Source organism: Tenrec ecaudatus, chromosome 1, assembly GCF_050624435.1.
Source record: "Tenrec ecaudatus isolate mTenEca1 chromosome 1, mTenEca1.hap1, whole genome shotgun sequence".
NCBI lineage: Eukaryota > Metazoa > Chordata > Mammalia > Afrosoricida > Tenrecidae > Tenrec > Tenrec ecaudatus.
Window position 1 is genome coordinate 94,674,605 of NC_134530.1, and position 67,152 is coordinate 94,741,756.

The 67,152-nt window shown below is 45.5% G+C and overlaps 1 protein-coding gene and 1 non-coding gene across 2 annotated transcripts; one reads left to right on the forward strand and one right to left on the reverse strand.

Moving 5' to 3' along the window:
* Window positions 1-857: 857 nt before the first annotated feature.
* SLC35D1 (solute carrier family 35 member D1) lies at window positions 858-51,019 on the reverse strand. The gene is made up of 12 exons (XM_075557269.1): window positions 50,666-51,019; window positions 50,098-50,131; window positions 49,919-50,005; window positions 49,228-49,295; window positions 46,739-46,810; window positions 45,479-45,547; window positions 42,767-42,869; window positions 39,272-39,364; window positions 22,224-22,291; window positions 20,632-20,710; window positions 14,004-14,086; window positions 858-5,325 (listed from the first exon to the last, which is right to left on the reverse strand). Exons 1-12 carry the CDS (start codon window positions 50,866-50,868, stop codon window positions 5,217-5,219), a joined length of 1,068 nt encoding a protein of 355 aa, XP_075413384.1. The 5' UTR covers window positions 50,869-51,019; the 3' UTR covers window positions 858-5,216.
* Window positions 51,020-57,957: 6,938 nt separating this feature from the next.
* LOC142438261 (U6 spliceosomal RNA) lies at window positions 57,958-58,060 on the forward strand. The gene has a single exon (XR_012782675.1). It is a non-coding gene; the product is annotated as a U6 spliceosomal RNA (small nuclear RNA).
* The last annotated feature ends 9,092 nt before the right edge of the window (window positions 58,061-67,152 follow it).

Here is a 67,152-nt window from a genome sequence, read left to right on the forward strand (position 1 = left end):
AGTGACATGATCGGCACTGCCACGTCGATCACAAGCGAACTAGGAGACACCACAGACCAATGTCAAGGGTAAGAGCAAAGCTCTTGGGAGCCTGACTCGAATGGATGTGCTGCGGATTCCACGGCCACTCACCCAAACTCGCTGCCACAGGCAGGGCCCTCTGGGCTAGCCCCGAGCAGCTGGGCTGGCACGCAGGATGGAGAAACGGGAATTGGGGCAGGTGTGATGAGAGCTTCAAACCCCAACCCAACCTAAGGCCGCACAATTGCTTGGCGAAGCCTCACCGCAACCCTGGAGAACACAGCTCCCTAGGGTGCCCGGCCGTCATCGCGGTCGAGCACGTAGGCTCGTCTTTGGCCAGTGAGCAGCCCATCGGTGACTGCTCTCGAGGGGGCGATCTGGAGCTACCTGGTGACTGCTGGGGGCCCACAAGCGCACGGCTGTGCCCAGCTTTGCTTAGCGCTGACCCTGCCTCCCACTGCTTCCCCAGTACGCACAGCCCAGCAGGCAGGAAGCCAGCACAGGGCTGGGGGAGACAAGAGGTCACCAAGGACGTTCCAAAGTTGATCACAACAGTCGACTCTGGCAGAGGTGTGGGCTTAGCGAGCACATTTCACGTTGGAGTTCTTTCCGAGGAAAAATGACCCACAGACTTCGAAAGTCAATTGACTGTGCACAGGAAATCGCCTGAACGTCACCATTGGGCGCTCTGGGCGCACAGCATCCGAGTGGCCAACAATCCCGGGGGCCTGCTGACTGAGGGCGCCCCGACCGGCGCGGGGTTGGGGCTCTTGATCGGTCCTGCAGGCACTTGGCGGAGAAAGCAAACCCATGGTTTCAGGGGAGAAACGTCTTTATTTGACGCCTTTACAAAAATAGGCAGGTGCATCATTTTCATGTCACCTGATTTACATATTTCAATATCAGTACCCTTTAAAAACACTAAAATGGTAATTTGGTAAGTAAACCTATACTGAAAAAATATTGTGAGAGTAACATCTGTAGTCAAAAATCAGTTGATCATCAGCATGAGAAAGAAAATATAACAAAATTGCTAAAAAATATTTTTGGGAAAGAGTAATTCTAACCTGATTTTTTTCTTTAAAATATTTCAGAACAACAAAGTTTAAAACAAACCCAAGAAGCACTGAGAAAATAACTCCTCACATCACGATGAAGTGGTTTCCTAACAGTAAGAACTCATTAGCTTGGTTTAGCAAGAGATTCGGTCACATCTCCCAATGACTGACACCTGAGCTCAGCCTCAGCCCAGTCGCGTGTCCTCAGCTGCAAAGTGTCTGTCAGGTGAAAAATGGGCAAGTCTGAAGTGGAGTATTCTGACCTGCAAGTATCATCTTCTAAGGTATAACACCATTTTTCTTTTATAAATGCTATCAGTATGCTCTGAATGTGATTTTGTTCCATTTTTAAAAATAGGTGGGATTAGCTGCCCACACAATGACATTAAATCCCACAGGTACTTAAAAAAGGAAGTCTGTCTGGGTCATGTGTTTTGGTAAACACACACACACACACACACACACACACACGCCTTTAAGCATTAAGGAGCAGAAATTAAGACTTGATTTGCCTATAATCTCTGCAGGAAGTAATGCCCAGGACTTTCACTGCCAAGAGTCTAATACGTACAAGACATTGTGCTGAATAGTTCTAGATCTACTGTCTCCTTTCTCAAGTATGATTCATTTCCCTAAGAGAATGAAAATCAATGGCAGCCTTGTCCGTATCAAGGAGGAACCCATTGAAGCAAGGATATGTGGAGGAAGAGGGCCCCGGGCCGCTCTCAGAATCACAGGAGTCAGGTCACTTACCTCCGAGCTAGAGGACTAGTGTGGGCTGTGAGCATCCGCTCCTATTTAACCAGTGCTTTTGCTCCGGCCTCGGAAACCCACGGGGAAAGTTCTCCCTGGGCTAGAGGGTCGCTGTGAGCCAGAGCTGCCTGGGAGGCAGTGAGCTGGTGTTGGCTGCAGCTCCGTGGGTGGGTGCCTCTACAAGCAATGATGCTGACACCTGGGTCCAAACCACGGACGTCCTTCACCTGCTTCCCTTTCCGTAACTAGGTTCAGGCCAGCACCCTGGGTCCAGCAGGAGGCAGTCACTGAAGGCAAGCGTCATTCCCCATCCATCTCAGTTGTCCTGGGGCCGAGAGAGCTGGCCCTCGCCAGCTGCTCACTGAAGGCCTGGCTAACTTCAGGGAGGGCAGGCCCAAAGCCTTAGGGATGAGTGGCTTCCAAAGTTCACAGAAAAAGTCCATCTTGTCATTCCATTTCTCCACCAACTTTCTGAAGACCCCTCATACCACTCCCAAGTCATCAAATACAGCTCCACCGGACTTGGTGTGAGCATCTTGCCCGGTTGTACTGACTAAAGCTTTCCATGGATTCTTGGCAAAGTACAACTGCAGTAAACTTGCAATATACATGTGTGTGTGTGCGTGTATACACTGCAATATATAATATATATATATTAACCTACATGGAAGTTGGATCCTACAAGGGCCCGACTTCTAAATGGGGCAGCAGCCACAGGAGGCGACTGGAAATCCCTTGTCACACAGGCCAGGCCAGCTGGCTATTGGAACGGCTCCTGTGCGGACTTGCAGCAGGTAGGCCAAATATCTTCCCGGAAGAGAAGCCACTGGTGATGGAATTTAGTGCTGAGGATTCTCGCCCCAGCCCATCTGTCTCAAGGGGTAAGTTAAAGATGTAACTCTGCTGCCTCTTGCTTGTGTGAGGGAGGTCTTGGGATTTTCGCCATGTTTAGAGGCAAAATGTAGACATTCTGGGAGCAATGGGGCACCAGATATAATCTCTAGTCCACTACTTTCAGGCCTACACACAACTGACAACACATAGTCCTTTCAAACTCCAATTTCCCCAGGCTGCTGCCTCTTGCGCCTTAAGACAGGACACAGGCAGGAACTCTGAACTGCTCTGCTGCTTTTGACTTGCCGGAAGGTTCGGTACAGGGCCAACTACCTGTGTGCGTGACTCTCACATGAACCTGATGTGGTGACGGACCTCCAAGGAACCGGCCTCCCAAGAAGCAGTTCAGTCTCAGGTGGAGCGCTAGTCCACATTACCGCTGAATACATCCAAAGGCCAATCTTGTTGAAATTTCACCATCCACATTTCCAATGTCAAAGAGAGTCACTGAAACGTTTCTCATTATACTTTCCCGTGATGCCCAGACAAGACCAGCGATTCGTTGGCCAGACCCTGGCAGGTACATTCACCGACTGCAGCTCCTATCACCTGAGAGCAGCCTAGACGTCTGATGGAAACTCTAGCATTGTTGCCTCTCCCTCTCTGTGCTAGATCTGCAAAGCCTCCTCTTCTCAACTCCAAATCTCACACAATCAAAAGGCAGCATGATTCAATAGAAAGAGCATGGATTTTCTTTTTTAATTTACTAGCTAGTCCTGAAATTCTCTAAATCTTGTTTTCTCAAATAAAAGAGGAATATGTGACACAAGAGAAGCTCCTATTCTTCCACTGGGATTTTCTCAGGTCAGATGATGCTGGAAAGATGTGAGCTTAGGATGTCTTCCATGGAGCTTATTCGGATGGGAGTTGTTTATGGGTGAATGGTGGGAACACACCACCTCTGACTAGGCTTTAATAAACAGAAATCAAAACTGGGGAGAGATGAGTATGAAAATTACCTCAGAACAATTCCTTTATCAAATAGAAAACAAAAACTCAAACCGTTAAGGTCCTTTGAAGACATGAAACTGCCAGTGATCAGGCTGCTAGAATTCTCAGGATGGGACAGAACTGTCCCTGTGGATTTCCAAGACTGCAATCCTTTACGAGAGAGGAAAGCCCCATCTTTTTCCCACGGAGCAGTTGGTGGCTTTGAACTGCTCACCTTCCAGCCAGCAGGGCTCCCCATGAGAGGCAACAGCGGACAGAAGAGAAGTTGACATTGTCATTAAGTAAGGCTTTGCCTTCAAGCAATAATACGAGTTGCCCTTACTGCTCTACATAGCAAAAACAACAACAACAACTAAAAACCCCAACCCATTGGCATCAAGTTGATTCTGACTCGGTGACCCTCTCGGGCATGGCAGAGTGTGCCTCGGGGCTTCCAGGGCTCTCCACTGCTAGAGAAGCAGCTTGGCATAACTGTCGCCCAGATGGCTGGTGGGTTCTGGCTGCTGCCCGATGTTGCCCCCACTGCAGCCCTGGGGCGCCTCCAGCCTGCTCTAGAGCCGCAGCCCACAGCAGGGAGGCGGAGGAACACAGGTGGTTCCTCTGTGTGCTCAAATGGACTGCACGTTTCCCCAACACCGCTCGGCACAGCCTTCCCCTCACAGGGCTGCAGTGGGGGCGCAGGCAAGGACATCCAGCCGCAGCAAAGATCTCTACTACTGAGAGCCCAGATGATGTCTTCCTGACTGACACGGCTCAATTCTCCCACTCACCCTCAGTCACGAGAGTCAGTGGGCTAGGTTTCGACCAGCTCCCAAAGCATCTTGGCATCCCGATCGACACAGTGCAGGTAGATGAGTGAAATGAATGGGATCGGTCCCTTAACAAGAGGCCTACTTCCGCTGCCCCTTCACTCCTCTCACCTCATCAATGGAGAGGCAACGATGGGTTTTCAAGGAAGCCCTCTGCTCATCTCCACTCCTCGGGGACAGCACATGGAAACCAACACATGCCAACCCCCCACGCAAACCAGTGCCAATGTGTCATCTTATTTAAATGAGTCCCGATGAAGGAAAGAAAGAAATTCAAAGGAGAGAAACGTCAGATACCCAGCTGCGTCTCCAGCAGAAAGCAGGCTGCACTGCCCGTAGAGACCGGCAGCGACGATGCGAGGGATGAGGCCCCGTTGGCGCACTCGATGGGTGCAGCTCTCAGGGGTGCCTGGACATCAGACTGGGGAGTGAAATATACTGCGAAACACTGATGCTTCACTGTCGGCACAGAAGAAAAACAAATAAATTACAAAGCCCGGTATATTTTCCAGTCTGATATAAATTAATTCACATGGCATATTTAAAATAGTCAATTATAAGTTTCTCTCATCATAAAATTTTAAAAGGCAGCAAAATCAATCATCAGATTGTACAAGTGCAAAAGAATGATATGTTCTCCGTAATCAAGATGTCTCGCTCTCCTGGTCCAAAGTGGCAGTGTTCCGAGTTGATCAAACACGGGCGTCCCGCTGCTCAGGCAGGCCTCAGGTCATACTGCTCCTTTCCCTTTGACGTCCGACTTGTTACTGGCCTCAGACTGTTTGCTCAGCTGCTCTTCAGAAAAAGTGATGTAGGAATACACCAGGCTCCCAGCAATGCTGCAAAACACAGACCCACCATTAGGGGGCAGTAGCAAGGGAGGGGCAGTGGGCAAACCCAGCCGGGGAGTGGGGGGCTGGCGACAGTGCAGGGAATCCCTTTAGAAACCATCAGCACATTCACTGAGAACAGTATTTTCACCGACCAAACTAGCAAAGGCGCCCCATATCCCCTTGCCACTCGGGTACCCAAGGCTGCTGCTGTTCAGGGGAAAGAGTGTTCCCACAGCTACTGTGGGCTGGAGTACACCATTCTGGAAGGCAAATCAAAAGACTGATGGGAATTCTGCTTATCTTTTGACCTAGCCATCTACTTCATGGATGAGTCAGGTACAGGTCACAGACTTAGCTACTAAGTGTAAATTTATCACAAAAGGAATAATGGCAAATAAATAAGTAAATACAGAGTTAATGCCCCACATTGGAGCATTCTATAAATCCACACAATGGGATATGACGCAGCCTGACCACCTGACTGATACACTAGCTGCTGCTTTGCAGTGACGTGTTTTTCTCCGGGCTTTGGTGTTCGAGCCCCAGACCAGCTGCAGCAGGGTAAGCAACTCCGAGCTTCTGCTCTGATCCCGGTGCACAATAGCACTCAGCTCTGTGAGAGCGTTACTCAAAAAGCATTGCTACAGAATCCTAGATGTCTTTGTTAAACACAACATTCAAAATATGAAGACGGCAAAGCCTTCTGTCCGCTTTTTCCCTGCTCTGTCACCAGCAAACAGCAAATACATCATGCATTTTCCGTCTCCTCTATTAGCAGGAAAGCTGCCTGGGAGCAAGGATTGTGATTGGTTCCGAGACAGCAGTGCTATCCCCGGTGCCTAAAATAAGGTCCAGCACATGGTAGGCACCTACTAACCACTTACTCTTCCCTGCTAGCTTCTCCATGACAACAGAAGTTAGTCACTGGCTAAGCCATGCACTAAGCCAGAGGTTCTCAACCTGTGGGTCTCAACCCCTTCGGGGGATTGAACAACCCTTTCTCACAGGGATCACCTATTTCCGAGGAACAGAGGCACGGCTCCTCTGTCCGTTTCCAGGCGGGTCCACCCACATGCAGCTTTGTCCACATACGTGTACCCAGCACGAAGACTGTTACCCATGCTACACCATGCTTCAAGTAAAAATTTCATTTATTTGTCATTAGAAATAAATATTTCACAATATATAATTACATATTGTTTTGTGATTAATCACTCTGCTTTAATTATGTTCCATTTGTAACAATGAAAATACATCCTGCATATCAGATATTTACATAACGATTCATAATAGTAGCAAAACTATGAAGTAGCAACAAAAATAATTTTATGGTTGGGGTCGCCCCGCCCTGAGGACCTGTATTAGGGACTGCGGGATCAGGAAGGTTGAGCACCGCTGCCCTAAGCAGTCCACTTCCACAGAATCTGTTCAATAGTCTGACTCTCACCCCCTCTGCTAGGGAGACAGGGGAATAAAGACCAATCGGTGGAAAGCAGGAGGTTATGCAAGGACACTTGAAGGACCATTTTAAGTCCTCATCACATGTATCTTCCCATGGCTAATAACACAAACCAAAACTCATTATTGCAGGGGGGTGGGGGATGGAAGCAGTGAGTCATTGAACGTGGCTCTTCTAGCCAGAGTCTCCAAGTCCCACCAAAAGACGTTTCCTTTGCAGGGGTCTGCTAAGGAGGTGGGGGAAGACACCTAAGACTCCCTAGAATGCCTCCTGCTGTGTATAACATGACCCTCTGAGAAGTGGGGTGCCTCTGGGCACTTAACTGGGGAAGTTGTACTTGCTGATCAATGGATGTACAGCTGAGTACTTTTGGACTGAAGCTTAGTGGAGTGGGTGCCTGTGGGCACTTGATTCAGGAAGCTGGGCTTACTGACCCACAGAGCTTGAGCGGAAGACCGTTAGGTTGAGTCTTACAGCACAGTGGTATGCCCCTTTGGGCATTTATTAGTAAAGCTGAAACTGTGGAACGTGTTGTGAAAGTCAACTGCCATAAGCATTTCTTAATGGCATTACAATTTTTTAACTTCCTTAATAAACTCCTTAATCATGAGCTTCATCTGTGAGTTCTGCTCAGCCATTGCAATGGATACAAGTCAGTCTGTGCAACTGCCACTGAGTGGCTTCTGAGTCCTAGCAACATTGAAGGCAGAGTAGCACTGCCTGCGGTGGTTTACTGTGCCAGCCTGGCCGATAAACACAGGTGGGATTAATTGAAGGGCAGAGAAATAATGGCTCGGTGAGCCTCGCCTTTCTTGTCTCTTGCTCTTTGCTCATGGGACCAGTGTGCGGCTGCCTTCTTATTCTGTGCCTCGATTTGCAAGCTACGCTACTTGTGGGACACCTAACCTGTGGACTGTGTCGCTGTAATTTGAGGTTCCTTCAAGACCTGCTTCGCCAGAGAATTGGAATGTACATCTCTGGAGCTGGGGACTGTCAGACCCTGTCATCTGGCTGTTTGTTGGTGACCTGCCTTGCTGTTTGCTGCCTGTGCCTGGATAGCCTGGATTTCTCTACAGAGGACTACCCGGTGGCCCTCAAGACTTGAAGGACTGCCAGTGTCTCACAACTGCCTCACGGGAGTGAGTTGCACTGAGCCATTTGTACTGCTTTATAATTTAACTGTTTATTTCTTGTGTTATATACAGATCTAGCTAATATATATATATATAATTATTAGCAATCTGGTTTTGTCTCTATAGAACCCTAGCATGCTGTCCTTAAGGATTTCCTATACTGTACACCTGACAAGAGTAGATAGAAAGGCTCTTCGTTCTCCCGGGAGGCTGCTGGTAGTTTTGAACAACGCATAACCCACTGCACCCCAGGCCTCCTACACAGGATACACAGACATACCACCCAAATCCACTGCCACCAAGGTGATTCCAACTCACGTGGACCTTCTAGGACAGAGCAATGGCCCTGTGGGTTTCAGAGGCTGTAAGTCTTTATGTGGGTTTGAACTGCTCACCTTGTGGTTAGCAGCCTATCTTATAACCCACTATGCTACCTAGATACAGGCATACCTCGTTTTATTGCATTTTGCTTTTATTTCTTTGGTTTTTTTGTTTGTTTTTAAAACAAATTGCAGTTTGTGGCAAACCTGTGTCAAATCTACTGGCTTCGTCCTTCCAACAGCATGTGCTCACGTTGTGTCCCACTTTGGCGATTCTAACACTCTTTGAGACTTCTGAACACGTGCTATTGTATCACTGTAGCCTCTCCTACAGTGGGAATGTCATTTTCATATGCACTGAGAGACCAAACATGTTCGCATGGGTCCCCACGTTGTCCGACGTGCTGAGTCGGACAATGTGCTCTGGAACCACATCTACCATCTCTCTGCGGTACGCTTTCCCAGCAGAGGGCGCCATCACAGAGCAGAATTTTAGCTAGAATCTTAGCTCAGCTTCTCTATTCGACAACTGTGTTCCTGGCTGTTTGATCTTGATCATGATTTTTCACCTCTGAGCCTCAATTGTGTTATCCTATGAACTGGGGGATGACAACATGGAATGGCATCAAACACGAGGTACCCAAAAAACACTGGCACTCTGCCTGCTGCCATCCCAGATAATACTCTCTCATCTTTATACAATGGTAAGTACCTGTGCTCATACATTAAATAAAAATAGGTTAGTCACAGAAGTCTGCCAGAAGGTGAACCCTTCTATCTGCATAGGAAGATTCCCAGGAGTAAATATGAGCAAAAAGCAAAAGACTCTCAAATCCTGTTATATGGCTTTGGAACTTAAAATCCTGAAGAAAAAAAAAAAGTTGCAATAAAAGCAAACACCCCCCAAAAAAAAAAAAAAAGCAAACACCCTACGAATCCTGGCAAGGCCTTGGTTCACATTTGGGTTTTCAAAGAATGAGCTAGGTAAAAATGATGGGGGTGGGGAAAAGAAAACTACACCCGCCCCGCGAGGCCCTGTGATAGCTTGGCCAGTGTGCTCAGTAGTTTGCAGTGAAGCCCGAGTAATCCCCTATGATGGGACCTAACACAGTGTAATCAAATCCATCGTGGCATCTGTTGTGAACATCAGTTCTAAGAAGAGAAGGGGGAATGGAACCCTCTTAATTCAAGTCAAGGTCCTGAAGAAATGTCCTCGCGTGTCTGGCCTACTTACATGAGTGGACTCCATGGAGAACCTGATTGCTTCTTGCTGGGTCTGGATCCTGGATCTAGCTCACTGAGCTCTAGGTCTCTGGACTCGAGCCAATGGCCTGCCACTCAGCCTGCTAACCCTGCATTCGCCAGAGCTTCCATCGGACCTGCTGACCCTCGGTTCATCAGTCTCTGCAGGTACCAGCCATTGGCTTCCTGCTTGCTTTTCCTGCTTCCTGGTTCATCAGCCTCTCCGCCAGGCTTAACAGCTGACCCTTGGACTTGAATAGGGTTGGACTTAACCCCTTCTCCAATGTTGAGCCATTTTCTTAATATTAATCCCCCTCTTTAGATATATAGTGTCTTTAGTTTTGCTTCTCTATACAATCTGGCTTCATCAGCTAGTTCCTATGTAATATTACTGTTGTTAGTTTGGGGTAAGGCTAAGCTCTTACACATTTAGAAACGGCTCTTTTTCTTAACATCTCTGATATTATTTCCTCAACTTGGGGCTGAGTCCAAGCTACTCATGCATCTCCATCCTTTTCTCTTCTCCTGAGTTCCTTAAATTTTCTAAATCTTTAAAAAAAAAGTCTGAATTGTGTAGAGTCTAGTCAGAATTAAAAGGAGAAATGCATTTTAGGGATTCTCCACAGCTGAAGGAAATTTCTTTCAAACGTCGCAGGACTGCAGCACAGCATCAGTTGCAAAATAACTGCAGGCGTACTGATCACAGAATACACTTTTCACAGGACTCTGAGGTAAATCACATAACCACTCTAGTCCAAACACTGCATTTTGTAGATAAGAAAACTGAGTTCATGAGTTATAACTAGCTAGGCTCAATCTCTGGGTGGGGTGGTAAAAGTACTACGTGTTTGGCTACTAGCCAAAAGGAGAGTGGCTTGAATCCACACAGGTGCCATGTTAGAATGACCTGGTAGCCTACTTCTGAAAACCACCCACCAGACCCTAAGGGGCACACATGGAGCTAGCATCAGAATCTACTCAATGGCCACTGCAGCAACTACAGATTATATTTTTAAGATAAGGCGACCAGACATCCCGTTCTTGGCGGGACAGTCCTGATTTTTAACAATTTGTCCTGTAGCGTTTTTAAAAAGTTCCAGCTTTTGGAAAGAATGCACGACAAGCTAGGGTATGCGGTTTTCGGCTGCCATGTGGCTATTTCTCCAGGATATGAGTTTATCAATGGTGTCCCGCTGGAGTCCTGCTTTACCAATGTTACAATCTGGTGACCTTATTTTAAAATCATATTCTAGTCTAGTTATTCCAATAAAATGCCAGTTGCATACTCTATAAATAGTCTGGTAAGTATTTTATCAAAAACAAGTAGAAATAAGTATTTCCTTTTCTCTTCACTCACTCGCTCACTGACAGAATGATGGATCAAAGGGAAAGTTTATGTCCTTATTTCAAGAGAAGATGAACCAGATGAGGGTCCGCTAGCACAGCAAATGTACACAGGATCTTGACTGAGACAAAATGATGAGATTATTCAGGAGGAGATGCAAATTGGAACTAAGATGTGTCCATACTTCTAAGGAAAAGTAAGGGAATTCTTAATGAGAAAACTGTGGATTCATGTGGCTGGGCCGTGGTAGCTAGACCACATTTCTTAGACAGCAACTGTGGAGCTAGATGCACAGCTGCGGCACGTCGCGGCCCAGAGACTGTGTGCACCGTGTGCAAGGCCCGGGCGCAGAGGCTATGGTGAACAGGTTTATGTTACACAGAGGAGGCTGACTTAAAAGTGTATTTTATGTAATCTATGATGAAGGGATATAAAAATAAAATTAATCTCTTCACCATTTATTAGACAGCATATGCTTCAGAATGAAGACTAATAAGAAAAATCATGGATCAACCATTTACCTGCTCAGCAAATGAGGCAAGTTTCTTATCGCCTCTGTGAAATAGAGTATCTATGGTACCTATCTTAGAATTGTTGTAAAAAAAAAAAAAAAAAAGAATTGTTGTAAAGATTAATTATAGAGTACTTAGGACAATTCTTGATACAACGTAAGATGAAATGCTGGCTAGTATTTTACTACTAAGTGTCTATTATGGGTCAGACACCAACATATGAGTAGTAAAGTACTGCTACAAAATCTGAGAGACCTTCATTATATCAAAATGGGAAGCCATTGTTCCCCCGCATACTCTCTACCTCCCCCTATACATTTCTGAAGGTCCTATTGCTCTCTCTCTGGTCCTACACGCCCCTGATCAAAGGAGCCCTGGCGGCAAAGTAGTTACCCACTGGACTGCTAAGCGCAAGGTTTGTAGTTTAAAACCACCAGCCACTCCACTGCAGGAAGATGAGGCTTTCTACTCCCATGAGGAGTTAGTCTTAGAACTGCTCAGGGGGCAGTCCCACCATGTCCTATAAGGTTGCCTTGAGTGGCATCGACTTGATGACAGTGAATTTGGTGTCAGTTTGTTGTTGTTGTTGTTGCTTTTTAATTCTTTCCCCAAAGACTACAAGCAACGACAGATACATATTGTATATAAGCTACTAGACTACACAATACTCGTTCAACAATTTACTGAAAGATGAATGATGCAGCCACCTGTCAGTTTTTCACGGTGCTGGCTTGTGTGTCGCTATTATGCTAGAAGCCATGCCACCAGGACAGAAACTACCAGACGGCCAACCATGGAACACACTGCCCCAGAGGCCCGGCAATCTGCTATCACAGCAGTCCAAGACAGCGCTGGCGATGATCGCCGGCAGCGGAAACGCACACACAGTAGCTGCAATCATGGCCCCAGACATGGGAACAATCACAAATATGGTGCGGGCCCGGGCAACTCCCCCTTCTGTCATGCGCGGTTGTCTTAAGTCAGAGTCGACTTGATGGCAGTGCACGACACAGTGAGGGCTGACGGGGGGGGGGGGGGGGGGGGGGATGGGAGGCTAATGATAACAAGAATGAAAAAACATGTTCTAAAACCACGGTAACGAGTGTACAACTTTTTAATATATTTGAGCCACTGAAAATAAATGTCACATACGCACACACACAAAGATTAAGGGGCAAGAACTTGGGCTTTGGAGTCCAACCCACCAGGGTTAAGATCCTCCCACCAAGAATTAGCGCTGTGACCATGACAGATCTCTGAGACAGCATGTCCAAGACAGCGGTTCTCAACCTGTGGGTCCTGAACCCTTTGGGGGTCAAACGACCCTTTCACAGGGGTCGGCTAAGACCATCGGAAAACATATTTCCAATGGTCTTAAGAACCGAGACACCGCCCCTCTATCCAGCTCCAGGTGAGTTCACCCACATGCAGGTAACACCCACATGCGAGTACCCTGCGTGAAGACTGTTACCCATGCTACACCATGCTTCAAGACAAATTTCATTTATTTTTAATTAGGAATAAGTATTTCACAATATATAATTACATATTGTGTTGTAATTAATCACCATGCTTTAATTATGTTCAATTTGTAATAATGAAAATACATCTGCATATCAGATATTTACATGACAATTCATAACAGTAGCAAAAATACAGCTATGAAGTAGCAACAAAAATGATTTTATGGTTGGGGGTCCCCACCACATGAGGAACAGTCTAAGGGGTCAAGGCACCAGAAAGGCCGAGAACCACTGCACTGAACAAGCCCAGCACACAGAAGCAGCTCAGGGGCTCCTTGCAGAAATCTCGGAGCTAGCTCTTAAATTAGGAAACTGATCATGAAAGAACCTCAAAAGAATGTAGTAGGAGCTACACAATTCCGCGGAGAAGGAATTGAATTTTCAACAAAAAGTTCTGGGACAAATGACTATCTGTATTTAAAGCAACAGAAAAATAACTTTAATCCTTAAAAAGACTTCACAGCATGTGCAAAAATTATTACCAATAAGTTACACACTTAATTGTGAAGCCTAAAACAATAAAACATTAAAAGAAAGTTTAAGAGAACATCTTTGTGGCCTTGGAGTAGGCAAAAGGATCTTAGCCACGAAAAAAGCATGACTCACAAAAGAAAAAAATCAATAAATCAGACGTCATCACAATTTTATGTTTGTTTTTCACAAAAGACGGTTAGGAGAGTGAGACAAGCCATAAATCTGGATTTCAGACCATTCAAATATTCAAAGTTAAGATCTGCGCAGTAACACAATTCCTCGCTGCCTCGATGAAGACAAATGAGGTCTACAGAAACGAAGCAACATGTTCAAGGCAGGACACACCTACACCACTCTTAATAGAGGCAGCATTCGCATTAGCCCGAAGGTCTCTGGAAAACAATGCGTAGTCATCTAGGACAAAGGGACTGCTCTCTGGAGGCTAAGAAAGGAGCTCCGTTTCCAGAAACACATCCCAAATACTGCGCAAAGAGTCTTCCCGCTTTCTTAGATGCCAGTTTTGCAGAGATGTTACCTAGCACATAGTAAGCGGCTTTTAAATGCTCCTCTATTAACTGAACCAATCTGCAGTGTTAGTAGCCCAGCCTTTGATGACAGCATTTATATACCTAAATCCTACTTGTTAAACTGGCCGCGCTGAATCATGTTCACTTACCTGATATTTAATCCAATGAAGTTTGTCCAAGTGAAAATATAATCTCCACCAAAGACCATTCCAATATAAGTTATTAATATATTCTGGAAAAGAAGCACAGTATATCGTTGCATAAGTTTAAATGAACTTTTAATTAGCACACAGATCACCCTCAGTAAGTGACCTGGTCCTCAAGTCACCCACACTCGTCCTTAAAATACAAACCAGTTGACAGGTAATAACAATAAACGCCAACAAAACTTAACATGCAGGTGGGAAGACCATGGATTCTCATGAGGGAGTAACAGTGTCAGCCCTTGGCAAGCTGTCTGCCTAGAAGGCAAATACTTCGCTCAGTGCACTGCACACTCGGCGGTCCTGCCTGCCAGAGCGCAGTCCCTGGCACAGACCAACTGCTGCCTGGGGAGAGCAGAGAGGGCAAGAGTGAGCACATGGTTTCGAAGGAAGAAAAGGGGGCGTGGTGGAAGCGTTCTCAGCACGATAACTATTTTTTAAAGAATCGTTGTTGGTGCTTTAATGGGGAAGTCAATTGTAAGCATTTTATCACAATAAAAGCCACCTCTCTTGACTCTTTTCGTGGTCAGGCAACAGTTCCCTAAGTCTGAACTATAATTCCATTCTTCCCCAACTTTCCCTCATCCATCACTTCCTCTCTGCTCTGCCATACCCATCAATGTCCAACAGTCGGGAACCTGGACTCTGGGAGACAGATCGACGAGGCAGAAACGACGGTGCGAGAGCAGTTCTTTAAGGCCCTTCGCACCCTAAAAAATACTTCTAAAGAGTTCTGAGACCGCCTGCGAAAAGCATTCTCAAACACACTGGCTTCTGCTGGCCCAAGGTGGAGTCCACATGTTGCCTTAGAACAGATTTTCTTACTGATTACAGGAGGCAATTAAAAATCCTCCAACAGCAATTAAGGCTAGTGGGCAAATGAAGCTCATAGGACCACTTGCCGCTGTTTTCTAAGAGGAGAAAAAGCTGCCCCCTTGAACGCAGAGCTCTAGAGCGAGGCTGGATTCATGTGCATTGCACTGCAAAGAAACTCAGTGTTCGCAAATCAGCAAGCTCGCAACCTGAAGGTGTCCAATAAAGAGGGTCCGGATGACCCTCTGGGGTGGGCGAGAACGGCTCCACGGTTCGGAGGCTGTCAGTCTTCACAGGAGCAGACAGCCTGACCCTTCTGCCTCAGAGGGGCTGGGGGATTCAAACTGCAGGCCTCTCCCTCAGCAGACCGCGGCTGTAGAGAGCTTAATATCTGAACAATTGCAGAAGCTCATGAATCACAGTGAAAGCCCAAAATCCACCTGCAGAGTCCCTCGCGGATTAAGTTTCCATTGAATTCCTTCTGCCCACGGGTCAAGGGCGTGAGTAGTCTCGTCCTCCATTCAGTGCACTGGAAATGGATCACCTCCACTCCCACTCAATGGCGCAGGAGCGGCAGTCTCCCTCAGGGGCTTGCCTGGCTGTGGTCTTGGCTGAGATAGCAGTGCTAGGAGTCACAGTCAAGCCCCATCAGCAGTGCCCCTGACCTTGGTCATTGTTAGGTGTGTCAGGTCAGGTCTAACTCCTATGTGCAACAGAATGAAACACTGTCTGATCCGGCGCTTCCTCACAGCTGTTCTTACATTTGAGCCCACAGTTGCAGCCACCGTGTTGATCCGACAGGTTAAGAGGTTATGGCTAAAGGATGGTTGTTTTTTTCAAAAGCCCTCACTCGCGAAAATCGGCTGGCAGGGCCACAGTAAAGGGGTTGCAAGGACGTCAGGCACCCATCTGACACCGATGGGAAAATCCATCCTGGGCTCCCACACAATGCTAGGCACCAGTGACAGGACATCACACAAGTACACTTAATCTCGGCCAATAAGGTCAGCCATGCGCCTGTGTGCCCACTCACTCTCTGGGAACTTTCCTGCTGTTGGTTCCACATACTTGACTCTGCACACTGGTTCCACGCTCCTGTCCCAGCATTCCTTTCACGTGATTTTTGTGCTCTAGGTTCATTTTCAGTCAGGAACCTTCCCATGGCTCCCGCCATGCCGCCTTGCATGCTTTCCAGAGACAGTGTGTACTTTCTGTAATACCTGAAATTTCCCTTTTTCCTGCAGAAAAGTAACTTGGATTTACACAGGTGCTTCTGCCACGTGAATCCCTTCAGTGTTGAGAATCAAGGACCGAGGGACACCACCCCAGAAGCCTAGCGATTCCATATTGACTCTGACTCTCTTCACCGGCCCTCTACTTTACCGGGCGTGAAGGCCTTTTTTAGGGGCCAGTCTTTCCTGAGCGCATGTCCACAGGACGTGCTAGAGGGGGTGAAAGAGTTAACCTGCTGTTAATCAAACACTAGAAATCGAACACAGTTTGGGATTTAGTTTCATGAGATTTCTTCTTTTTTGTGTGTGGTGGTGGTGGTTTTCCCAGGATGTAACAGCTTCCCCTCCACTATTGTAAAAAAATTCCTTTAAACCTGTTAATTATTCTAAGGCCTGAGCCTGTTGCAAAAGCTTTCAATTACTCACAGATGCGCATCTTCAGGAAAGGGGGAACAGGGCAGTTTAGATGAGCAGGGAGGCTGAAGCCCTGAGAAGTACCAGCGGGAAGTACTTCACTGGAGTAATGAAGATTTTGATCAATGGTCTGTAATTCCTTGGGGAGATATGAACTGTTTTCCTTCAACCTTGCATTTTGTCCCATTGCGTGGCAGTCTTCTGCTCCTTGTCACGCCTGTTAATTACCTCTGGGACTGTAGTTTAAGGTGCAAACCTAACTTGATTTTCACAGGGTATGACCATTCCACCTGGACTCAACATCACTAGGATTTTTAACTTCATAACATGCATCTGAATAGCCACTCTCTGTGAATGCTCAGGGAAGTCTGCTGGTTCCTTCTGTGAGTACCTGTTGCCAACACGCCAGGATGTATGGAAGTTCGTTATGCATGCTAGCTCATCGACTCTCAGCCACCCTTCCTGAAGACACACTGCCCTTTCCCAGGCTTGCCCCTGATTTAGCTAAGCACAGCTACATTGCTGGCTTGATGGGGAGCAAGCACTACACAACACAAAGAACTAAATGGTGTCTGAGCTTGTCAGGGCTGGAAGTGGCATTAGGGAATCCTGTGCACACTGTAGCCTTCCACACACCAAATGTTTGAGAGCGTACGATCAGAAGCAACCGACAGCAAACACTGGCTTTAAAAACCTCGTTGTGACTTAGTGGACTCCTACTCATAGGAAACCGAACCAAGGGGCTGCCCAGCAGCCGCCGGAACCAACCACAGAGGTGGAGTGAGAATTACTTGAAGTGTTATGACCAGAGCTGGAAGACCAGTGGGATAATTCTCCATAATGACCTTTTCTCTTATGGTCACATTTTTTATACTTTTCTGGGAATCAGTATATTACACATTTTTATTCAAAGTGTTTTGCCATCACAACCCGGAACACAATCTGTATTTTTGTGTGTGCCAGTACCTCCAGGCTGGTTCTTTATCTCAAAATTTGCATAAACAATGTGACAGACAGCACTGACTCCCAGACCCAGGGTGCATTCCAAGGAGGGGGAGCTTCCGGCAGCGGCCAGAACTAAAACCCCAAATGCGATCAATTCTGCAGACCTCTGGGAATTCATCAAGACACCTCTCTCTACAGGGATCCCATAGGAGAGGGTAGAACTGCCCCTGTGCAGTATAAAGCCTCCTCTTTCCCCATAGAGTGGCTGGTGGTTTCGAGCTGCTGACTTGCAGTTAGCAGCCAACCTGGAAGCACTATACCTTAAGGAACCCTGGTACTGCAATGGGTTAAGAGAAAGAGACACCCAAACTAAAAATAATTTAAGGAGAACATTCATTAAGTCTTACACAGGACAAAGGCACATCATGCAGACGAGGGAAACTATTAGCAGGAGGTCACAATGGCATCCTAGGAGACACAGAGCTGAATCTGAACTTTCATTCCCCTGAAGTATAAGAAAATAAATTTCTGTTTGTTAAAGGCAGCCATTTGTGGAAATTCTGGCATGGCACCGTTGGATAACTCAGGCTGATGCAAGGCACCCCACTGAGGCATGAGAGAATCTGAAGCAGCAAAGGCTACCAACTGTCTCCCATTTGTCTTGAAGGTGCAAGACATCCTTGGACAGTGGCAGCAAGAGCGATCTAGACAACATGTTTTCTCCTCCCGCAGGGACTGTTGCTATGGCACAAGTGGGGGGCTAACTCCAATGTCATTTGACCCAGGGGTCCCACCCACCAGTCACTCCAGGGAGATAGATGAGGCTTCCTGCTCCCATCAAGAATTAGTCTCGGAAACCCAGTATGGAGTCCACTAGAAATCAGAATGGACTCATTGGCCGTGGCTCTGTTTTTTGGTTTGGAAGTAAAAATGATCCCTTTAATTTGGGTAGGAATATTTTCTAATCTATAGTATGATTTCTTCTATGCAGTATGTTTTTAAGTTTATTGGTTAATTTCTAAAGATTAAAATTTTTCTATTAAAAACAAACAAACCAAACTCCCTTAGATTGAGTAAGTTCCTGCACTACTGTGGAGAGCAGGGCACAACAAGGAAATGGGACTGGACTCTCCGTGAGAAAATGATGGGATGATGGGATCTGTACCTGAGACTGGTCATGGTACAAGAATGAACGCTAGGAGAAGACTCCAAGCAAATCTCCTTTACTGAAACGGTCCGTGCTCCTGCTTGGTTAAGAATGTGCTGTCGGCTGCCCTGTCCTCTCACGGTCTTGCTGCTCGTATTCTGAAGATGCATGAACCCACTCAGCTCTTGAAGCAATTACTTAGCAAATCCACAACAGAGCCGAGGGCTCACTTAGGGACTATCGCCGTCTCAGCCAGCCCAGTTACCGGAATGCAGATTTGTTTTTTAGCTTCTGGACAATTCACACAATTGACTTGTGATAGCTTAGTTTAGAATCTGATTCACACAAAACATTTAATTCTGTGATATGAAGTCACAGGCCACACATTTTAAATTGAGTTTCTAAATTGAGTTTCTAAAATGAAGTCAGGCAGACAGCACTCCATTTGGGACCCTGGAGAGGAAACACAACGGAGTCGTAAACACTTTACCTTTGTAACGTCTTCCTCACTGTTTACTTCTTGTGGGACCGCTTACTGTGGTTAGGGTGTAAGTTGACAGTAAGTTGAGACTCGACTGAGAAGTTGACAGCCAGTTAAGTTGACTGCGAATGTTCGTTTCCCACTGAACAATCTGTACGCATTTTGCATTCTGTGTCGTGACCTTGGTTGCAGGTCCCTCCATAAGCAGCCCTCTTCCTACCTCCTCCCTGGGTTCCCCCATTCCACGTGCCCGTCTCTCCTATCGCGTCTCTTGCCTTCTGAAATTTAATTCTGGGCAGGTGTTCTCTTGTTGGCTTCAGATGGTTGTTCTGCGGAGCAAGTTTCTCACAGGTGTTACGGTTCACTTGATACACCTACTGTCTGACTCAGGTGGTCTCTGGGAGTGAGCTCAACTCCAGGTTTAAAGAATACCTAGGTAGCCATCGTCTCAGGGTCTACTTCATGACTTTGCATTCTGTTCTACATTTCCCCCACTCCATCGAAAGTCTTCTATGAGATCCCAATCAGAGCAGTTGGCAGTGGTAGCTGGGCACCTCTATTCCTTCTGATCTGAAGCTAGCGGAGGCTGTGGTTCACATGGTCCAGGAGTTCTTTGCACTAGGTGGATCCTGGCATCTTGAAGTTACTTCCCTCTTCTTTGCTCCAGTCAGGAAGAGACCAGTAGCTCCATCCTAGGTAACCGCTCCAAAGCTTTGAAGCCTCGTTGCTACTTTCCAACACGGAGCACCGAACAATGTCTTTATGGATTATATTATATCGCTCGACCTAGAGGTCCCGAGCATTGATGGACATGATAGCAGAATGGATTATTACATCCTTTATCCCAATGGCCAATAGCCCCCCCACCCCACTCTAGCTTGCCTTTAAAAAAACAAACCTACTTCATTAATGCATTTGAAATTCAGGGATGCTTTGGCCTCTTGGATCTCAATGTCTCAGAATCACAGAAGCCAGATGAAAGAGTCTCAAGCTTGAGGCATTAACTTCAGCTCAATATTGATTTATCTCTTCTAGCTGGAGACAAATGAGCCTCCCTCAAGTGAAGCCGATCAGAGGAAATGACATATTGAGACTGCAGACACATAGGTTTTAAATGGGCAGTTGAACTTTTGGCTCAAGCATAGGAAAACTCCCCTGATTGATTCTGGCAGGTACCCTTCCCTTACAAAACAAGAATTCAGTGAAGCAGTGAACAGAACACAATTCTTCTTTGGGGTTAAAGGAACTAGTGTATTACTACCAAGCCTGCTCACATACAAGGTTAATCTCTATTCTTCCTCAACTCTAAGATAACACATTCTCCTTTTCCCACACTCCTCAGCACTCAGCTGCCCGCAGCAGAGTGTATCTCTTACCCAGGTTCTTCAAGATTATCTCAGAAATTGGCATTGGAATTTGCCAGACTACCAAGACGTCAGGTAAAGAAAATAAAGATTACAGAGCTAAAAAGCACTGCCAGTTTCTTATTTTAGAGAAACAATTTTCAGACAGACAAGGTAACAAGACAGTTTTTAAACTCACCTTAATACAGCCAACTATTGTAGTTGTCAGAGCAGAGTTATACTGAGTGCAGAGTACGGTGGCATACATCAAGATAAACCTGGAGTGAAGAGAGGAGGCCCCTTGTGAGTCAGAGCCAGCGGTGGACTTTATAAGAAACTCGGACCATTAGCATCGACGTGCATTCGCCAGTAAGGGCACTCACCACCGTGGGCTGCAACCTGCTCCCTGCTACTTGTATTGCAGTTTCTAAGAATGCGATTGCTATGATTTTTTAAAAAATGTAACACAGACACATATCCATTTCTGACCAGCTGTGGTTTCCCCTGCTGCACTCACCTAACTCCTGAAAAGCACCATTCATAATCATCGGTCCTCTTTGCGGGAGGGACCCTGTTGTTGTTAGGGGCCACCAGTCAGTTCCAACCCACAGGGACGCTTCTGCAGACGGGAAGGGAACACTGCCCGTCCTGAGCCATCCTGACGGTGGCTCCTGTGCCGAGCCCGTTGCTGCAGCCATGGTATCAGTCCTTGTTGGGGGGCCTCCTCTCTTTGCTGCTCCTCCACTTTACCAAGCGCTTCAGAGCATGCTTCCTACTCATTCCCTTAAACCACAGAAAGGCCTGAGGCTGTAAATCTTGAGGACAGGCTCATGACTTTGACCTGATGACCCTCTAGTTAGCAGCCCCATGCGTAACCTACTCCATACAAGGGCTCCTACCATCCCTTCCTTATCATGCAGCTAACTAGCCAAGTCCTTAGGCGTTAGACCAACCACGCCTACCTTCCTACGAAGAGCTTGTGCCTTGGAACATAATAGCTGCTTCAATCTATGGGTGTTTTTTATCCAAACAGAAGCCAAAATGTTCTCCTTACCTTTTTTCCCAAACCACACATTCCAGTCAGTGTGGGCCACAGCACTGCGGTGAATCCCACTACGCTAAATGAACAGCCTCTTCTGTAAGGATCGCCACAAAGCTGGTTCCTGTGTCCCAAATATCTCACTTCTCCACCCCGAGCTACCACTCCATCACCTTTAACATCAGCTAGTCCCCCCCTCCCTCCTACCCTTCCTCCCAGTTATGGGTCTGGTAATTCACGGCAACGCCTCGCGGGACTCATTATTAACTGTACTTATAGCTAAGTGGTCTATTAAGGAAGAAGCAGGACCAACTCAGGAGGCAGTGCCTTGATATGACCGCTTCTAGTCCTTTGTGCTGGACTCTGCTGGGATCCTGCCACTGCCACATCTTGCTGAGGCCTTCTCTTGGCTCTAAGGGTCAGTACATCCCACCACACCCGTCTTGCCTTGGTCTCTCATGCTCCACTGCCAGCTCTTCTCTCTTGGCGGCTATTAGGGTCTCCTCTCTCTGTGCTCTAGAATCACCTCTTTTAAGCCTACTGGCATGGCAAAACTCACCCATCCCCTCAGTAGAGTTCCCTACACGTCTTTTTCAGGGTCATACTCCCATAGGGTCCCATGCATCTCACTGGTCTTATGGGAAAGCTGTCCAGCACACGTGGTGGGCCACAGCAGTTTCTGCGCAGTCCCAGTCATTTGGTAGGGGTACTCACTGCAACACAATTTCGCTAAGAAGGCAGCAAACACTTACCCCATCACACAGGAGAGGGTGAACTGCAGAAGAAAAAGGCTGTCAGCCCAGCCTTCAAAGTCCAATGCCTGTAAATCACAAGAAAGCATTCCATTTTAGAGCAAACCTTCAAAGTCAGCCGTTGCATTCATTAGCCAAATTTCTTTCTCTGCATCTGCCCCATCATGCACACTCGTACATTCCCTGCATCACTGAAGATAGTGAGGTCCAAGAATGCCACACTAATCGCTGGAGCCAGTGAGCAGTTTCAGTAGGTGTCTCTTCTCCTTTTCTAAGTGTAGTAGGGGTAGGCTCTCTACAGCTCCTGGTTGGTGCCAAGAAACCAGTCATTTGTGTGAAGGCACAACATGTGGCTAGTCTCGGCCTTTCTCCCCAGATGGCAATTAAAGTGCTGGCATTCAAGGCTTTTCCAAACATTAAAATCTACTTTCTCCTTAAAAATCAGAATGAACAAATAAGTCCTTAGTTACACAAATTCAGCGGAAGTCTGTTCACAAATGGGAAGAATTGTTTTAAAACACTTGGTTCTGAAGGCAAGAATTTCTATTTTTAAGCCAAAGGAAAGGAGAAAACGTGAGCCAAAGGAAAGGAGAAAACGTGCATCTCCTCTGTCATCCACATGGGAGACAGTCTCTCTCATATACGTAGTTTCTCTTGCAATGGGAATTTAATAAAACAAATGTGAGCAACATTCCACCTTTCTCGCTCTCTGCCAACCTAGTCACACCACTACAACACCAATCTCCTGGCTCCAAGGCTCCAGCAAGACTCGGCTCCTGGGGTTAGGATATTACACGCAGCCTGATACTTGCTGCCCTTTGCCTGCAAAGCCCTCTCTGAAAGCATGTCTGCCTCCAGGTCCCCTCCAAACTCCAAGCAGGAACTCTGTGAGGCACTTCCAGATCAAGAGCTCTTCCTCTGAGCTTCACAGGACTCGTCTCTGTGGCGCTTCGTTCTTTGCTCTTCTGCAGCCAGCATTCCTCCCACTTCCAGCCCTAGGCAACTTCTGGTCTCCTTTGGTTTTTCCTGTTCAGGAATTCCATATATATGGAATTATACAGCATGCGCTAATTTACGTCTGGCTGCTTTCATGTAGCACAATGCTTCTGGTCATCAATCTTTCCTCTTTGGTCAGGTATGTGGTCTAATTTGGGGGGCAAATTTTTTTTACAAGAGTTGCAAAAGTGATTAACTATCTGGAGGAAAAACAACGGGACCGACAGTTCCGGGGGACCTTGGGGTGGGGGGGTGGGGGGGTAAGGAAGTGGTGTTAACAAACACAGGGACAAGGGAATAACATGGGACCCAAAATGGTAGTGAGGGGGGAGTGGCAGGCCTGGTGGGGAATGATCAAGGGTAAGGTTGTGTAGAGAAGGGGTATAGCTGTAGCCCAGGTGGCGACGAAGCATGGTAGTAGGGCAGGAGGAAAGTCAAGGGAGATGGAGGAAAGAGCTAGGAGTCAAAGGGCATTTATGGAGGTCTAGACAAAGACATGTACATGCAAATATATATAGGAGGATGGGGAAATAGATCTATGTGTCTATATTTATAGGTTAAGTATTAAGGTGGCAGAAGGACCTTGGGCCTCTACTCAAACCCTCCCTCAATGCATGAATACTTTCTTTTATTAAATTGGAACTCTATGATGCTCACTCTCCCGACACAACTGCTGAAGCCAAAGTGGGTGAACAAGTAAATGTGGTGAAGAAAGCTGATGGTGCCCGGCTATCAAAAGACATAGTGACTGGGGTCTCAAAGGCTTGAAGATAAACAAGCGGCCATCTAGCTCAGAAGCAACAAAGCCCACATGGAAGAACACACCAGCCTGTGTGATCAAGTGGTCCCGAAGGGATCAGTTATCAGGCACCAAAGAACAAAAAAGCCTATAATTGGCTGCACACCTCCATGATAGGACCGCTGAAGCCAAATGGGTGCATAAGCAAATGTGGTGAAGAAAGCTGATGGTGCCCAACTATCAAAAGAGATAGTGTCTGGGTCTTAAAGGCTTGAAGGTGAACAAGCAGCCATCTATCTCAGAAGCAAAAAAGCCCACATGGAAGAAGCACACCAGCCAGTGTGATCACGAGGTGCCAAAGGGACCAGGTATAAGGCATCATGCAAAAAAAAATAGATATGTATATATGTGTGTGTGTGTGTGTGTGTGTGTGTATACACACCATAGTGAATGAAGGGGGAAGTGCAGAGTGGAGACCCAAGGCCCAAGTGTCGGCCAATGGAGATCCCCTCATAGAGGGGTTCAGGAGAGGAGATGGGTTAATTAGGGTGCGAGGTAGTACCGATGAAGAACACAGCTATCCCCCAGATCCTGGATGCTTCCTACCCCCAACTACCATGATCCGAATTCTACCTTGCAGGGCTGGATAGGGCAGAGATTGTACACTGATACATATGGGGCTGGAGGCACAGGGAATCCAGGGTGGGTGATACCTTCAGGACCAAGGGTGTGAGGGGCGATGCTGGGAGAGTGGAGGGTGAGTGGGTTGGAAAGGGGGAACTGATTACAAGGATCCACATGTGACCTCCTCCCTGGGAGATGGACGGCAGAGAAGGGGGAGAAGGGAGACTCCGGATAGGGCAAGATATGACAAAATAACAATGTATAAATTACCAAGGGCACATGAGGGAGGGGGGAGTGGGGAGGGAGGGGAAAATAGAGGAGCTGATGCAGAGGGCTTAAGTGGAGAGCAAATGCTTTGAGAATGATTTGGGCAGGGAATGTATGGATGTGCTTTATACAATTGAAGTATATATATGTATGGATTGTGAGAAGAGTTGTATGAGTCCCTAATAAAATGTTTAAAAAAAACAAAAAAAAAGAGTTGCAAAAGTTCCGTATGTATTTTGGATTCGAGTTCATGAGCACTTGTTATACCAGTGTAAGCGTCACATTATATAATGTGTCCCGCTTACCTACCAGTGTCTTTTGAAAAGCAGTTATCTGAAATGTTGGGGTAGCTCAATTGATCAATTTTGTCTTTTATAATCTTGCTTTTCTACAAACCTGTGCCTAACTCAGGGTCACAAAGATTTCTTTCTTCTAGAAGCTGTATAGTTTTAGTGCTTACACTTAGGCCTGTCATCCTTTTCAAGTTAACATATGTATACGAGTGAACTCCAAAAGATGGTAGAAAATTTCCACCATCTTGTAACTCCATTTATCCACAGACTTGCTGATGCCCCCTCATATTGGATCAGGTTCTTTTTTCCTTATGTAGCATGGATGGCAAATTATTTTTACACCCTTCATGGACAAGATTCAGGAGCCCCGGTGGTGTCGTGGTTACAAGTTGGGCTGAGCTCCAAAAGGTCAGCATCTGGGAACTACCACCAGCTTCTTGCAGAAAGACTTCGAGGGACAGGGAGGGGGGCAGGATGGGGCTTTCTCCTCCCATAAAGAGTCAGTCTCAGGGACTCACAGGGGTACTTCCACCCATCCTAGGGTTGCCATGAGTCAGCATTGGCATGAATGATGGCAGTGAGTTTGGTTTTTACTGTTATAGTTGAAATTTTTTTCTCCTATTAATTATCTTGGCATCTCTGACAAAAAAAACCTAAGTAATCTGCTTCTAGTCCTAGTTTCTCTGTCCTGTGTCACTGGTCTAAATATTTACCCTTCATCCAAAACCAGTCTTGAGTATTACAGCTCTGGGAAAGTGCAAAACACCAAACTCAGTGCCACCGAGTGAGCTCTGACGCACGGTGACCCTACAGAAACACCTGTGTGGATGTCCAAGACTATGACTCTTCATGGGAGTAGAAAGTCATATCTCTCTCCCTTGGGCAGCTGGTAGCTTCAAACTACTGACCATGTGGTTAGCAGCCCAATTGGGAACAACCCACTTCGCCAGCAGGGCTCCTATTGGATAGCTTTCCAAGAAGTCTTGAAATCAGGTAGGAGAAATTTTCCAAAGTTGTTCTTCAAAACTGACCTGACTCTTCTAAATCGTTTGCAGTTCCACATAAAGGATCAACTGGAAACATCAAATGCGCATACTTCATAGGTCATAAAACGTACATACAGAAGAGATTATTCCTTTAGACGTCTACCACTTGTCATCGGGATGTAGACTTGTAGCCAAATTGTCCTTTTTCCTCAAATAGGATACCCAGAAGGCCCAGTGAATGGGTACTTTGCTAAACAGGAAAAACAAATGCTGAAAAACCAAATGAAGCGTCTGCAGCTGGGGAGAATTCTGATGAAGAGCTACTGTGAAAAGAAGGAGCTGCCTGTGCAGGACAGAATCAGAAGGGCTCTCTGCCCGGGGCCGGAAACGGTCCATCCTCACTGTGCGCTAGCTGCTGTTACAGACTGCACATGCGAAGGACGCCTGCCTGGGCTCAGTCTCTGGTGCCACGGGTGCTGGCAGTGAGGTCCCGCAAGGCCACACACATCGCAGTGGTGAAAGAACATGGCATAGTCATTAGACAGTGGTTGCGTGCACCTGCTGTTTCCTCGGGAGCCTTAGTGGCACAGCAGACAAGTGTGTGGCTGCTAAGCAAAAGGTTGGCAGCTTGAATCCGCCAACTGCTCCCCAGGGAAAAGATGTGGCAATCTGCTTCCATAGCGCCAGGAGCAGCTCCAGCTGTCAGACTGGGTCACTCCGAGGCAGAAGCAACTCCATGGCACACGAGCACAATCTCATGACCGGAGGGAGAGCTCTGGGGTCACAAAGGGTTAGGCATTTACTACGAGCTGAAGATCCGACAGTACCTGAAGGCAGGCCTGACCATCTATTTCTGCCAGGTCACAACTTTGAAAACCCTTTAGGGCAGTTTTACTCTGTGTGTGCCATAAGGCAAGTGGGGGCAGGAATGGCCTCATTTCAGCTAATGTCAATCTAGGGACACAGTGGACTTCCTTTATACACTGAGCCACTGATCTATCCGCTACCCGCCCAGGAAGACGTGCTAAGCAAAGAGTCACCAACCTATCAGGAATACGAAATACAATCTGAGGTACAATTGACACACTGTCTTCGTATTTTGAAACCTGCCTGTTATGAAAGCAAAAATAAACCAACCACTTAGTCTCTGGACCTTGTGATACAGAGCTGATGAATACCATGCTCTTTTGAAAATTATCTTCCCAAAAACTTGTGAGAAAAATAATTGAATGCTTATCTCAGAAAGTACAGTGCTGGAATACTTGCGGCGCAGAAGACAATGTCTGTGGAGCGTATGTGACCTGCAAGGTTCCTCTCCTATGCAGGGAAAGGCAGGCTGGGTTCCTGGAGTCCCAGGTTCTGGGGGGGGGGGGGGGTCCACCAGCCCCTGCACTATGAGAGCCAGCTGCCAGTTTCTGCTCCGCCTCCCACTCCTAACTCAGGTGGGGGTGGGAGGGTCAGAACCCAAATACCCTAACTGCCTCTGCTACCAGGTTCTGCCATATCTGTGAAAACACAGACAGCATCATGGCCAAACCACACACAAAGCCTTACCAACCGCAGCACGGGCTTTTAAGAGTACAGCTCCTGGAGAGCACCGGCAGGGAGGAGGGAGGGAGGTGAGCGGGGAACCAACAATGATGGGTACAGGGGAACAGGAAGAGTTCTAAAATGAACGAGGACAGTGCAGCTTTTCTGGGTGTGTTTGATCAATCAAATTGTTTCTGAGAGGAATTACTGAGGAGAATGACAGGCAAGATTAACAGTGGGGTAGGAGGGGAAAAACATATATATAAATATAAATGTGCATACTTTTTAATGTGTATATATATATATATATATATATATATATATATATGTAATTGCAACAAGGAAACAGATGGACTTTGGGCCTCAACTCAAATCTTACTCCTGTACAAGAATGGTTTGTTCTAATAATGTGCCAGTTTGATACCCACGTCCCTGACAAAATGGGTGCATAAGCAAATGTGGGGAAGAAAGCCGATGGTGGCTGGCTATCAAAAGCTGTATCATCTAAGGTCTTAAAGGTCTGGAGTTAAACAAGCAGCCATCTAGCTGAGAAGCAACAAAGCCCACCTGGATGCAAACCAGTCTGTGTGATCACGAGGTTTCGACGGGAAGAGGTATCAGAAATTCAAAAATCATGCATCCAAATTGATATGAAGGGGACTGATGTAGTGGAGACCCAAAGTCTGCCAGCAAGACAACTGGACAGTCCCTCTAAAGGGGGCTCATGGAAAGGAGGGTAAATCCAGGGTGCGGTGTGGCACTGATGACCCACAGAACCATCCTCTAGTTCTTTAAGATCTCCTCCTCTTACTATGATGGTCTGCACGTGATCTAACCTCATTGGTCATGTTAGACTTGCGTTTGTTAGTTTGTGGTGCATGGTAGTCAAGATAGCTGATCCCTCAGAGACACTGACAGGAGTAAGGGTTCCCTGAGAGTACGGGAAGTAGGGGGGGGCAGTTGTTGATAGCTTTGATGACTGTATAGCCCCACCCCGATGGAACTGAACAACAGAACTGTATGGGAAGGGATATATTGGAATTTCTAAGGTATGTCAATAAAAATATTGTTTTTAAAGAAGGAAAAACCAGAAGAAAAAAATAATAAAAGCAAGGCCTCAATGGTAAGAGTGGCTATTTTGTCAGTGAAACGGAATATACAGGTGAAAGAAAAAGATCCATGTGTTCAAACTGATCCATGTGTTCAACCCACTTGGATTTATAACTTACAACACCAAGACTCAGAAAGCAGAGTGCTTTTGTCTCCGTAGGGGTGGAATGATTCAGAATCTGAGAATTAGTCTGCCTGAGCCACAGAAAACCAACACGAAACCCACTGCCCCGAGTTGTTGCCGAGCCCTAGTGGCCCTTTATAGGGTTTGCAAGACAGTATCTAAATGGAAGCGACAACCTCACCTTCCTCCTGAGGACTGGCTGGTGGAGCTGAATTGAGGACCTCGTGCTTGGCAGCCCTACACCTAACCCACAGCACTGCCAAAGCTCCGCATAATCCATAGTGACTCAGAAAGGGTTAATAGCTATGGAGCAGCTAAGCCAACACCCTAATTTTTTTCCCTCCCATTTCAGTCAGTACATGCTTAATAAAAGATCCACACAGCTACACGATCTGTGCGGCACCATGTTCCTGTAAAACTCATCTGAGCCACGTAATCCAAGCAGTGATATAAAGGAGACATTATACAAGGTACCAGTGCACACAGTACAGGCCTTGTGAGGTCGACAGCAAGGGTCTGTTTTCCATCCCTACATGAGAACACCTAGCTGCGGAGCTGCCAGAAAACCAGACTCCACCCGTGACTCTGAATCACTGCCTTGTGCTACAAACCTCCCCTCTTGGAAAGAGCAGTGAGAAGTTTAACCACATTTTGCATTAACTGGGGCTTTGAAACTTCATGAGTCAAATGCTTTATCTATTCCACTTTGGTCTGGTTTAACTGGGTCGCTCTTATTAATAACCAGCCTGTTTATGCATGATACAGGAAAACAAAGCAAGGATGATGTGAAGTTGGAAGACATCTGCTTTTAAAACCTTCAGGGCTCAGCCAAATTGCGGAGAAAATGGGACTCAGTTGAGTTGCTGGAGGCAATGTAAACCTGCAGCTGCTGGGAAACAGCTGGCTGGTGTCTCCCAGGGTTAGTTTTTGAAGTGCTACATCAATCCCCCTCGTCAACAGAGTGGGAATGTTCTAGGCTGCAAATCATTGGAATCAGACGGTCTCATCTTTCTCCCTCAGAGCGGCTGTTGGGTTTGAACTGCTACTTTAGTGTTTGCAGCTTAAGAATAAGCTGCCAAGAGTGCAACACACTTGCACGTGTCTACACATAACCACATCGGTCTGGTTTCTCACGATGTTGCCCACGGCTTTGTCTATGTGCTCACTGGGATGAGTTATACACTGCAACTTGCCTTCAACTCTTAATGGTAATTTTGTCTTTTCATCTCTGCGTTCTACTGAAAAGCTGTGTAAGCCTGTGTCCGCCTCATCCGTGGCTTTGCCCAACTTCTGCCTCCTTGGGGAGCTGGTTTTTCAGTCCTCTTTTAAAGCTGCTGTCCTCGGAGGTCTTGTGCAGTGGGCATACCCAACGCAATGTGAATCTGCTGCACGCCACCTCTTGGCGTACTGGAAAGAAAAAATGTTACTTTGAAGACTAAGGTGAGCCTAACCCAAGCCATGGTGTTTTCCACTGCCTCATACACATGTGAAAGTGGGATACCGAATAAGGAAGACCGGAGAATCATCGATGCTTTTGAATTGTGGCCCTGGAGGGAAACACTGAAAGCACCAGAGTCTGCCAAAAGAAGAAACAAATCTGTGTTGGAAGAACACGCCAGCATGCTAGTTAGAGGTAACGACGGTGCGGCTTTGTCTCACGTACTCTGGCCATGTTGTCAGGAGAGACCAGTCTCTGCAGAAGGACATCGACAAGATGGACTGGCACAGGGGCTGCAGCAATGGGCTCAACCCTAAGGACAATTAGGAGGATGGTGCAGGACTGGGCAGTGTTTCATTCTGCTACATCCAACTTGCCAGCAGCAGCAGCAACATCCTAGCAGGGGGGAAGTGTGTGCGCTGCTGCTCACTAAGCTGAGCATGGATATTGGAGAATGGTAAACTGGATCTGAATTGCCTTCAAATTGCATCCTGGATTAACTATGAAAGAAGAAAACAAATTGGTTTGTCTCCGCTGCCCTGTCACCGAGTCCACGCCGCCTCAGTGACACTGCTCTAGGGCTTTAGGGAGGGAGCCAGCCTGTCTTCCTCCAGGAGTGGCTGCAGGGTCTGACCCACTAGCGCTCCGTCAGCAGTCTCAAACAGTTGACTACTGTTTCACCAGGGCTCCACTGCCCTCCACCGACCTTAGGTGTTTTTAAGATTCATCAGAGCAAAAGTCACCTTTTATAGAAAATTTTACCTTTTTCTCATTTCTCCTTTCATAAGAGAACTTTTAAATACATGTGCATGATTTTACTAGCAAAAATATAGAGAGATAAGTAGGGAAGAGTCTCCCTCCCATTGCCAGTACCCACCCCAAACCTGATGGTTACTTTACTAATTACATGTATATTCTTCAGTGCTTTAAGTACTAAATAAATATTAAGCGAATGTGTGTAAACTTGGATATATTCATAGATTTCTGTTTTCCACAAGAAGAAAACTGTTTTGCACCCTACTGCGTCATTTAAACAATGCATGTTAGAGACTTTCCCACTCAGAACATGAAGATTCCTGTACAGAATGGCTTCTGAAGCCCATGCTGGGTGAGAAAAGCAGCCAGTAAATGCGCACAGGGAGTGTATCAGTACTGCTTTCCAGAGCCCCGCTGCCATCGTGATCTTGCGTAGGTAGGCGAACCGGTTTGAAACTACTAGCCACAGGAGAACGATGGAGCTTTCTACTTTTGGAAAGAGTTCGTCTTGGAAACCACAGGGGGCAGTTCTAGCCTATTCTACAGGGTCACTATGAGCAGGGTTGCCGCGATGGCGGTGAGTTTGGAGTTTCACGGGCATCAGGGAGGAGCTGAGCTCTCACTGGCTGGAAGAACGGCAGCCTCCTGTCCACACCGTGAAGCTCGCCTCTTACTCTTCAGAGACTGTCTCAGCCCTGGGAAGTCTCTGACCCAGAGCCAACATCTTCTTTTACTTGTGACAAAACGCAAAAGAGCAAAGAGGGGCTGTTCAAAGTCCTACGGCGGTTACAGACAGAACTGGAGGTTGCTGGTCTTGTGTGTTCTGGCCCTAAATTCTCTCCAGAGTACCACCTACGTCACAAGGACCAGTCATACCTGCCGAGTAAACACCTAGCACGGGTCGTTACTCAGGAGGAGGTAGGGTGAGGCAGGTGGGCAGTGAGAGACCACTGGTTTGAGAGTCGGGAGATGCAGGGTCTAGTCCTAAGCTCTCTCTGGGCTCCAGGTTCCTCCTGGTAAAATAAGAGGTGTGGACCAGACCCTCTAAAGACTCTCCCATGGTCTCCAGCACTGGTCTCCACCTTCCAATCATACTGGTGAGCCTGGTCTTGGCAGTGGTGCCCATGCTCTTGCTGCTAGTTCCTCTTGGATGGATCTTTTGTTTCCCATTTTCATCTTTCAAGGTCCAGCCCACCTTGTCCTGGAATAAACCTTTTCCGGAAGGTACACACACCCTCAGCCTAGATTCTTCTCTCTCCTTAGCCACACAAAGTGCTCTCTAATCTGATTCAGTTTAACACCCGCACAAACATACCTTATAAAGAAGCCTTCCCTGTCATTTTCTTTAAATCAGCACTTCCCCGGCATGCACATTCTGGTTTCCTTGTCTTTCTATCACTTATTAAATACTTCTATCTCAGTCTGTTACCATGGACACTCTATTAAAGCAGGGACTACCCCTACTCCACTCCCTGGCCCCCTCAAACCCCAAATAGCGCCCATATATGTACCCAGTAAAGATCCAAATGAACAAAAGAAATATGATTGCAAATTGTCAAGTGACAGCACTGAGACTCCTAGTTACAATGCCGCCCTTGTAACCACACTGAGGTACTTCTCACACTCGGTGGTTCCTTCAGAAAGCCCTGCCCGACAGGCCCAAATGAACGTGGGACGAAGGGGGCGGGGGGGGGGGGGCAGCAAATGGCCGTGGGAGATACAGATCGGGAGTTATTATGCAACCTCGATCACACCTCCAACTTTCGTAAAACATATAATCACGGCCTTGGTTTCTTAGTGCTGCTATTAAACACATACCACAAGTGAGTGGATTTAGCAAACGCATTTTCTCAGAAGTGGGGTTCCCCAGAGGAGAACTGGCCCTTGGGTTTCCATGACTGTCAATCACTACGGGGGAAGAAAACCTCCCGGTCCTCCCGATATCTGACTGGAGGGTTTGGACACTGACTTTGTGGCTAGCAGCCCCAGGAGTAGCCCACAAGGGCTCCTTTAAGCTCACTCACTGCCACTTAGTAGATGCGATTCACAGCCACCCTATAGGACAAGGCAGGACTGATGCTGTGAGTTTTCGGGACTGTAACTCTTTATGAGACTAGAAAGCCTCTTCTCTCCTACAGAGGGGCTGGTGGTCTCCAATTGTAGACCTTGTGGTTAGCAGTTGAACACGTAACCACTGCACTTCTTTTATGGTCTCCTAGTAGAGCTGTTGTTAGGTGCCATCGAGTCGGTTCAGCCCAGAGTGACCGTGCACACAAAGGAATGAAACACCGCACGGTCCTGCACGTCTTCATAACCACTCCTGTGCTTGAGCCCAGCTGTAGCCACTGTCAGCCCATCTCACTGAGGGCCTGCCTCTTTTTCGCTGCCCTACCACTTTACCAAACATGATGTCCTTCTCCAGGGAGACTGGTCTCTCCTGACAATATGTCCAAAGCAGGAAAGAGGAAGTCACCATCCTTGTCTCTAAGGAGCATTCTGGCTTGACCTCTTCCAAGACAGATCGGTTTGGCCGTCCATGATGCTTTCAAGATTTGTAGTTAAGTCAGAAGTCCAGACTCAGGGCCCGCAGCCTCTCAAGCCTGTCACTGCTGGGCTCCTTGGGAATCTCCGCAGAGCCTGCCTTTCCACTCGTGTCTACATGCTTCTATGCCTGATCGGTTGCCTTTTTCTAAGATCATTTTATCAGGAGCTCTTGCACCTCTTATCACAATCCCTATATCAACTGATTCAAGCATATTTGTACGGATGTTGCCATCGTTATTTTCTAAAGCAGTGGTTCTCAACCTTCCTAAGGCCGTGACCCTGTAATACAGTTCCTGTTGTGGTGACGCCCAAGCATAAAATTATTTTCGTTGCTACTTCATAACTGTAATTTTGCTACTGTTAGGAACTGGACGACCCCTGTAAAAGGGTTGTTCAACCCCAAGGGGTCACGACCCACAGGCTGAGAACCACTGTTCTAAACATTTACTTTCTATTTGAGCTCTTGGTATCAGCTCTTTTTTCCCTTTCTCACCTACTCCCACCCTCATGACCCCTTGATAAATTAGAATTATTTTCATTTTCATATTTTACACTGACCGCTATCTCCCCTCACCCGCGGTTTCTTCCCCCGACTCCTCTCCCCTACATCCTGGTATCGCTACTCCCAAATCTGTTCCTGAGGAGGTTATCTGACCTGGATTCGGAGTGTCCTGAGCTCTTATCTGTCCCTGTGCACATGCTCCAGCCTAGCCCCCCATGAGAGGCAGGCCTGGGGTCACGATAGAGGGGGGGGTGAGGAAGCCTCGAGGAACCAGAGGAATATGATGTTTCACCAGTGCTTTACTGCACCCTGGTCGACTCACCCCCTCCTTGTGACCCTTCTGTGAGGGGATGACCCACTGTCTACAGATGGGCTTGGGGTCTCTGCTCCGACACCCCTTGTTCTAAAAAATATGGGGTTTTTTGTTTGTTTGTTTTGGGTCTTCTGGTGCCTGTTACTTGATCCCGTCGACACCTCATGATTGCACAGGCTGGTGTGCTTCTTCCATGTGGGCTTGTTGCTTTTCTGCTAGATGGCTGCTTGTTTAACTTCAAGCCTTTAAGATGCCAGATGCTATATTTTTTGATACCCGGGCACCCTCAGCTTTCTTCACATTTACTTGTGCACCCATTTTTTTTTCTTCAGTGATCATGCTGGGAGGGTGAGCATCGCAGAATGCCAGGTGGTTAGAACCAAGTGTTCTTGCATTGAGAGAGGGCTTGAGCAGAGGCCCAAAGTCCGTCCACTTTCTCGATGTATTGCCATATAAATATGTGTACCTATGTCAGTACCTCTATTTTTATGAATTAATACATTTACATAAGTGCACACCATTGTTTATGCCTCTATCCACAGCTTCGGTGCCTAGACCTTGCCTTTGTTTCCTTTTACCTTCTTCCTTTCCCACCATCATGCTCGCCCTTCTTCTGCCTCTTAGTACTTCCTCTTAGCCCGAATGCTGTTGCTCCAACACCCCTAGGGTCTCTACATCGGCCCCATTGTTGATTTTAATTCCCTAGTTCCCAAGGAGCATACAACACCTAGGGAATTAAAATCAACAACGAGGAAGACGTAGAAATGAACAACTGATCTGCTCTTTTTAGATCTCAAAAATGATAAGGTGTGTACAGCACACCCTGCATTGATATGGCCTAGTTATCACAAAGAACACTCTATTGTCAAATCGTATTCTATCAGCAGGTACACCGGTTAGGGTTACAAAACATCTCGGAGGGGTCAGTTCAATCTCTCACAGCCACCCACCTCCCAAACACACAGAAGCTCTGCTGCTGGAATGTGAAATGGCATCCAATGGAGGTAAGGCATCTCCAAAGGCCAAAATTAGGCTCTAATTGTTCACTTAAAAACAGCTCTATACAAAAAATAAAATATCCAAAACACAAAGTGCCCACTCTAAAACTGGCATAAATAAATGTGCACGTTAACTGACAAAACACGTGTGATGGAGGGAAAGCACAGTTCTAATGGTTCTATCGTGGAAATAAACCTGACGCTCTAGCCAACTCTAACCTGCAATCCTGCCACTGACATAGTGTGATCCCTTTTTGCCACGCTTCGGGCAAATGGACTTGTGACTATCACTGGAATCTTTGTGAATACACTGAAAATCTATCTCTGAAAGAATACTAAGGGTCTTCTGGAAGCTGTTGGATTATTTACGGCTTCTTCCCATCGTTAACAAAAGCAAACCCCTAAACTATCTCTGTATTCAATGTCTCTAAGAACCACCCCCAGAACCGGGTATGATGACTTACTACACTTAGTACGTAAGAAAAATCAAACCCTACTTCCTCTAAAAAGTCCACCTTGATATTCAGCTCACACCAATTTCTTCCTAATGAATGCCTAAGTGCTTAGTGAGCAAGGAGCACTTTGGTGTTAGCTCTCAAACCATCTCTGCACCAGGCAAAATACCTTCCTTGTGTGTCAAAGGCTGCAGTCATTTTATTTCTCATTTATCCCTAAGAAAACTCAATATAAGGCTTTCTTAGCCAAGGGAAGGCAGTAAAAAATACTACGCCAAATTAGATACAAAATGAAATTGCAGTGGCTTATTCCATAAGCAAAACACTAATTAAATTGTGAAAATGTAATGACGTGTCTCATAAACACAAATGAGATTCAGGAACAAAATCAAACTTAGAACTCTCTCAGCTTCAAATTTAATTCATAACCGGCCAGAACAATGGCGATGGTTCATCATCATCCATATTTAATTTTGTCTACAGGCGTACCCCCATGGGATATTTGACTCCAAACACCCATAGGGAGATGAGGTGGATTCATTTCCTCTTGATAACCCCAAATACACTTCCCTCACAGTTTATTGCTATTATATTGCCACGTCTAATCAGGAGGACCATAAAGTCCTCCACACGAGAGCACCTTTTTTGTCTCTTACCACCAAACACAACGAGGCACACCAACAGTTCCTGACTACTTGAGGTTGCGTGGGAGGAGAAAGAGCATGAAGCTAAAATAAGCCAGTGTCCAATAAAAACCAATAAATGTTTTATAGGAACCATAAGACTGTGAATGAGTGAACATGGATATAAGTGTGAAAACGCTGATGGGGGCTTGATTACAAAGCAATGAGTTCAACTTTGGTAATTACTTTAACATCCCAGCCTAACAGTACTCTGGGAGTTGTTTAAAAACCCAATTCTTCCAAACTAAACCTTTCTTGACCTTTGCCTGGCATTTTCATTGGGGAAACAAACAGATTACTCAAATTCCACTCTTCTGCTTAAACAATTAAGAAAACTTCAATTTCATCCTAATATAAGTGGTGAAGTAACTTGTTATGCTATAGAAGTCATTCCTAATTGCAATGAAACATTCTAATTGAATATGAACTGCTGAGCTTGAAAATATGCATGAAATTATGCTGAAAATTCAGATTGTCCTGTAAATTTACAGTTCACTGATAGGGAAATGATAATCATTTGGGAATGAAGAAATGTATCCTCCTTTCAAGTAGCCACAAGTCTCTAGTCAAAGTTTCGGCTTAATGAAAATTCCGCCTGGGGTAAATCCTTTGAGTGTCTATCCACATTCACCTTCCTTATTTTCTCATGCACTAATTGGCCTCAGGACACCGGACCATGAAGAGGCTGACCACTTGATGCTCCAAACCTGAAGAGCGGAGCCGCTCCTGCCCGAGTGTGCTAGAAAAAGACAAAACCCCCTAGAGAGACCAGAGCCTCTGTGACTGGGGGTGGTGAAAGGTGGTGTGATGTTAATCAAAAGACTGGAAGTATGAACATAATTTAAAGAGCTTGCTGGTTGGAAATCCAAAATGGAGCTTTCTGTAGCAGCGTACATCAGCCCCTCCCTTGCAGTAAAAGTTCCTTATAAGCTGAATCAGCAGAGATGGTCCTCTACCTTCGGGATGTAGTAAGCAAGGCTGTCAAGAGAGGAAGGAAGCATTCCCCACTGAGGCAAGCAGTGGAGCATGGTGCTTTGGGGTCTGGTGGCCTGGTAGATGTTAAACTAATGATAAATAGGAAAATGTCTACATAGATAATTGCTTCCTGTGACCGCTGCAAAACCTGTTTCCTCACATGGCTTGGGGTATTGTTTCCTGTGGTAACTCTAAGTCCTGCTTTTGGTCACACCGTTTAGGGTATATAACTTGCTTGCTTTTCACTGGATTTGCAAAGCAGTTTGGAGCAGCGAACCCCACTGTTGCCTTCTGTCACCTGCTCCCAGAATAAACTTAAGTTTCTTGTGTCAACATGCTATGTTTTTGGCTGAGACAGTGACAGTCAATCCTGGGTCCCAGCAACAATTAAGAGTCAAGCTTAGTTTTACATAAATCCTGACTCTCCTACCCAGTAATTGTACGACCTTGGACATGTTACTCAGTCTCACCAAACCTCTTGTTTCCACATTGGTAAAGTATAAATAATGCAAACATCATGAATGTATATAGGGCCGAGCTCCCTGAAAACCCCAAACACATCACCATCGACGCCGAGTTGACTACTCCAACTCTCGGTGGCCCCACCATGTCTTGCGGAGTTCAACTGTCCACTGAATTTTCGGTGGCTGTGATTCTGGGAGTAAATCACCAGAGATTTCTTCCAAGGTGTCTCTGGGGAGACTTGAGCCAATCAACCTTCTGGTGAGTAGCCGGGTGTTTCATTGTTTCCACCACTTAGTTTCTCTCCCTATTCCGTCAGTTACAAAATATTGATTCAACACTCCTTAGTAGTCAGAGCAATGGCTCTTGTTGCTACTTCAAGGCCATTTTTGTGTCTGCTAGCAGCCAGGTCACGGTTCAGTAAAACATTTACACATGCATGCAGGTGATCTGTACCAGGTCTTTCAAGGAAATAGTTCTTAATGGGGAAAAAAACAAAAACCTAACAACTTTATAGGCAGTTTTCTCTGTCTTTGGTTCCAAGAACAATTTGTTGACAGTATAATGGTTTTCCAAAAGCCTTTTATTTCAGCTCCCATGTGTGGGGATTGTCAGTGCCATTAAAATGAAGGACCAGCACATACATTCTGACCAAGTTAGCAGCTACGGGATCAGAAAGCCTTGGCAGGAGTCTGGAGTTCTATTTAGTTTGCAAATCTCTGTGAACTTCAACAATATGGTATCACTTTTTTCCCCTATGAATCTGGGCTCCTTTAGGGCTTATTTTACTATTCCTCTGTGTTTATTTAGCTAAATATTGTAGAAAAAGGACAATAGGGAAAAGTTTGCATCAAACACAAAGCTGCTCCTGAGGTCTAGCATAAATTGACTTAGGGTAAGAATTTTACTTCTTAGGGTTTTTGTTCATTTGTTTCTCAAGGAGAGGTTTTATATATATAAATAAATGTTTTGTAGTTCAGGAGAAATGTGACATTTCCCTTCTTCTATCCTTCTGGCACATAAGAAAAGGACACTAGTTGTCATGCACTATTTTTAGAATGACATGTCGGAGCTATTTTGAGCCATTTTGGTACTATCCAATACTTGAGCCAAAAAAAAGAGGTTAGCATGCCATTAGCAAGTCAAATGGAAAACTCTCAGTTTTGGGTCACTTAATAAGGTCTAACTTTGAGTCATGAATCATAAGGCAACTCATCAACATAAGCCATTATACTCTAGTTAGAAAGTCTTACCTTCTGTGCATCTCCCGTGAAATAGGCAATGCCCAGTGTGGGCAGAATCATGAACAGTGCATTGTAATAAAGCAGACCATATTTTCCCAGCTCCTAGGATAAAGAACAACTAGGTGTTTTACTCAACTCTTTCACATGAATATGCATATAATCCTAGGCAACCTCCATTACACACATACAAACACACACACACACACAGATCATATTCTCAGAAAATCAGCCAATTCAAAATTTCAAACACATTGAGAGATAAGGTAAGCTTTCAGAGGACAATAAAAGAAAGCGAATGTGAAAGATTTTAAATGTGCTTGAGGTAAATTCAAAGTGATTCATCTCAGAGAAGTAAAAGTGACACCATAAAGATGAGATAACTTGAAACATATGTGCATATATTTATAGGTGCGCATCCCTGAAGCCATGCCCTTCTCAGAACTGAACCCAGTCATCACGTGAGCCTTGGGCTTCTCACGTGGCCGGACAGCTCCAGGCATACAGGTCAGACCTGAAGATGCACTTGTGAGATGCCACGGACTTGAAGACTACTTCTACCAAACTCCCAGGCCCCAGCTCCTGGGGAGCAACCAAGGACAGTCACGTCTTCAAACACACGGAGCCCAGAGGAACTCACAGCCCATCTCCGAGTCATGCATTTCCAGGACCTCAGGGGAGGCAGAGACAACTGTAAAGGGGCATAGTTGTGGGGGTGAGGAATGAAAAGGGTGTGATGTCCACCTACCTTTTGTGATTTGAAAGATCACTAAATGTAATAAAAAGCATCAAACTACCTTCTCAAAAGCAGCTTTGAAAAGCTGGAAACAAATAATCAACTAGAAAAATAACCAAAACGAACCGTGAGTAGTCATATAAAAAATGCGCAGTCAATAAATATGTCTTCATACTGACAGGCATGGAGAGGGGCTTATGGAAGAGGGGCTAGAACATATCATACACCTACTCCTCTCTTACAGACTATCTGGTTATCATACATTTTCCACTTAGGATAATGGTAAAAATCTATCACGTTAACAACCAGGCAGTAGGAACAAGCACCAAGATGTGAGGTGGGAGCTAACACTGGCTGTGATGGTTAAGGTGTGTCAACTTGGCTAGGTCATGATTCCAGTGGTAGGGCACTTATGGAATGCTATAAATTAGACATTTATCTAATGATATCATTTGGCAGTTATGTGATGAAGCAGTCGTCCACCATTTTGTGATCTGATAAGATCCAACACCAATTTTCACACACACTGTAGCCCTGGGAACCTACCCAGGTTGCTAAGAGAAGAGCGGGTAGATATTACTCTCCTTGTACTTAAAATGTACAGTCTTCATGTATACACACAGACACACTCAGGCAACTGGATTCATCAAAACAGTGCTTCTCGTGTGACAGAAAAATTTACATTTTCATCATATTGTTTTCTACATCCATTACAAATCTGTATTACTCTGTGGGGTTTTGCTTTGTGGATTAAGTTTAAAATGTTTTAAATTCAACAGCCGCGTTGGTTATGGGATGCAATCACTCCGTCTTTATGCCACGTGACGTGTGCTCAAAGGATAAAGACGACAAGCACTCCCATAATTATAGATAATAGGACTCATCATTCATTCCGTGCATCTCAGTGCAGCAATACTGCCTCCAGGACAAATCGAGTAGCTGCTCATGGTCACCAAACGCTTCAACGCGGTGAGCCTCATTTCTAAGACAGTTATGCGGGGCCAAATAACCTCTCACATGTGCTCCTCGGCCACAAGCATGAGCGTGTGTGCAAGTCATGCACACACACGCACAATTTGTCTACACAAATGACAGATGCCTAGAGTTTCAATGCCACTCTATTTCTTTTTCTCTGCACTGTTTTGAGTATCTTGCTCTGGTGGCTTCTCAAAGAGAGTACTCCAAGTACAATCTGATAGGGGCAGAATCATCAGTGAGTACCACTGTACTGCATTCTGATACAGCATCACCTTACCACTAACTAAAGAGACCCCCTGGTGACAGAGTGACTACATGTTGGGCTGCTAACTGCACATTCCAGCCTTTCAAAACCACCATGCGCTCTGCTCGGAAACCCACGGGGCCAGTTCTACCCTGTCCCACACGGTCACTATGAGTCAGCATCTACTCGATGGCAGTTAGTGTGTTTTTGTTTGTACAGCTAATAGCCTCTGCATCAACTTTAAAAATCACTTTCACCTGTCTTTTACAATGTTCCTGTTTATTTCTTTTGTTGTTAACCAACTTTTGTTTTTCTTTTTTCTACTTCTGGTAAGTCTCTCTGCCTCTACACAGAATTGTCCCTTCTGGTTTTTTGCTTTAAACCATGGAGTGGGAAAAGCAGCTCATTGAGCTTAAAATTTCAAAGTAGTTCAAAGAAATCGCAAGTTTTTTTCTGATAGAACATCTAAAGGATTCTCCTGGTAGTGAAATATATCTCCACTAAAATATAATAATTACATAGAGCGGTCGGAACAAAGCCCCTGGCTAGACTTCCCTCTACAAATACGAGTCTAAGCTACCCCCCTTCATATCATATGCAGACCCTCATACAGGGTTCATTATGATATAAATGATAAAGTCTTCAATAACAACTCTGGATATAAAAAGCCGAGTTTCTGTTCCTTACAGTAATGTGATCTCATAACAAAATGTAGTAAAAGCAGTATGACTTAAATATTCAGTCATCTGGTGCTTTGCTTTGATCTAAAAATAAAATTTTGACTAGACAGCATACAACAAGAAGGTCTCAAAATATATAGCAGACAAACAAGCAAAAATATTTTATAAAACCTTTGGTACATACTGCCTCGCTCACTCACTCATTGCCCCTGAGTTGATTCCGACTCACTGCAACCCTAGCAGGACAGGACAGAACTGCCTAGAGTAGAACTGGTTTCTAAGGCTGGAACCCTTCCCAGGAGCAGAAAGTCTACCTTACTCCTACGTTTAGCAGCCCAGTGTGTGGTCCATTAGGGCCACCAGAGGCCCTTGTACACGCTGCCTGAGGGCAAATACCGAGGTAGATAAAGGACCTGTGTGTGAGACCTAGGTGTGATGCTCCTGATTACTTTCCATTATTTGTAGTACTGATACATAAAGGCCACCCCTGTTCTGCAGCCCCACCCAACACTCATTTCCCCTCAAGTATTCCCATGGACTTCCAGGAAGTTCTCTTCATTCCAGACCCCCGACATATTCCGTAGAACGCAGTCAGGAACATTTAGGGCACTCTCCTCCAGTGAGCAATTCTTGCACTTCCTGGGCCGCCCTAAGCAATTCCTTCCAGAGGCCAACAAGAAAATTGAATTACTAATATAATAGAAAAAAATAACGTTTTTATGTGCACCAGACTACAGGTATTACCACCTTCAACAAGACCCTTAAGTCTTTCCCACCCCTTCTAAATATATTGTTTTCAATTTCCAGCTTTTCCCCTGATAAAATGACACCAGTGAACATCTGTTAAGAAGCTTTAGAATGCTACTTACTTTTGAATCTAATTTTTGTTTTACATATGCACCATTTGCTGCTGTCAAGACATCATTTATCAGGATAAAAACATATCCTTCCAGATCGAATGCCAAGTCGGAGCTGTAAAACATGAACAACACTTCAGTAACAACTTACATTTAAAGAACATGCAACTTCATTTTAAACATGTCCACTGGAATATTCGCAGGAATGCATTCTTATCGAGGGGAATGAACATCGGGCATTGTTATCAGTTACCAGCATTTCTCTATTCCTGGTCACAGTTTGCAATTCCATATTCAGTAAAGGGTTCTTCAGAAATAAGATGCACTAAAGCTTAACAGCATCTATAATAATCAATCATTCACATTAATAACATTCTACTCGGAACTCAAACTCAGTAACAACAAGCAACCAAAATTCCATTTGCAGCGTAAATGTGATGCAGGCAGAAGAGTCAGATCTCATTTCAGACGACGAAACCAAAAGGCTGAGGCCTTTAATGAGTCATCTTCCAAGGGTTCACACCAAGGCGTCCACTGTGCTGCCGAGGGCCACCAAGTAGAATTTCCAAGGGGTAAACCACGCTTAGTTCCAACATCAACCTACACCCATGTCTAACTAAGTACAGCGTAGGAGCACACACGTCAATAACTGCTCAAGGGAGCTGCGAGGTGAAACCAGTGGAGTGGAGGAAGACAGAAAATGTCTGGTACCTAGCAAAGAACCAGGCACAATAACAGAAATCTGAATTTAACAGAACAAATGAAACCCTAAAAAGTACAAAGAAGCATGCCTTCCTCATGCTTTAGCAACCTAATTGAAAGCGGCCCCACAGTCTGCATTTTGGAAAAGGTCCTATATACTTGCAGCTAAGCTACATGAAGCCTAGACCTCGGAGGAGCTCTAAGCCACCGCCGTTTCACGCAGGGCCAGCCTCCTGTACGAGGCACAAACAGTTGGCAGTTTGAAGCCACCGGCCTCTCCCCCATGGGAGATCGATGTGGCAATCTGCTTCCGTAAAGATGACAGCCGACTCTGCTGGACAGGTCACTGTGAGTGGGAATCAACTCCAAGGTCACAGGAACAGGAGCCTAATGTACATCTTCCTCCCCCGGCAACCATTACCCAACAACCCCTCTGGCGCATTCAGGTTCCTCCCAGTTTCTTTTCCAAATAAAAGGTTCTAAATAGACAAAGGTGACCCAGGTAGCAATCCTCGTCAGAACCTTTTTGCAAGCCAGCGCAAGCTCCGAAGCAGGCTTTGTGGTGCAATTTTTTTTAACCTTAACCCTACTCCTACCCCTAATCTGTGGTGCAATTTCTGATCTCATCAACTTCCAAGAAATGTTTCAAAGACTAGTACCGCCTCTAGAAAGATACAAACTTCCTCTCCACAGAGGCACTACAACCTGAAGGGTAAAGCAATCAATTACGTAAGTAAGTTAATACCCAATCATGCCATCCTTTTTTATTGAGGATGAAATTCCAATAGACAAGTTAGGGGTAGGCAGAATTTGTCTTCTGAAATGTCATGTCACCTACCGCACAGGAATGGGATAAAGGTAAATTATTCAATCCAAGAAGCAAGCTGGGACTCCCAGATGGCACAGATGCCAAGCAGAACACATACATGTATGCTATGGGTTGAGGAGAAGAGGCCCTGGTGTTGTAACAGACTGCTCCCTGGGCTGCTGACCTGCAAGTTCAACAGCTTGAAACCACCAGCCGCTCTGCAGGAGAAAGATGCCACTCTCTACGCCTATGAAGACTGCAGCCTCGTAAGCCCACAAGGCCGCTTCTACTCTGCCCTACAGGGTTGCTATGAATTGGAATCACCTCCATGAGAGTGGGCTTGGTTTTGGGTTAGGTTTGGGCTGAGTAGGATGTTGTAGATGAAAGGCTGTTGGCAATCATTTCAATTTTCTGAGTCATTGGGTAATCCACATTTTCCTATGCATTTTGAAAATAAAAATTAAGACAAACAGAAAAAAGCTTTACTAATGTAATATTTAGTTATCTAATAGAATAAAGTTGAGGCGTTTGTGCTATACCTTAAGCAAGGCCAAATAGAGCCTTGCTGTGGGAGAAAGCTGTGATTTTCTACGCCGTAGAGTGTCTCAGAAACCCACAGGGGCAGTTCTACCCCGTTCTAGAGTCACCACGGGTTGGAACTGACTCCATGGCAGTGAGTTTGCCCCTTTTAAAAAAAAAACAAACTATTGAATAATGACCAAGACAAATGGCTCATTGTGATTTGCCTCACCTCACAGAAAAGCAGACACTGTTTCCTTTAGCAGCAAGCAAGCTAAAAGAACCCTGCATGGTTTATAAACGCGCCTAGGCTCGGGATTAAGGTGTACCTTCACATTGTAGCTCTGCTGTCTATCAGCTGCAGTTCCCCTGAGCATGTTATTGGACTCGCGTTTCAGATCCCTCAGACAGAGAAAAGGAAGGCACTGTACCTCTCGCAGCTCTACAGAAAGGTGTAAAATGCCACCATTGCATGGTGCACAGCAGATTCTACAGTCAGAATCCTGAATTCTGTGAATTTAGCTTTTAAGGAAACCCCAAGTACTAACTTTGCCAGCCTGATCTTAATATGGCCAGAAATATAACTTTTCGAAGAGACTGTGGATAGCTTTCAAAAATAGGATTTCCCTTAGACTTTAGAGCATCGTGCTCACTGCTAATTTATAATTATCAGTGACTATGGGCCAACATCTTACCTGGCAGCTACAAAGGCGCCAATGATCATTGCAAATACAGTCATTTTGATTCCCCAAGAAAACGTCTTCCTGTAGAAAAATGCACACACGTATACATGGATTCAGTTATCAGACACTGATTTCATAACACAGGCAATAAAGTAATGGACAACAACAAAATTACTGGAAAAATATTTAAAACATTTTTACAAGGCAGCTTCAAAAGCTTCATAAAAAAATTCCATTTTTTAAAAATTAAAAGATCATTTTATTGGGGGCTTTTACAACTCGTATTACAATCCTTTTATCAATTTTATCAGGCATATTTGTACATATGTTTCCATAGTTCTTTTCTAGTCAATTACTTTCTATTGAGCCCTTGGTATCAGTTCTTTTCCCCCTACCCCCACTCTCGTGATCCCTTGATTATAAATTATTATTTTCATATCTCACATTGACCACTGTCTCTTCTTCATCATGGTTTCTATTGTTCTTCCCCCTGTAGGGGTGTGTGTGTCGATCATTATGATCAGTTCCCCCTTCCTCCCCACAACCCCCATCCCCCTTCTCCCTACCCTTCTGGTATGGCTACTCCCATTCCTGCTCCTGGGTTCCATGTGTCGTGAGCTCTTATCTCTTGCCTATACCTGTGTACATGCTCTGGTCTAGCCTAAAGTGAAAGGCAGCACTGGGGTCACATGATAGAGGGGGGTAAGGACGCCTCAAGGAACCAGAGGAATATTGTGTTTCATCAGTGCTGTATTGTGTCCTGCTTGATTCCTTCCTTCCCTGTGATCCTTTGTCTTTTAATTCCATTTTTCCATGCACTCTTTTGGAAGCCGCCTCATATAGGCAATCATTTCATCTATACTAATTATATTTACATTTTTAAATTCTTAGGACTAGAAGTTAATTTGAATTTTAAATAAAGCAGGACTTCTTTATGTAAGAAATGATCACATACATTTGTAAAGAAGCTAAATTATAAATGCTGTTTAAAACCTACAGCAAAAATTCTGACCTGACTTTACACAATGGCAACAATAGGTAAAGAAATTGTAGAAAGTAAATCAATGTTCAGGTAGATTTCCAAGATTTATTCCCTGGTTTTCCTACCTACAGCCCCCACATATCAATCCCCATAACAAAGGGGAAAGCGCCTTAAGCTCCTCAAAATCTGTAATAGAAATCAAATCAATAATTTCAGAGTCTAATATATGTGGGCATCTTTAAGGGATCGAGGTCATTTAGAGACGATCTTTAATCAGCAATGGAACTCACTTGAGTAACACTCCTTCAGCGAACATCGTGAACAGGATGGAGAACCTTCGCAGGACTGTAAACATGGGCAAGCTGCAAAAAAAGGGAATTAGGCCAATTAATGGTGAACTTTTTTACAAGAAATTTCTGATTATCATTTTAAAATAATGCTTATCTCCTTACATATAAACTAAGTCCTATGCTGATTAATCTATGATTAAGCTCATGCTTCTGTCTAGAAACCACTCCTATTTAAAAGTCTACACAGATTGCTTTTATGAAACTACAGGAGGAAAACATCAAACTAACGTAACATAACAATGTAACGATTACTCATCATCACGGATGAATCGTACCCACGTTATTTCCCTCGGCTAATCACGCAAGCAGCTAGAACGGGGAGCATGTTAGCCTCTAATAGAAAAGGTTTGGTTTTCTTTCTCCATTGGCCTGACTTCCATTCTCAAACATCAATGAAAATAGTAAGCCTTCATTTCCCTCACGGAGAAGTAATTTTATCCTCTAAATTCATCAAGAACATGGACTCTTATCGGCCATCCTCGGGAAATAAAGATGTGTGTGCATGAAACTGGCAGCCAAAGACAGAGTTTGAAGGAGTGAATGCATAAGTGGATGGATGGTATTGGAAAGAAAAGAGCAACTCTAAGCAAACGTATTTAGCAGCAGCTTGCAGCATTTCCTTCCAAAGGGTAATGAGATAGAAAGGATGCCCTACCCATGATAAACTAGATTTGCGTAAAACTTTAACGCAGAGATATCACCTTGGTCATGCTGACACTGTGTGGGTCTGAAGGAAGACAGAACGATCCCCAGGAGTCCTCAGAGATCTCCTTACCCGTTCCCCAGTCACTCATGATTCCAGGGCACTTCCTTTCTGCTCCACTGCGCTGCGGCCAACAGTGAGCTGTGCAGCAGCGCCCACCACTATGGCCCAGAGTCCAGAGTTACGGTAGCTTCGGGGGGGCTTATTTTCAGGGAGGTCTTATTTTCGGGGGTGCCTTATATTATTTCCTCAAGAGTCAAAACTGTAAGTCAGTCTTATTTTCGGGGGATGTCTTACTTTCTGGGAAGCAGGGTAGCTCTTGTGAAAGTGCAACCAAGAGTTTCTTTCCCATGGTTTCCTCAAATGTGATGTTTTAACAGCACACACCAATTTCTTAAGTGGAGAATAAAACAAAAGAAACCTCCAGACTCACTGCTATTGAGTCCGTTCTAATGACAGGACAGAACTGACCCTGTGGGTTTCTGAGACTATTAATCTTTACGGAAGAAGAAAGCCTCATCTTTCTCCCAGGGAGTGGCTGGTGGACTTGAACTGCTGACCTTGTGATTAGCAGCCAAACATGAAACGTATTATTCCGCCAGGGCTCCTGGAAAGCAGAATAGAAACTGGGAAGTTGTAGGGCAATGAGAGGGCCCCTGGTGGCACAGTGGTTATTCACGCGCTCAGCTGCTGCCAGGAAAATGCGAGCCCGCCCGCCTGCCAGTCTTTGGGAGAAAGATGTGCCAGTCTGCTTGTTAAAGATCACAGTCTTAGAGCTCTGTCTTTGGGGTCACGGTGAAGCAAAACACAAACAGATGTGACAGCAATGGGTTTCTTTTGGGTTTTTCTTAGGGTACTACTGGTTGAAGCCCTCCCAGACCTGGGAACCTGCTTCCAGGATGATTACAGCCAAGAATACCAATACCTTATGAGGTAATTCTATCTGCCAAGTGGGTCCCAATGAGTCAGAATCAACTCTACACCACCCAACAAGTTACACTGGAGTCCCACAAAAGGTTGGGGGATACAGAAAGTTAGAAGCTCAACTACTCACTGAGAGGTGGGCAGTTGGAACCTCATCCCGAGACAACTCGGAAGGCAGGCCTGGCAAAGCTTCCAAGAGTCTAGAGAGAGGGGCTCTACTCTGAATGGCGGGGTCACGTGAGCAGGCGGCAATTCGAAGGCTACCACTCAGTTATACCACCCGGTAGAAAGATATTGATCAAATTCCTATCAGGGTTTTAGATAGGATTTTATTCTAAATACTTCGTGTTAAAAAATAAAACCGCAAAAGTCCCTATGCCCCAATTTTTTGTGTGTAAGAAATTGTTCTGTGTGTTACTTATGTAATACAGTACTTATGAATGGTATGAAGGAATTGGAATTCTGGAAGCCTTGCATATTTCCTGCACTGCAGCAAGTCTGGGAAAACTCTGAGAATCTCCATTACATTCTTTTATAGCATTCTGAGACCACCCAAGACAGGGTTTTCTTTTATCGACAAGGGGGGAGGGAAAAACAATGAAGACAACAAGCAAAACACATCACTCTATTCAGATAGAAGGGATTTAAAGCAAGACCTTTGGTGAACGCCTTCTTGAGTCCTATTTGCTTCCGAGGCCCTTCATTTTCTTCAGAATCGGTAATACACCAAGTATTTGACAATCAAATACAGCATGAAGATTACATTATATTAACCTCACTAGTAAAATAAAGTTAGCCATACTTCAGTTTCTTTGTGCTGAACAGTCCCGTGATTTGGTTCCCAAAATATAGTAGAGGTAGTGGAAACGTCTAGAAAATTTAAAAAGGGATAACAAAACTCAATGATAAAGACAGCTGAAACAAAGTCCTTTCAAACAAACGCTTTAGTTTACCTCATTAGTTCTCTTACACAGTTTTGACCCCCATGAGGTACCACAAACACATGAACGCATCTCGAATTAGCAGTATTAATGACTACAGCAGGGGAGGGGAGAGAGAAAGGGAAGGGGTAACGAAACACATCGATAGGATCCAATCAAGTGGTACAGAAACATCATTTGCTTAAAAATAATGAAATATTTGTTCATGGTTCAAATGGCGGCAGAAAGGGGGAAGCATTTCACAAAGAATGTGAAAATTAACCCAGGACACACTAGCTAGCCTCGGGGCACACAGCAACCGCAGCGCTGCTGTCTTCTCAACAAGTGTGCATTCACGGAAAACGAGGACTTCGCTTACTTTCGTCTTACAGAGCGTGTGGGCTTCTTTAAACCAACACATTACTACACTGACTCTACCTGCAGTGCGCCCACACTCAATTTGGTGATTTCAAGGCTGTGTTTTCTAAGTATGGAAAAGTATGATTAAATATGTATACAGTGGTCGATTTTTATGAGTCCCCTTAATAATAATAATAATAATATGTATTTTACCTTTCGAGGTACATTTCTGTCAAGGTCAGGGAACTTGACAACTCGGAGCGCCTTCCCCACGGCGAGCACGGCCACGGTGGCCACCATCTGTACCCAGGGAACACAGAGCCACTGTTTCACAGAGAGGCACCCAGACAAGTCCCCACCGCACAAGCCCGCAACGCTGGCGTCCAACTGACCTGGCCGAGCCCGACGCAGAGCGAGGAGGGAAACCTACGGGGCCGGGGACGAGAAAGAGGTCAGCACGCAGCCGCGCACCCCGAACGCCCCGACACCCACCGCCGCCCCAGCGTGGACAGCGCTCCCCCAGCGACAAAGTGGCCGCCCCGCCCTCCCGCGGACGGGGTAGCCCGGGGCAACGCGCAGTCGCCGCCTTCCTTCCCACGGCCGCCACGGGGACCGTTCCACGCCTCCGGTCCGGCGCGGCCACCCAGGATTTGCAAAGGGGCGCAGTCCGCCCGCAGCCCGGGCTGTCGCGGGGCGCGGAGGCGCTGCACCGCGGGGGCCGGGCCCGGGGCGGGGGGCAGCGCTGCCTCTCCCCTCCGTCTTCCCTGCACGAAACCGCGGCCCGAACGCTCGGCCGCCGCCTCCAGCACGGGGCCGCCCACGTCCCCGCGCCACTGCGCCCTTGCACCCCGAGCGGCGCTGCCCGAGCCCCGCCCGGCGCCCGCCCAACTTTGTTCATGTTTAACTTTGGCAGCCGAAGTCCGCGGGGCCCGCGCCCGCCCGCCCGGGGCCCGGCCCTACCGGTAGTTGGTGAGCACGCTCTTGTTCACCACCACGATGAGGAAGGAGCTGACGCCGTAAAAGGCGGCGGCCAGCAGCTTCAGGAACACGGTCAGCGTTTCGGCCGGCGCCATCCCCAGCTCCGCCTCATCGCTGTGCGCCGAGGCCTCGGCGGGGGCTTCTCCTTTAACCCGGGCCTGCTGACGTCTGTGGACTTCCGCCATGGCGGCGGCGGCGGCGGCGGGCGGGCCCGGCGGAGGGGCTCAGCGGCGCGCCGTGTGCGGCCGCGGCTCCCTCCCGAGAGACTCGCGGCGCCCGGGTCGCTGGGCACTGGACCTGCTGCGCTGGCCGCCCGCGCCGCCACCCCGCGCCGCCGCGGCCTGTCCCCGCCCAGGGGCTGGGCCGCGGGGCCACGCACCCCGGGAGGCACGGCCCGGGCGTTGTGCAACGGGAGCTCGGAGGGCGCGGGCCGCGCCGTGCGAGCCCGGGGCCGGGGCTGGAGAGCCCCGGGGAGGAGGGGCAAATCCCGGGGGCACCACGCGGACACCGGCGCCCCGGTGCCGGACCGGACCCCCGGTGTCGGACCGGACCGCCACCCAGAGACCCCGCGGCGCACGCCACCGCGCGTGCACGGGCCGGGCTCGCCGCCGAGCTCGTGCTGGGCAAGGGGGTGTTGCGCCGCGCCCGTATTCTCTGGACAACTGCCGCAACACTACCCGGCCTCTACCTGTGCACAGGTGACTGGCTGGGGACTTAGCGCTGTGGAGACTGGACTTCGCTTGAGTGTTGTTTGGTGACCGAAGCACTTCAGAGGTATCAGATGGGGACCGGTAATAGCAAGATAAGCCAGGTTGGCATGAGGGAAAGAACAAAGTGTCTTCGAGTTAAAATCAACCATTTGAGTTTCAATTGTAGGGTCATTCTGAGTCCTCTCGGAGGCCGTGAGTCTGTTTGGGAGTGTGTAAAAAACGCAGCCCTCTACCAGAGAAGCAACAAGCCCACATGGAAGAAGTGCACCGGCGTGTGTCATCACCAGGGACTGGATAATAGGCACCAAAAAACCCATAATACACAAACAATAATAAAACCATATTTTTAAGAATGAGGGGGGTCAGAGCGGAGACCCAAAGCCCATCTGGAGACCATGGGAAGGGATGAGTCAACCAGGATGCAGTAAAGCACTGATGAAGCACACATTATTCCTCCGGTTCCTTGAGGCTTCCTCACCCCCCCCCCTGTCCCCGCCCCCCACTATCATGACCCCAGTGCTGCCTCTCACTGGGGCTAGACCGAAGCATGTACACAGGTACAGGTAAGAGCTCAGACACATGGAATCTAGGAAGGGGAATAGTGATACCAAAAGGGTAGGGGTATGGTGGGGATAGGGTAGGAAGGGGGAACAAACCGAAATGATTGACACATAACCTCACCCCCTGGGGTTTGAACCACAGAAACTGAGGAGGGGAGAAATGGAGACAGTGGTAAGTGGAAGATATGAAAATAATCATTTATTAAGGGGTCACAAGGCTGGGAGGGGGGATACCAGAGACTCAGTAGAAAGTAAATGCCTACACAAGAATGATGGCGGCATATGAACAAATATGCTTGATACAATTGATGTATGACTGCAATGAGTTGTAAGAGCCCCCAATAAAATGATCTTTAAATTTGGGGAAAAAATGGCTGCCCTTTAAACTTCTGAATGTCTTAAAAATACATAAAAACCATTGCAACCCACTCGTGACTGGGTTTATCCCTTATGGCAGAGCAGAGCTCCTCCCTCCGTCCCCAGGCTGTTGACCTTGGCGGAGGTGGACTGCCTCATCTTTTTCTGCAGGAGCAGGTAGGAGGTTCATGTTGCCTCACGTTCAGGACTGAACTACTTGTGCCCCAGGCCTTGCATGTCTCGAGAAAGCCTTTACAACTCGGCTGCTCACGCTTTGTTAGCAGGTGAGCTACTTGTAAAATGATCGAGTCAGAATGACCTACTATAAAAAGGCAAAACAAATTTTTAAAAATTTATTTATTACCTTTATTCATAAATGCACTGAGAATTCTATGTACAATGTATGCTTCTGTACCTGGCATAACCGCATGAGTCCATATTGCACAACACAACACAATTAACTATGCACATATTTTGTCATTACCTGAGTTTACAAAGGAGTCGCGACCCACAGGTTGGGAACTGCTGCCTGAGAGCGTGAGCTTTCTAATGGCAGGACACCGAGCACACTTGAGGTGATTTTGTTAAATGAATCAGTGAATGATACCACCATAGCAAGGAGGAAAATGGTTACATTCAATTTCTTTTTTGGCTGCTATTGAAGAAGAATAAAGAGACTGTGTTTTGAGACCTTTTATTTGTATATAAAAATATATTATTGTTAGAAAAGTAATAACTCCATAACAAAAGCAAGCAGCAGCAGCAACAACAAAAATAGACTTGTATCTCATAAAACTTAGTTCCCCCTAGTCCCCTTCTGCCGCTAAGCCACTCCCCAGAGGAAAGTGCTGCTAACAGTTGAAGACTATGCTTAGAACCATTTTTTGGGTGCACATACTAATTTGGCTCTACTCATATGTGTTTGTGCTTTAAAAAAAAGAAGAAGCACACCTAAAATAGGGCTGAGTGAAAACAACAATCGGAAGCCAGATACTCACGGCCTCCCACGTGTTTTGTAGCGTTGGGCAAGGAGCTTCAGTCCTGACCATTTATACAACAGAGACCACAGTAGTAGCACCCACTTCCTAGGCTGCTGTGTGCATTAAATATGTTAACTGTAGAATGCCTACAAGTTAATGAACTTCATGTGTTTTTGTAATAAGCGTTATTCTGTAGCCTCGGCCTCTTTGCTTTGTTTCCTTAGCGGTCTTTGTATAGCAGCATAGGGTTACATTCGATGCGTCGCAATTCAAGGAACTTTTCCTAATGTGACTTGTGCTGTTGCCAGTTTGTCTATGTTTATAATCAATGTGACTTTAGATATCCTTGTTTGTTCACCTTTGTGTGCTTCTTAGGGTACATCCCTAAGCTCTGGAAATACAACTGTTTAGTTAAGGACGGCTGCTACTTTTTAAATAGACTTAACAAATTGCTCTCCAAAAAGACTACTAATTTTAATAGTCTCCCTGACACTAAGAATAGGAAACCTTCTTTGCTAAAGTCACATGGTAGCCATGATTGTAACTAAAGAAGGCCCGGTGGTGATTCAAGCATTAACTACTCTGGGGCGGTTTGAAATATCAAACATGCATTTCTGCAGAACTCAAATCAGTTATTCAAAGTAAAATGAGAATCATCTCTAAACTATATTGATCGGGGAACTAATTTTTTCACAGCACGATTATATGATTCATTTATCAGTAAATATTGTTGAAGACCTTCTACAGGCCCCATTTGCTATTCAACGATGGCTTGCATGTTGGTGTGATGATGGAAGTTATGCCACCAGTGTTTCAAAGGACCCCTTAAGAAGATAAAGTATTAGAGTAAAATGTGCAAAAACCAAGAGAAAAGAACACCCTCAGCATTTCTTAAGCTGAAAGAACTAAAGAAACCTTTCAAACCTCAAGTTGCAACATTGAAGGAATCCACAGGAAAAATCTTGAGTGATAAATGGTGGAAGGAATACACAGAGTGAATGTACCAAAAAGAATTGGTCAACTATCAACCATTTCAAGAAGAATCAAAGGTCGTTAGCTAAAAACAAGGCTTCTTTGATTGACAGAAAACCATTTGAAATGTTTCAGCAAATTGATGCAGGACTGGAATTACTCACCGGTCTATGGCAAGAACTTAGGAAAAAACCCATATTTGTGCGCTCTCCAAAGAAAAAAGAGCCAACGGAATATAGAAATGAACAAATAATCACTGTCACATGCAATTAAACTTTTACTGCATATAATTAAAAAATTGATTCAGCAGAACATTGGCACAAAGCCGTCAGAAATCAAGCCAGATTCAGAATAAGATCTGTAACGAGGAATATCATTGCTCACGTCTGATGAATCTTGGCTGACAGCAGAGAATATGAGAAAGGTGTTTACTTGTGTTTTCTTAACTATTCAAAGGCATTCAACTAAATCATAACAGTCTGTGGATAACGTTTCAAAGTCTGTTCATCTGGTTGAGTGTCTTCCTCTTTTACCAACCGTGATTCCTTCTCCAGAGCCTGATCTCTCCTGATGACACTTGACCATGATTTTCTTCTCTAGGGTCTAATCTTTCCTGATAACATGTCTAAAGTATGTGAGATGAAGCCTCGCCGTCCTCCTTCTGAAAAGCATTCTAGCTGCACTTCTAACAGAGAGTTATTTATTTTCGTTTATTCACAAATTCACAGGTGTGAATTCTTCAGTTTTTCTCATTTGTTGTCTGGCTTTTTCACACATAAGGGACAACTGGAAAAATATATATGACTTAGGTCAAACCAAACCAAATTTACTGCCAGGGAGTCGATCCTGACTCAGAGTGACCCTACAGAACAGAATAGAACTCCCCCTATAGGTTTCTAAGACTGTAACTATGGGAGTAGAAAACCAAGCCTTCCTCCTGTGGAGTGGCTGGTGGTTTCAAACTGCTGACCTTGTGGTTAGCAGCCCAAGATGCAACCATTATGCCCCGGGGCTCCTTATGACTTAGGAAACCCACCTAACATCTCTGCTCTTTAACATTTAAAAGAGATCTTTTGCAGTGGATTTGCCTAATGCAGTACGCTGTTTGATACCCCGACTGCTGCTTCTATGAGTGTTGATTTTGAATCCAAGTAAAATGAAATCATTGACAATGTCCATCTTTTCTCTATCATGATGGTGCTTATTGGTCCAGGGGCTGTAGTCTTTTTTAGTGGTTAAGGGGATTTTTTTAGGGAGGTCAATAGGTTACCACAAGTCAGGATCAGTGGACAATAAAAATACAGTCATCGGTCTCAGCCAGCGGCCAGGTCTCTCTCCAATTCTCAGCCTCTCAACTGCATGGACCCTTTACCTTTGCCTGTAACAGGCCTAGAAGCTAGCCTGCCTGTCACTCTGACCCGCAGCTCCACAGTCTCAGGCCAGAGTAGAAGGCACCCAATAGAGTCAGTGCTGCTTCTCTTAGTCTGTGTCACCGTCTCTGGTGCATCTGGTCTCGGTCACCTCTGTCAGTTCAGGTAGAGACCTTGAATGTGTTCTTCCAAGGTCATACAGGTTTCTCTCTTTGCTGCTGCTTGAAAGATAGTTCATCTTTTTTTGGGGGGGAGGGGAGGGGGGGGCTCATCCTTACAGTATAGGTGGAGGTTAGTGGGTGGCGGGGGTTGGCTAAGGTTACTGTCTTAAAATCTTCACCAGTCAGGGCTTTAAGTCCTCTTTGCATTCAACAGATAAGGTTGTTTTGTGGTCTGCATATAACAGGTAGTTTAATGAGCCTTTCTTCAATCCTGATGCCATATTCTTCTTCATATAGCCCAGCGTCTCAGATTATTTGCTCAGTGTACAGATTGAATGAGTATTGCAGGAGGATACAACCCTAACGCACACCTTTCCTGATGATTTTAAACCACGAAATAGCCCATTGTTTGGTTACAAAGCCTGCATTGTCTCTTCCTGTAGATGTCGTGATTTGGATTCCTGTGCATTTCATCTGGTGAGATCCAAAGTTGCTGCTGTTCTTTGTCCCAGGCCTACTTTGTTGTGAGCAGACAGTAGCGTAGCCACAGGCGCTGTTCCACGTGGGATATAAATACCAATACCTAAAAGTCTCAGGAATGTCTCCATTTCTTTGGCCATCGAAGGGGTGGTGTAAACTTGTACCTTGGTTTCAGGCAGCACAAGGGTCTTATCCGGCCCGATGACCCCTAGGTATTTTACCAATGTGCCTGGCTCCTGCACCTTCTGGAGCTCATGAACTAACTTCCCTCTTATATGTGGGTGATCAGAACATCTAGACCAAGGGTTGGCAAACTTTTGAGATAGAAAAGTCAATCGCAACAACTTAAACTTATATGAGAGTCATAACTATGTTTTTACAAACAGAAGAAATCACTGTTATCTGAATAACTTCCTTTAAATGAAACAATGATAGCCAACCCCTGATCTAGACAATTTTTTAATGGAGAAATATCTTCAGCTGTTAACAAGGTATCATCATCAACCAGTGACAGCCATGATGAAAGGAAACAGAATCAGATTCTGTGTTAGACTGCGTTGGTTTCTAGAGAAACCAAACCAATAACACTCATTTATGTATAAGAAAGAACTTTCTTTTCTATCAAGAACTATTTTTAGAGCAAGAAAGTGGCCCGGCCAAGTCCAACTGAAGTCCCTGGGTCAGAGGCAAGCTGGAGACTCTGACTCACACCGCGGACAGTGGCTGAAGCAGGAAGGCCCAGCAGGACGCTGGAGCTCACAGACAGGTGGCTGCAGAATCACCAGGGCTCCAGCTCTGCAGGAACGTGGCAGGGCACTGACAGCTCCCAGGGTCGGCAGACCATATGACTGCTGCCCCAGCCCGAGCCAGATGCAGAATCCAAGCAAAAAGGAAGATGAAGAGGGGCCACAGTGGGCTCAGTTTGCTTAGTGTCTCTCTAAATAAAAGGATCCCTGCCCCCAGAAGGCATCACCAGACTGTGATCTGATCGATAGGCTGAACTCCACCTCCACCTCCTCACAAATACATCAAGTTGACATACAATCTAACCATCACAGGTTCCTAGCAATGATAGCATGACACGTGATGGGGTTGTGGTGAAACCCCTGACAGAGTCTGCAAAGCAGGTAGGTGAGAGTGACCTGGCTGGGATAGAGGTGATGGGATGGATATTAACACGTTCGTCAGATCTCTCGATGGCTTTCTAATAGAGAAATGATGTTCAGGACTGCTTGTCTCACTTTTAAATTGAGTTGTAAATTTCCCACAGACGCTTGCTGTTGGGATGGCCTCAGGAATTCCCAGGTTCCCAAAAGTCAGAGGAGCTTCTGATCAACTAGAGCAGCGGTTCTCAACCTGTGGGTCACAACCCCTTTCGGAGTCCAACCACCCTTTCACAGGGATCGCCTAAGGCCATCGGAAAACACGTATTTCTGATGGTCTTAGGAACCGAAACACCGGTCCTCTAGTCGTCTCCAGAAGAGTCCGTCCACATGCAGATATGCCCACATAAGAGTACCCAGCACGAAGACTGTTACCCATGCTGCACCATGCTTCAAGACAAAATTTCATCTATTTGTCATTAGAAATAAATATTTTGCAATATATAATTACATATTGTTTATGCAATTAATCACTCTGCTTTAATGATGTTCAGTTTTTAACAATGAAAATACATCCTGCAGTGTTCACTTCGGGGCACATATAGTAAAATTGCAATGATACAAGGAAGATTAGCATGGCCCCTGTGTTAGACAGGGTTCTCTAGAGAGATAAAACCCGATTGCTAATAATTTCATATATACATTTATAAAGATAGATAAATACATAACACAGGAAATGAACTGTTAAATTATATACAGATAGATAGATAGATAATACAAGAAATGAGCAGTTAAATTATAAAGCAGTACAAATGGCTCAGTGCAACTCACTCCCATGAGAGAGTAGTAAGACACTGGCGGTCCTTCAAGTCTGGAGGGCCATCAGGTAGTCCTCTGTAGAGAGAGCTAGGCTATCCCAGCACAGGCAGCAAACAGCAAGGCAGGTCACCAACAGTCAGCCAGGTCACCAAACATCAGTCCCCAGCTCCAGAGATGTATATCCCAATTCTCTGGCGAGGCAAGTCTTAAAGAGACCTCAAATTACAGTGACACAGTTCATAGCTCAGGTGTCCCACAGGTAGTGTAGCTAGCAAATTGAGGTACAAAACAAGCAAGGCAGCCGCACACTGGTTCGATGATCAAAGAGCGAGAGTCAAGAAAGGCGAGGCTCTCTGAGCCATTTATCTCTCTGCCCTTCAATTAATCCCACATGTGTTTATCGGCCAATAAACTATCTCAGCCCCTGAGCAAGAATGACATGCAAATTCATGAAAAATTGCATTAAAAAAAGAAGATACATCCTGCACATCAGATATTTACATTACGATTCATAACAGTTGCAAAATTACAGTTATGAAGTAGCAACGAAAATAATTTTATGGTTGGGGGGGTCGCCACCACATGAGGAACTGTATGAAAGGGTCGTGGCATTAGGAAAGTTGAGAACCACTGAACTAGAGCTAGTAGTACTCATAGGTTATTTGTCTTTGACCAATGTAATATGGTTTCTACATGGGGTTCCTGACCTGCTGATGACTTTTGCCACCACTCCTAATCTCTAGGGACTAGCAAAGTCCACCCTGTGGCAAGGGCACCTCCACAGGGGAGGGTAATAGGACCCAAAATGCAATTTCAACATCTTTCAATATCTATCCAAACTGTAGCTGGTGGCATATCTATCATCCTGGCATTCTGTTTTAGGATTACTTTTAGGATAGGCTGTGGGAAACAGAAAGATTTCTCCCAAGCTGTCTCCCCCAAATATATGCCAAATTTAGCTGCTTGCGAATGACTATACACTTGGAGGTCATCAGAAGCAGATCAGGGGTCATTCTCCCTAAGAGCTATCAGCCATCTAGAGCAAGCAGACACCACTGCTTATCCACAACAAGTAGGGTCCACTCCCTTCTGATAAGGAGAGTAGTTGTCTGTTTCCTTGTAGGAAACACCAGAGAGGTCAAACCCGTCCAAGGATGACCAAGGTTAGGCTGCCATCCTAAATCTAGGATCCGCCCATCTTGTCACATGTATACCCCCAATCCCTCCTCTTCCTATTGCGTGTATTTCCCTAGACCACCCCCTCTCATTACTGTATTACCTATAGCACAGCCCCTTCCTGTGATGTATGTCCTCACCTGTAATTAGGGGGCTTGCATGTCCCCAGAGAAGATAAAAGCCTGAGCTAGCATTAAAGCCTCTCCCTCCGCGTGGGCCACCAAGTGGGCCTGAGGTGAGCATGCTACCATGAATCGTGTCTGACGCCATTTATTTCAATACTTCTCTTCTATCTCTCATGCTCTCTATGACTTTACTATGATCTTTACTTATTATCGCTGTACAATTGTGCCTACCGGACCCGTAATGATGTTAGGGGCTGGCTTCCCCTAACAATAGGCGTATGTGCATAGGCAAGCAAAAGGGTACTGCCAACACTTGAACGTCTGAGAACATGACCTGGATGAGAAAAATGAAAATTCTGTACAAGTTTCTCAGAAGTAACAGTGACTCTAATAAGATTGGTCACCATAGGAATCATACCTGTGCCTGAAGGTGCATGGGGAACCTGTGAAAACCAGTGGATGCTCACAGACCATATTTACAAGATAAAGGCAGACCACGCTTGCAAAAAGCTCCTGGGTAGCCAGACGGAGACTTGTGGGTTTCAGACCACAGAAGCGAGCAAGCACCACGAGGAGACCTTCCAGACCAAGAAAAAGAGGCCATCAAGGTCATGTCCAAAGAGAGAGACCAAGAAATAAAGTTCTCCTCTTGTCTGTACATCATGGCCTCAGCAGTTATACTGACCAGCCACTGTATAAAACACATTGGTCTGTCTGCCAAAGAAACAGTGGAAGTAAGCTAGCAGCAGACTAATGGGTAGTAGTATTCGTCCTCACAAAAGCATGCTCTCCTGCGATTTTGCTAACAGATATTTAATGCAAATCTTTAGTAACTGATCTCAGCCCACCATCGAGTTCTGATCTCATGGCAAAGGAGGCAGCTGTTTCTAGAGGCAAGTCACATTCTGTCACTTCCTCCCATACCCAACTCTGCTTCCTCTCTTACTCAAGGCGAATAAAGACTTGTTATACCTTGAAAGGCCACTTGTAAGTTTTTTAAAGACCCAGGCACTACCCAATGAACTAGGAAGTAGAAAAGAAACACTAAGCATGTAATTAGTCCAATTACCTGGGAGTCCCATGAAACTATGACCCTAATCTGCCAAACCAAGGAGTCCAAAACGCAGGAGGCATTTGGTTGTGTACAAGAAGTCTCCATAGCTGTTCTTTTTTTAAAAAAATTCTAAATATATCTATCACACAACTTTTGCCAATTCATCTTTTTTTATACATCTGTGCAATTTATTGACAACAATCATATTGATTAGCTGTGCAGAGAAAGCACCCCAGAGATAATATCGGTACCAAGTCTTTGAAGCCAGAGCATCAGTTAGTTGGCGCTCTTGGCTCTCATGAGGTATGTGAAGGCTGGTTCTGAGAATGTGCAGGAAAATGAATACTGCATTTCACTGAGGCTGCTGGAGGAACCAGGAGCTCTGGTGGGATAGTTATGAGTTGGACTGCAGTCCGAAGTTCAAAACCACCAGCAACTCCTTAGGAAAAAGGTGGAACATCTAATTTCAGAAACTGTTACAGTCTTGGAAACTCACAGGGGCAGTTCTACCCTGTCACTGTAAGTCAGCATGCCTGATGACAGTGAGTTTGGTCTTTGGTTCTTACTCAGAGAGGCTGGTGGTTTCGAACTGCTGACGGTGCAGTGAATAGCCCAACACTTAACCACTACCCACCAGGGCTTCTCACCCTATTAAATTATAGTTTTAAAAAAGCATACCTGGATGGCCGTTTGCAAGAAAAAAAAAACAAAAAGTTTAAACACCTAGTTTATATAAATTGTATATACTTTATATAAGTTGTAACTCAAAATGGATCACTGATGTAAATATAAAGCTTAAAATTATAAAACTTCTTAAAAATCGGAGAAAAATCTGTCAGAGCTTGGATATAGTGGTGGGTTTTCAGATACAAGATCAAAAGCTCATTCCATGAGCTAAAACACTAGTAAAGCGGGTTTATCAAAGTTAGAAACCTTGTTCTGAAAAAGATAGTATTGGGAGAATGAAAGAAAAGAAACAAAAGGCCAGTGGACAAATTGAGCAGTCACTTACCTGATACAGAGCTTGCATCCAGTGCAGGTACAGAACTTTTAGAACTCAACAGGAAACAAACAACCCATTTGAAAATGGACGGAAGGTCCCAACAGACATGTCACCAAATAAGATACATGGCTGGCAAAGAGGATATGAACATTTGCTATCATCACACCATCAGGGAAATGGCCATGAAACCCCGTGAGATACCACCGCATCTCTGTGAGATCTGGCCTCACCAATTCTTTTCTTTGAAGCAGTTTTTTTATTTTTGTTTATTTTTTATACCTATGTTCAAGGTTTTATTCTGCCGTCTTGTTATCAAACAAGCTTTTCAATTCTATCTTCCATCCATTCTGTTCGATGTCGACTGTAAAAACCATCCTTGCATTTAAATAATCTCCCGTCTCCTTTCCTGGGCTTTGTTTTGTTTTCCCGTTTAAAAAAAGGGGGCGGGGTTGGTTCAGCTGTTGGGGCCATGAGGTTGGTTTGAAACAGTTTTTAAATTTTATTTTTAAGTTTTATTAGCACTTCATCCACATCATACAATTCAGTCATAACAAGAAGAGCTGTACAATTGTCACAATATTCCATTCTAGAACATTTCCTTATACTCATTATTCACATAATTATTTTCTTCAAATTGTGGCAAAAACATACACAACAAAGCATTCTCCTGTTCAACAACGTCTACAAGTATAAGTCAATGCCATTGATTGAGCTCTTTGTGCTGTACAACCATTATTGATATCCTTTTCCAAATTAGTCCACCAGTATTAACATTAAACTCAATGCTCCCTGAGCAACAACGCTTCCTCCTTCACCCGTGGAAACCACTGGTCAGCTTTGGTTTCTTTCATTGTTTTAAATGAAGTTTTGCTGATATAAGAGTCACACATCATATTCTAGAGTTAATTTGCTTTTTAAAAGGGTTGTATATACATCATCACAATCAGTTCTAGGGCTTCCTCTTCTCTCCTGCATTCATTGTTTGCTCCCCAATTTCCCTCACCCTCCCCACCCACCCCCACTGCCATCTCCCATAAACTATTGCATCATTTAATGCCTGTGCATTCCCTCCTCTGTGCTTCATAAACAAGTGAAACATATGTAAGCATAGAGCAAATTTAGATTGGGTCAAGAGGGAAAACACTGGCAAAGTATCATATTATACTGTGGTTTGATCCATCATAATCAAGTTTACAATAATCTCTGTCAGAAAGCAAAGCTGTTCAAATCCCTTGTCTGTGGCCAGAATGGATCTGCCAGAGGTTTAGTCTGACTAGATATTCTGCAGATGGACTGGGAGGTCCTACTGTCCTCCAATACATTCTGCAAATTGGGTGTCCAAAATGTAAGCTCTGACAGTGTGTTAATCCAGGTTGACTAGAAAAACAAATTCAGCTACATTTGTGTATGTGTAAGAGAGAGCTTTATATCAAAGATCAATTGTATATTGAGGAAACAGCACAGGCCAGGCCAGGTCAAGTCTATAAATCCGATATTAGTCCATAAGTCTGATACTGATCCATAAATCACTTTTTAGACTCACCCAGTGACGTGCAACGATGCAAAATGCAGGAAGATCACTTGCCAGTGGATGCAAAGTCTTATGGATCCAGTGGTGGTGGAAGCATCTCCAGGGCTCTGGATGCCATCAGCACGGCTCCATGTGGCTTGTCAACAGGAATGTGAAGCAGAGAGAGTGCGTCTTGCCTCCAGGAAGGAGAAACGGAAGTTCTCAGAATCCTCATGTGAAGGCTACACCCACATGGAGGCATCATCAAGCTGTGACCTGAGTGACAGACTAGACTCCACCCCTTCACTCTTAATAGCTCAAGGTGACACGAGATTATGTAACTACCACAGAGAGTTTTCCCTTCGTCATAGTTGGATTTTGTTAATTGTCATCTTTGGATCGCACAAGCTGGTGTGCCTCTTCCATGTGGACTTGGTTGATGCCTCACTTAGATGACTGCTTGTTTGAATACAAGGCTTTAAGAAAACACCCAGACATGATTCCAACTGATAGCCAGGCAATTAATAGCTGGGAACCATCTTCTTTCTTCACCACACTTTGCTGTAGCACCCTTATCTTCAGTGATGTGCTCACAAATTCTTGATTCGTCTCCGTGGAGGAGGTGGAGCTTAATTCTTTTCCCCTTGAGTCTGGTCTGGACCTAGTGACTTGCCCCTCATGTACAGTATGGAAAATGAGAGGGGTGGGGGGGTAGAGGATGAATAGTAACTTTGCAATGGAGAAACCTGTTACATGCTACCTTATTCGTGTGATGAAGGTGAATGTTACTGAGATGCTTGGTCCCGTCGAGGAAAGTCAGGTCCTGCTGCTTGCTGTCAGGTTGTCCGTCCTTGGGGGAACTAGCAAGTCCCACCTGAGGGCACTGCAAGGTGCCAGGAATAAGCCACGCTCCCATACTCACACGCACTCTGCAGCAAAGAGCTACACATTAGTTTTATTTAAGCACAGGGACACTTCAACAGGCATCAAGCAGGCCCCACTCACAAGATGAGAAGGCCCCTTAAGTGTCGATAAGAAATGCCTGGATAATAAATCCAGTCCCCACCCTCGCCCCACCTGGAGTTGAAAAGGATGCTGTCAGGGGGACAGTTCTTGTTTCTAAAGGCAAAAATGGATGGTGTTCACAGTTCTACAGATGATCAAGCAGCTTTCCAATTAGTTGGCCTAGCCTGTCCTTGGGTCTCTGCTTGTTCTCTTACAAATTTATCTCTGGCTACAGTTCTGTGCCAGGATGCTCACCAGGTATTTCCTAGCCCTGGCGGCGTAGTGGCTACACGTTTGACTGAGATCTGTATGGGCCACGGCAGTGCGTTTGGTTTGGTTTACCCGATCACGGTCAAGATGTTTACCAGGCCTGTTCTCTCAAGGTCATTGCTCCCTTAGCAGGCAGAAGTCCCTATCAATTACCTATGCTAAATTATGTTGTTAGCGTGTACTCCTTGATATGATGTGCTTAGAAGGCCATTTTATCTTGAGGTATTCTTCCCTCAAATCTATAACTCTGTTCTAATCATAAGGAAAAAATCAAACAAAGCCAAGTTGAGGGACATAGTATAAATATTGGACTCATACTCTCTCAGACTTTCAAAACCAAAGCCCAAATGCTGCTTTTGTTACTCTGCCACTTAAAAAATTATTAATTGGGAGTTAGTACATATATCATATTATTCCATAGTTCAATCATGTCAAGCAGAATTGTACAGTTGCTACCACAGTTTCCAAACATTTATTTTATTTCTGGACTCCTTGACATTGTCCCCCTTTTGCCACCCTACCCCCTACCACCACTGTACACCACCCCCCAAAAAAATCCTTATTCTTACTGCCCCTATAGGTTCATCAATCGGTATATCATCAATATACCAAAAATCAGAAAGACTCATAGCACAGCTTCAAGAAGGTGACCTCCGATGACATAACACCTCTGAGATATACCTGAATATGATAAAATAGTGTCTGTGGTCTCCAAACAAGCGGCCATCTAAGGGAGATGTCAACTAAGTCCACATGGAAGAAGCACACCATCATCAGTCACCAAAGGATGGTGACACATATAATCTGAAGCCAATGGAGGGGTTGGTATCAGAGCCTAAACTTTGAAGGCTTTTTTATAACCAGTATCAGGTAGGAAAGTTAGGGCAAGTCAAGCACTAGCCGGGTATGAGGAGGAAGACTGGATATAGTTGGTCTGGTTTGCACTGTATAATACAGTCACCACTGTGACTATTTACATTTTAATTACTTAAACCAGGTTCTCAGCCAGGGGTCATTTTGTCTCCCAGAAGACACTTGATCATGTCAGAAGACATTTCTGGCTGTTAGAATTGAGCATAGAGGCCAGGGGTAATGCTACACTCCCTACAACGCTGCAGAGAAGTCTCCCACAGCAAAGATTATTCCGTGCAAAATTTCAGTGCTGTCAAGGTTGATAAACACGGGCCTAGAAATAGTTTATAGCACGATGAGCCTGGCGGCTACCATATTGACCAGAACAGATATCGAATATTTCTGTCATTGCAGGACATTCTATTAGCCAGCCCTGGTCTGAAAAATCTTCAAGATCTCTTTAACTTCTGACGTCTCAGCAAAGCCGGGAAAGAGGAACGGGCATGCTAGGTAAGGATGCCAAGAGAGAAAGGATGAAGAATGAAACATCTGTCTTTAGAGACATCTAGTTATCAACCGTGGTCTCTAGTTAATATCTGACACAGACTGCTCCTACGTTGATCCTGGACTTCCTGCTAATACAAAGGTGTAGTATGCGGATGAAACGAACTATTGACTTTCCAGGCGTCCTGGCAAACTAACTGCCGCTCGTGGAGCTGGGCCGCTGTAACTACTTGCCGGCCCAGCCCTTGGTCTCTTTCCTGTTACCCCACTGATCTGCTTCCATCAACGCAGTCTCAGGTCCTTTCTGGGCAGGGAAAATACACAATGAAGATTTGCTTTAGAGTAAAACGAGTGGCGAATAGGGTTTACATTTGATACTATTCCGTGGGTTTTGATTTACATTTAATACTCTCCCTTCCATTTCAACAATGACTGGTTTGGGTTTCCCTTTGAGTGCTGGAATAAAACACGTTGCTGCTCAGACCACACCTGCGTCCCATTCTGAGAACCTGACTGCTGGGAAAAAACGAGATGCCCCTGGTGCCTTTACCTATCTGAATGGCTTCCACAAAGAAGAAATGCGCACTCGATCTCCGTGTATATGTACGTGTGTGTATAATCTCATTATCTTTAATTCCATTTTCCCACAAACTTTGTGAAGCACCCCTTCCCCTGCCATGTGTGTACTGAACTTGAAAATGTGAAAAGATGACCGAGTGCCCTTGTGGTAACACCATAGGAGCTGTCTGATGTGTCCCTGACAGATGAATCCTATAAGGGGGTGCACCAGTGACTGACTTTCAATCGAGGAGGAGAGGTTAACTCGGTAGGAACCCCAAAGTAATGTAAAACATTTTTTTGCCCAAAGCAATAAAAGTGGATACTATCTGTAGCCATTTGATTGTTTTCCCTTCAGTGGAAAAGATAACCCAAAATTTTCAATTTATGACTTTATAGTATAAGTATTCATAAGCATTTCAATTTTAATATTCTTTTAACTACCTTGAATATATACATTGATATCATTTTTCTTGGAACTGATTTTAAATGTGACTCTTTCCTCATTAATTAAAAGCTGAGTAAAATGATATATTCACTTTATGGTTTTATTTGTTATGCCTTTGAACTTTTTGAAAATTAGATTTAGATGAAATCTAACTTGGTCAGATATCAAATACAGTAGATACATTGGGTGCAGCAGAAGCCACAGATTTAAAATTTACCTGATAAGGGAGAATTTTCTAACAATTTAAGTTAAGTACCTTCCAACTGACCCTCAGCCCTACTGATACCCTGCCTGCTGTGTGCTCCGGGACACTGACTTCTCTGAGTTATCTCAATGAACTCTCTTAACCCAGGATTGGGACCAGGGTGAAGCAAGAGAGGCACCCAGGAGGCAAATTTCAAGGAGGTTCAGACTCAGGTCCCCGCACTCAACCTGAGCGTGAGTACATTTGT

Coding starts and splice junctions, on each gene's coding strand:
- SLC35D1 (XM_075557269.1), bottom strand. CDS start 50,868: ATGGCGGAAGTCCACAGACGTCAGCAGGCCCGGGTTAAAGGAGAAGCC. Junction 49,296..49,918: donor ACAGAAATGTACCTCGAAAG/GTAAAATACATA, acceptor TAAATTTTCTAG/ACGTTTCCACTACCTCTACT. Junction 5,326..14,003: donor TTCATTGGATTAAATATCAG/GTAAGTGAACAT, acceptor TGTGTTTTGCAG/CATTGCTGGGAGCCTGGTGT.